Raw genomic sequence first — 72,089 nt, 5'->3', positions numbered from 1 at the left:
CTGAACTCATGAAGACAAAGATAATCACAAAAGATAAAGTTCTGCTTCTGTGGTGAGATGAACCCGGGTGTGATCACCACAGCACAGCAGTAGGGAAGCCTCTCCCCAAAGCATCCCATGGGCTGGAGGAGAATCTCACAGCTCTGGGAAGCTACAAGCTGCTCCAAAGGGATGAAAAAAGATCGTACTTAACCAGCTCAGACTTAATGCCCATCCAATGAGAACTAGAGCTTACTTGAGTTCACAGTTAAGGTTATAAAACTTCTTGCTTCTAACAAAAATATTCCCCAGAATGATGCCTGGGACCCTGCCACTTGACAGTCCTCAGGTTCATACTCCAGTGAAAACTAATTAAGATTATAAGATAGTCCATCAAAAATAACACTGTGATTAGACCTCCCTAATGTTTGCTTTTCTGTTTGTCTTGCTGGAGGCCTGTTCAGCACCATTACTTTGTCTCATTATCATCTGGTAGGCTGTGGGAAGAAATAGGAAGAAATAGCCTTGGAGAGGGATCTTCCTCCTCTCTAATGGAGGCAAGGCTCTGGTGTGAAAGTTTTCAAATCTTGGGTATAGGAGAGATAATTTCAAAGCAGTAACCAGTAGTTTGTTGCAACACTTTTTTTTGCACTGAGTTTTCTCTGAATGCTGCTTATGTATTGGAATATGTTCCCAAGAGTTGCTAACAGTAAGATGGTTCCTCAAAACAAGGAGTGTTGACCTGCAGAGTAACTGCAGCAATGCAAATCATTTTGTCTTGTCCTATATAAACTCTTCCACTACAAATAAATTTTTATATGTTTCCATGCTTGATTCCTTCACCTCGAACTTCTCCTCACAGCCAAAATCAAATACATTCCAAATTTTCCTTAGGGATCAAAACTTATTTTCTCTTTCAATTCACACCACAAATATAGCTGACCCAGTTACCACTGAGATGCTCAGTCAGAAATCAGCTGGGGAAAGCAGGATGGATGACATTCTGGATCAAATGCATAATTAAGGCACACTAAATACAGTGGGGCATAATTTTTCAAAGGAAGAGGATTTTATATAGCTTTTTGTAAATCAAATCAGTATATTGTATGTTATCAAAATTTTTGGGTTTTTTACTGTCTCATATTTTGAATATAGCTATTTCTACCAAAGCAGCTAGGAACTCTTTTAAGAAAAAATAATAAAGCAAGTTTTCAGCAAGCAATTTGTTTTCAAGTACATTTTTTTTTGTGGACTGTAACCTCTCTCCACTGGAATTACAACTTTATCAAAAATGGAAGCATCGAATTTTTCTCTGAAAACATTTACCTAAATTTATTTGTTTTTTTCTCTTTTTTGTTAAAAATCCCAAAAATGTCTTTAAAGTAACAATTATTTTGCATCAGCTTGCAAGGAGTTTATTTACAACTTTGAGGTGATTATCATAACTTTCATTTCCCAAAAACCCTACATTAAATTTTACTCTTCTAGTTAGAACACTCAGAAGTTTTCCTTGCTGTCCTTTATGTGTGGGTAATATTTGGTCATGTTTTGCCATTTGATTTAAACACGAACAGAATAGATTATTATTAATAGATTATTAATAGATTATTAATAGATTATTCTTCATTCAAGAAACAGAAGTTCACATTGACTGAAATGCTGATTACAATTAAGCTGTTTTAGTCAGAACAAATTCCAAATAGAATTTCCTTTAATCAGTTCAGACTGGTCTTAGAGTTTTATTGGAAATAAATTTAATCATGAAGACATGAAGTGACATAGAAATGTTTTCTGTTGTTTTAACTAAAGTATCTCCTTTTCATGTTTGATTTCTTTGACACCAAACTATTCTTTTTCATAGCTTGTTTGCACTTTGAGAAGGAAACAAATTATTTGCAGAGATCTACCCTTCATAGCGTGTGTGTCTGCATGTCTGTGTGTTAATCTATAGATTTTTACCTACTCTGGGAAATTGATTTTGGACCAAATCACAGGAATGCACATGGCAATTATGTTCTTGCTAAGATTCAAATTAATTTAGATCAGAAAGATTCTTCCATCATTATACATATTGTGTCATGGGAAAAGAGTTGACTTGTCCCACCCAAGACAGGATGGCATTTAGATATAAACCTCATTAATAAATTTAGTCCAGTTGGATGGAAGATATTAAATATTGAATATTTATGTATTTCATGGTTTTCCACCATGAGTTTTGAAAAATTGTTTTAACTTTACTTACTAACTTACTTTACTATTATTGAATATTATAAACTACAAATTTTACTGTAGAGAATTCAGGTTCTTACACTATCAGTCTTGCTGCAGTCTTACTGTTGAGAATTAGTAACATCAGAAAGAAGCAAAAATGGGACTTACAGTCTCAGAAAAATTCAGACAAAATTGCATGAGACTGATATTCAAACTAAACTTTTTCAGAAGACATGGAAAATCCTACTCATTTGTGTTTTCCCCTCTCCTAGGTGCAGAATAAACAAACTTCAGCAGCTAATACAAGAGAGAGTCTGCTCAGATGCTCCTTTGGTGAGTAGAGATCAGCAGAGTCCTATGGAAATTAAAGCACTTCTCTAGTTCTACAAGATGTATCAAGGAATTTGGGAAACAGAGCACTTGGAAGTAGAACAAGGGTACAGGCAGGCTAAAGAAATGAACTTATCAAAACATGACAGTACAGTAACAAGAGGGACATACACCAAGCTGATGAAAAACAACACAGAAATAGGAAAGAAAGCTGCTTGTCAAATTTAACTACTTGGTAGGCAAGCATTTGGGTGGAGACTCTCCAAACAGTAGGCACCTGCTGAGAGAGCATTTGAACTTCATTGTGTGGCTGAAATCTCTCAGCACTAGCTGAGCTACTCTGGCTGCTCAGGGAGTGCAGATTGCCAGTATGGGCTCTGAATTCTTTGCGTTTTGTGAGTTCTTTTATTTTATCATTGTAGGTGTTTTGTCAGATTTCTTTCCCACATATACACAGAGATTATGGTTGCGCCCACAGAGCTGCAACAAGTGAAAACTGTCTGCCTTGGCAGTATTCCCTGATACACTTTGTGCAGCTTCTGATCGGATTCCCATCTCTCCCACAGCAGCCCCCTGTGCACAAAGAGGGAAAAATACAGGCAGCAGAAAAACCACTGTAAGAGCACCAAGCTTTGACCAGCCCCTTGATTGCCTGTGACACAGTAGAAGTGAGGAGAGGTGGCGGGTGATCTAATGGTGACTGCTGTTGGACAGTAAATACAAATTTCATGTTGGGTGTCCTTAGTGCTGTGGAATTTTATTTCTTTTTCCTGGTGGAGCTGACTTTTGAAGATGGTTTTCTTAAGCAGCCCATTGCCTGGTTGGAGGAATTTAGCAGGAATTAGTGCAGGTGCTTCTCTTGGCTCCCATCCATGGGAGCACCTCAGAGATCCTCACCCTCCACGCCAGCTTGGGAAGATTCCTCTGGCAGGGATGCACTGTGCTGCTTAGTTCCTCCACACAACATAACTGAGACTTATGCAAAGTCAGATTTCTGCCTGGGTAGTGGTTAATTTCAAAGCTGACTTTTTGCTGTTAGTTACTGTCTCTGCATAATGGACAATAGCACTTTAGCTCCCTACCTTCTTGCTGCTGATTCATTGATCTGAAATGTTGGTGTAGTCATTCTACATTTAGCATCTTTAGGAACCAGAGCTGGAAAAGTAACAGCTTGTACATATTTCAGTTCCAGTTATTGTAAATTAGTCATGGGATATACAGATTTAACATGCCAGTAATTCCAAGGTGAACTGGTAAAATGAACAAAATTATTTTAGAGTTTAGCAGCATCACTATGTGTTCAGCATCAACAGCCCATGCTTAGACTAGCATTACCTGATTTTGGATGGGCTTAAGAGACAAGTGCATACAGATGGAGCAGCTGAAGCGAAGTGAGTTTCAGAGATTTTCAAATCAGTTCAATGGATGTCATGAGGAAGCTAGGGAAGAAAGTAAAGTCTCCACGATATAACACACCTTCCCTTCATGGCCCCTTCATTTTCATCTCCTGATTACTGAGAACCCACAGTTCTCAGCTGAAGAGTTGAATGTTATGAGATGGTCAAGGGTTTGAGGAGAAGGATTAAGTCAATTTACCTATGTAAATGTGGTGCCTCACAACTGTGACTGACATCCCTAGGGCTGACACTTACAAATGCTAGGCATGCCACAGTGAATATGTCAATTAGAATATCTGATTCTTCACTATGTTACTGCAAGTAAACAGAGTGCCATACATAAACACAGTTATTCCTTGGAATACTAACCTTAATTTATAGTTGAAGTACAACTTGTATTTTATTTCCCACACTTGGTTCCTAAAGATAGATATCAATTTGTACTCTAAGAAAGAGTATATTCACAGAAGGGGAGGGCTTCCTGAAGAATTACAGGAAAGATACTCTTAAATGACAGGCAATACAGAGTTGACCATACAGATCCCTTGCTTCTTGACAAGTCCAAAAAGGTAAATTAGGGTAAAAATAGGCTCTTGATGCACTGAATTTATACATTATATACATTATACTCCAGCCAAAGCCACACACCAAAACCTCAGAGACATAGCAGCTGGGTCTCCCCATTTCACTATCTTTTTTGGGATTAATGGAATTTTACCTTAATTTTTCACAATTCTGCCACAGATAGGCAGGAAGGCTTTGAGGAAGCCCCATCATTGGGAAATACTTCCATTCTCCTAATTTACTGAATGCAAATAATGATACTCATTTCATGTGTTGAAAAGCACAACAACAAAAGCCCAACCAGTTGTTACAATTAGAAGGAATTTTCTATGCACAGCTGTTGGCTAAAAGAAACATCAGAAAATCTTATTTGCTGTATCTCACTGATCCCAGTTAAGACTCTCCAATATCCATGCATGTAGAGTTATGCTGGCTCTGAAAAATGAAAAAGCAGCAAGGCAATGACTTTGTTTTCTACCTCAAGATCAAACCACCTCTGCCATATAACTCAAAATGCTGCCCTAGTGTAAGTTCACTCTCCAATTTTACATATATTCAGGAAGCACTGGCAACAGAGTGCAGTCCAGGCAGGCTTTTATTCTACAGCAAGTGTTCTCTGTCCTACTGCAGCTGGGCAAGGCTGGAATAAGGTGCTCTGGCTTATTTTGTGGGAAAGAAGTGATATTTTTTTAGGAGCTTGCATATGCTCTGGGCCTCAGTGGTGCTGTTGGTGACTATGTCAGGCACAGACCCAGTTTTAGCTCCTGTAGCATCATGGCCAAACACCCTGTGTAGCATAACCTGTGCAAGGTCACACCTGGTTTGATATCTGCACCTTACAGGGGCCCATGATAAGGTCCACTGCCCACAACACTCAGGATAAGACTCCAGTCTTGGCACTCGCAATGTCACTGAACGCAACCAGGATCTCCAATAAGGCAGTTCTCCAACTCCTCTGAACAGGACTTTTTGGCTTGAGATGCTCAGCTGTATCACATAGTCAGAGAATGAACTTGTAAAGAAAATCCCAGATAGGTTTTCCTTGGATACCAGCAGCTGCATGTTTCTGCTCCCTGCAAAACTGCTTTCCCTGTAGCCATCTAGTGGAATGCAACCAGAATGTTCCCAACCAGAGTAAAATTAAGAGAGGGCTATTGGGCACTCAGAAGATTTCAGTACAAGTAGAAATCAAACAGGCAGCAACCTTGCTGAAAGTTCTCCTAAAGCATCATTTTCAGCTACACAGTACCAATTTTAAGAAAATATAACATCACAAATGTAATAGGCTGCTTCCTCCTATAAGTTTGGCTCTCCCTTGGCATAACTCTGTTCTGCATGAATGAGGTTGTTTCTGACTACATAAAGGTAAATGAGGTGGGAATGGGGCACATTATGTGTATATGGAACTGCTTTCCTAAGCAATCTTTTTTTTCAGATGCAGAGATTGTCTATTTGAGATAGGTGTAAACAACTAATAGAAAAACTAGCTCAGAGCTTGACAAATCCTGGGTTTGTTTGTACCATTAGCACAGCCACAGGTGGCCCCAAAGGACTGAATTTTCCCTGCAGCTGTGAATAGGTGTGTACTGATACAACCAGGAAAATCCCCACTCTCTTAGAAGGGCAAGGAAAATGCACAAAGTACTATACCAAATTAATAAGAAAACCACGAGGAACAACTAGGATATTTCTTTAGCTAACTGCAAAAACTGAGGGGACAAAACAGAGTCAGGTCACACTGTAAACAAGGCAAATATCTCTTTTTCCCCCACATATTAATAAAACAAGAATTCAGAGCTGCACTACTTTCCTTTTCCCCAGTTCCTTCTTCACTCCAGTACTTCCATTTTAATTGCCAGCTGAGTTCACAAGAAACAAGTTGCTCTGAAGGACTGAGATGCTTTATTGAAGGGCAGCAGTGGCAAATTAATGCTAATTCTGTTCCTACTTCCACCCACTTTTCATACTAGAGAAATTTACAGCCATGTTCCTCCCACAGTTTTTCCAACTCTGAAAAAAAAGAAACAGCAGGATAGAGAAACACTAGAGGTTGGAATTCTTTCACTGTAACGTTGGTCTCATCATGCAAACTTTGACATTAACAGTACTATCCTGCTGAAATACTTCTCTGTAAGATAAATGCTAACAAGTAATCACCTCTTTGCCCAATCTAAAAGTGCTGTGAACTCTGATGGTTTCACACTTAGGTCTGGGATATGCCAAAGCATTAAATTACAAGAAAATACTTGAATACTTGAAAATACTTGGTTGAATACTTGAAAAGCCTTTTGAGGATAAAAGGCACCCATAATCTGCAAAATGAGTGTAACTGAATCTATGCAGAGCTGAACTGGAAAGGTGAAAATACCAGTCTTACCAGGACGTTCAGATAATTGAAATTAAACATTTAATTAAAATTCATCATTTTAAGTGATTCCTCATGTTGAAAACTATTTTTCTGAATGACACCAACAGAGCAAGAGGGTATAGGGTATAGGGTATAGGGTATAGGGTATAGGAAACGTATATGAAGGTTTCAGACTAGGAAGCAAGAGGTGCATACTACTTTATTCTCAGTTCCCTTTTACTCCACGAAAAGGTAGGATAACTGGACAGATTTTGATTGTCTGAAGAGCAAGTTACTATCTAGGTGAAGCTAGAACTGTAGAATTTGTCCTTAAGTAGGTGACTTTTATTTATACTTGGAGCTCTTTCTCCCATCCAAGATTGTTCCATATTAGAACCCATTAGAGATTCTCAGTTATTCAAGGCTTTAGGTTGCTAGAAACACAAGGTCCCAGGTTTTATTTTTCTGAATTCCCAGGGCTTACTTGCAAAATTCCCATTAATATTGATGTGAGTAAAATATGTTAAAAATCCCAACACACACACAAAAAAAAAAAAAAAAATAGACTCTTAAGTGAATGTCTATTATCAAATAACAAAGAGCTGTAGTCTTTGCAAAAGCCAGCAAGGAGTATTCTTTCTAAAGCCTAATAAGTGCCCTATTATCCATTTACTCAATTACATTGAATGAGTCTGTTTTTTCCAAAGTCTTTCACTTTGTCTCATTGAGTACAGGAGGCTGACAAGAAAGATGAGCCACTGTGAGCTCTTGGGTAGTTACTCTAATCTCTCCTGTACCTCAGTGAGAGCTGAATCCACTCATTAGAAGAAAGGAAACAGGAATGACAATGGCCCCCGGTAGAGCCCTCGAGGTACTGATCTGACAATGATCCCATTGTAAACCTCTCACCATCAAAATGTTTTTATTCTCACCCATTTGTCAATCTTCAGGGACTCAGAAAACAAGGAGGAAATGGCTCCCTTCTGAAGCGCTCTGTGGAATATAAGGCACTACTGAAAATTTAAACCAAGAGATACATGCTTTTAACATGCTGCTTCATTCTCAGAAATTGGTCTTGCTGTTTTCCCTCAACAGTGCCTTTTTCTTTTATGAGACATCGCTTATCTTTTTAGGACCTCTGCAGTGCCACAGAATGGGACACAAATACACAGTGCTTTCCACCAGACAATACAAATACACAGTGCTTTCCATCCAGAGGTTTCTCAAGCATCAGTGACTCCATCACGAGTTAGTTAATCTTGTCCTACCAAGAGGGTCAGTATTTGAAAAGAGGGAATACAAAACAATTACTGATTTCAAAAATATTTCATAGTATTTTAGTATAAGCTAAAAGGTGGAGTGTAGGGGCAGAGTTCTGTTTTGTCACACCTCATTTTTCATGTGTGAGCAATTCATCCAGCATGCAGAAGACCAGAACAGTAGAACCATTATTAAAGATATTCTGCAAGAGATTCACAAGGATCATAAAGTCCAACTCTAACCAGTAAAAAAATCTTACATATATATTTTTCCATTCAGTAAATCATCCAGTTTCTTTAACTATTGAAACCACATGTATGCAGTAGAGTGTCTTTGGTCTCTAGAAGCCCCTTTAATATATTGGGTAATATATGCTAAAAATTTGATGCCCTTTTTTTTTATTATTTTAAATTATGTATACCATAACAGTAACTTCTGAGACATTACAACATGTCTGATAAACCACAAGAAACTAAAAAATTACACTGGTAAACACACACATACATAAAGGTATGACCTACATATATGTATATAAACAGCTACATATCTAATATGGGTATTTGGATTTATTGCAGGGATTGGATTAAAAGGTGGTTTCCCTACCTTATATACAGTTACTCTGACACCATCATATCCTCCCCCAGGTACTACTGTCCTACCCCAAGGAATAAACCTTATTTGAGAAGTCACAATTTATTTTAATACAAACAAATACTCAATAAATCAGCCCCGAAACAACTTCTGTGGAGGTACTGCAAGTGTGAGGTTTCTTTTGCTCATTAGAGCCAAGTGCTGTCCATGTATTCTCATGCATAGAATGTATATTCGTCTCCCTGCCCCCCGCACAAAACCCACCCAGCAGCCTACACACAGAGTCCTTCTTGATTTCCCTCATGAGAAGTGTTCAGCATTCTCCTCTGCCCTCTCCATTGCCTTTAAAATCCTTTTCAGTATTCAGTGATTCAGATCAACTCTTGTCTTTATGCATATGAGAAAAATCTGAAAGTTAGAGACTCAAAAAATGTTTGACCTTTTGAAATAAATGAGGGCTAAAACAATACACAGAAGTATAACAAGATCAAAACAAACAAAATCCCCTACCCCAAAAGCAAAATTCAAAAACCATCAGCAGAATTTCAAGCACAATTCCAAGTCAGGATAGCTATAACACCTCAAAGACAGCAGGAAACCTGAACATAAACAACATGTCAGGCCAGTTTTATGAGTTCAAAAGGTATTGCTGCTTAGGAGACTGAAATCACCGAATATTAAAATAAATGCAAAGATTACCACTGTCATCAATGGGAATTGTATCAATCTGAAAATTAATGGCTGTCTCACTGCTGTGTATGTATCCTTCCCAATATGTATTTGCCATATCAAAATACTGATTTTCAGAATAAATATTCTTGCCCAGATTAATATTCCTTTTATTTTTTAATCACTGCCTGGTAAAAAGAAATTACACTATTCTGCAACACATTCTTCACAATACTTTTAGCTGATTAAAGGAAAGAAATTAGGCTTAAATAACTGTATCAATAAAATTAAACGGTCATATCAGCCTGGACAAAAATTATCAAGCAATAACTGACATTGGCTAGATAGAATTTATATTTATATGAGTTTGGATTAAAACTTAGAATTTCCTTTTCTATCTTTCATCGGCCAGGAGTGATTGTACTAGTAGTGTTTATTATCATGATGTTGTGAACAAACAACGGAAGTATTTCAGGAATATATGCTGAAATCAGTATTCATTTTGTTCCTTTGAAATGCCATTTTCTTCCACTCTTCCATGGAAGTTTCAACAGTCCACTGGGAGAGGAAAAGTAATGCAACAGACTGGGTTTCTTCATACACATCAAAGAAGGCAATCAAGGCTGCCAGCTCTGCAGTGACCCTTGATTTGACATGAATTTGGAAAAAGGACTCAGACAATTTTGGGTAACAAACAGGCAGAAGTACCACAACATATTTTTTGAACAAAATTCTAACATACTGAAGGTAAATGACCTTCCAGAAGTGGTTTTTAAAACTCTAGTTCATCTGGGGTTAGAGGCAGAGAAAATTGCTTTGCTCAAACTGCAGCGCATTTCCCAGCATGGCTTCAATACATTATTTGCTGAAGGAAACAGAGATCCAGAAATTAAATTCCAAATCTCAAATTGGACTGCAATTAAAAACAAGCAAACAAACAGTAACCAAGGAAAGCTTACAGAAACAGGTGCAAACTATTTAGAAACAAATATAATGATTTAACACCCCTGGTACTCTACTAGTTTTCCAGGAGGCTTTAGAGAACAAGCAGAAATAATGACTTACTCATACATAGTCTTTAAACAAATGCAATGCTTGACCCAATTTGTTGTTCCCTAAAAGACCATCTAAATAGCCGAAAAAGGCAAATTCAACTATGTTTATAGCCCATTGTTTTCTCTTATGGAGGCTACACACTGAGTAATTATTAAAACATTCCTTATTGTCAGCATTTTAGTTTTCCTTTAGAAAGTAATAAATGACCAGGTAGAAGTGTTTACCTGAGCACTATTTATTGATCAGTTGGCTTCCAAGTCATCTTTGGCAGAAGGGCCACTTTCAGTGGAAAGTTTAAGCAGTTGAACTTAAGTTATTTTAGCAAATAACTAGATTCAAGCCTCTCCTGGCTATGCCTAGGGAACCTGCAGGTTTCAGAGCACTCTGAATTTCTTTTGGATGGGATTTGGAAGCTTGCACTGTTATGGTCAGAATTGTATGAAAGATTTGATAGAATTTAGAGCTTTAACACTGCAATCGACAGTGGCTATGATCCACACAAAGTCTGCAGTCTGAGTCTTGTGAAAATTTTATGTGTGTCATAAATGCACAGGTTGAGATGCTATATAAACTTTATGAAAAATTCTGGCTGAAGACCATAATGAGAATTTCACCCAGAAGAGAATTTCTGGCTGAATAGAATTACAATACTTTCAGCCATATGAGAACTTCTGGCTGAATAGAGGAACATGAAGGTCCTCTGGAAGGTGCATCACAGCTGTCTAGCAGACTCCAACTTGCAATTCACTCTTGGTGCTTCCCCTTATTCTAGAACTGCAAATGCTAAATAAATGGGCTTGTAACTTTCCCTTCCACCATTCCACTGCAAGTATGAAAAAGGTCTCTTTCATGCATTGTTGTCTGGCTTCTTTAAGGACAACATTTGTATTTCAGAAATGAGCCCACCTACTTCACGCTTTGGTACAGGAGCTGCCATGGGATGTGCTTGTTGCAGCAAATCCTTCCACCCAAGTGCCAACAGCACAAAATTGATTTACTCTAAATATCTTACCAGCTTTTTGAAGGAAATAAACCGAACCACTTTCAAAGTAATGTGAATATCACAGTATCACAGAAGAGTAGTAAGAAATAGAAAAACATTGAATTCGAGTCCTGGGATATTTGAATCATTCTTTGCATCTGTTTCCAGAGCAGTTGTGTGAAAAGCTGTAGAAAATGGCTGTTCTTCAACCAGTGAATTGGCTTTTCTTTGGTGAATTAATGAAATTATAAGTTTACTTGGGAAATTCCTTTTGCATTATTTCATGAGGGCAGTTACAGCATGGTTGTACTGAGGATATGAAGAGAGAGACTAGGCTTTCTAAAATAAATGCACTTGGTTTTCAGACAAGGGAAAATAACTTTGCTCTGCTAAGAGGCAACATAATGTAATCCATAAATCTCTTCTCTTTATGGGAAAAATACTCACTCTGTGAGCTATGCTGCAAACTCTTTCTATCAAAGGAGTACCCAGAAAATTGGTAATCATGCACTGAAAATCTTGTCTTTAAACTTTTCAGGATAGGAAAAATACAAAGAAAACAGCATTTCATACATTTCATATCATGATTATATCATCACTTAATCTCTGTATAGGTACATAGATGGTCATCTCATCCTTTATTTCCTAGCAGAAAAAATTAACACAACAATTTCAGATGATGAAATGGCCAGGACCCAGTTCAATACCTTGTGTACTGAAACATGCTCCTTAAACTAGCCAAAAGCAAGCAGAAACGGCCACTTTATATGTGTAGCAAGTGAAGACATGAGCCTGTCCACTTACAGTTTTGGCCCCTAAGATGAGGGCTGAAAAGTTGTGATAGATATTTTTTTGTTCTCTGCTTCAGATCCAAGACCTGGGTCCATTTTCTTTAATACACTAGGTATGTTTCTCCATAAGGAAAAAAATTCTTCCAATCATGTAGCTCAGTGATGCTACATTTTAACTCATAAAACCCTAGCAATTCTTATTGCAATTTGACCAGTGAAATTTGCATTAGTAGGAAACATACTCCATACACAAAACTCCCTGCTGCTTTTAAACCTGTTTGTGGATTGATGAGGCAACACTGCCAGTGACACTGAAAGTTCCACAATTGCCACAAAAATGTAACATTTCCCAGCAGTGGGATATTTCCTTAACGGGGAAAAAAAAGTCATAACATTCTCTAAGAACACTCTTGCCTTGAGACAGGATGTTTGCCAAAACACAGCGGAACCTCTGAGTAGTCGTTTCTCACTGGCACTTAGCTCCATGTAGGAGAGAAAGGACCAGGTTAGTGAGTAACTTTGCATAGGCTGCAAAGGACATAAAGTTAATTTTTAATTATCAGTTATTGTGATATTGTATTTTATAGGTGTCCTGGTTTAGGAATGCACTCCCCAGTTTAGCATTCCCTCTTCCTGAGACTCTCCTGAACTAGATACTGCTTGCTCACTCTCCCATCCTTCTCCTCCTTCTTCCCACCTTGGGGATAGCATTGAGAATTGCAGGCACAATAAGGTAAAAATTGCATTTCAAGATAAGAACAATTTACTGGAAGCAGAAATGAGATAAGAAAATGAACTGCAACCACAACAATATTAACAACAAAATGTATAAGGCAAAAAACTAATTCACACAGAAAAAACATGGCAAAATACCAACTGGCTCTTTCCCCCCCCCCCCCCACCACCACTCTAGATGGGTCACTGACAGACCTTTGCACTTCCCTTAGATAATGCTGCTTTCAAGGTGTGACTAAATACCTTTATTTCCTGGAAACAGTAGATTTGATGTCTAAGAGATTAGTATTCACTCCTGTTATAATTCTTCTGTACTCCTCCCAACATTGTCTTCATCAGTTTGAGAGGTTATTGCCACTTCAACAGTTCTGAGACTTTAGTCTTAGCCAGTTCTGGAGAAGGATCTAGCTGAAAATAGGGGAGAAAGCTGTAACTACTGAAATAAGATCAAACTCTAACAGTCAGGTAATACAGGTAATAATCTCTAGCCTATGACAGACTACAAGCAATGTTAACACATCTGATTTTTCCAATCTGTGAGCAAACTGATTCAAAAGCATGGCAACAGTTACAATCTGAAGTTGAAATAAAATAATCTCCCTAAAGAAATTCCACAGAGAATAAAGCACATTGATTTTGCTGTGGGATCTGAAGAAGTAAAATTTCTGTTACTCTGCACCACAGGGCAGAGGTCTTAGGGTAAAAAAGACAGGCATGTAGCTCTTTTACTGCATTAAAACATTTTTCTCTTGTGTTCTTATCTCTTCTGGCTCCAAAGATTAAATAAATTGGTTTAAGGAAGCTACTGAGCACTCCAGCACAAACTCTGGCAGGTTTCTGATCCAAAGGCTGCTGCACTCAGAGAGGATGGGAATCAGCTGGCTCTACACTTTAACATGCAAGGCTTTCTCCAAGGATATGTGGAGACAGCAGTGTTAAACAAAATGAAACGTTTAGCATTAAAAATATTCAGTGCATATTTCAGTTATGGTTAATACAGACCCAGCACTAATGATCCCTTCATTTAGTATTAAACTTGCCCCTTATCTTCACAAATACACCAAAAATCCGAAGCATTTGCAATCCCAGGTGCACTGCACACAGTATTTTTAGCAAGATTATTTAAGTTGCCATGCACTTTGCACAGGGGTGACTGACCCAAGCACATCAGCTGTCAGAGGCTGGGTGGAGAAAAGGCAGCTTTCCATGGACAAGTACAACTGGCACATCAGTCAGGACCAGCTACTAACACTCTCTTGAGGAAAAAAGCACCATCAAGTGCCCTTCAAAATAAGAATATTACAAGACTGATGTAGTCATGTTAATAATGGACAACACAGCTAAGAAGAGGCTTTTTATTAAAGCCTATTATTTGGCTTAGTGAAAATAACAGCTTAACTGCTGCCTAGTCTTTTTCCTACCTGTAAAGCATATTATTTCAAGTATTTCTAGATGTGAAATGAGGGCTTTATTATCTTCGATTATGAAAAATAAAGTAAAAGATGAGAGCAAATGACAATGTTTCCTGACATTTTTTTTGTACTTGAATCACAAGGATTTAGAAAATACCTTCTACAATAGCTATGAATACCATTTTCCTGGAATATTTGATTGTGACAAAAGCAAATAGCAGTTTCAAATAATTCAGACATCAAATGTAGCACCCTTAAATGTTGATCTCCTTAGAGTATTCATTATAACATTTATTTCAAAGTTCTTTTTCTAAAAATGCATGTTCTCCTTTTCTAAAGAATTCTGAAGTTTATAATTTGTCTAATTTCTGACACTTATTAGTTATATGCACTGTGTTGAAATCCCCAGCCAGTTTGGCTGCCAGAAGAACATCTCTCCTCTCCTGGGAAAAGGCAGTCACAGAAGTGGTCTCATCTATGTGGATGATGGATGGAGAAACAGGTGACAGATTTTGCAGCAGACATTATCTTAAGTATCCCTAATTCAAATGAAGTCTGTTCACAGTGTAGCTTATGATTATCGAGATGAAAAGACAAATGCAATGGCTCCAAACTGAGCAAACAAAGACAACACCAGACTTTCTTCTTAGCTGGTGTTAGATGAACAGTGAAAAGATCCAGTTTTCTAGTTTTGTTTTTAAGAAAGACCATAGAGCACATTTCATGAATTTACATTATATAAAGTCCCTCAAATTTTGCATTTAAAAATCTCTCATGGTAAGGATAAAGTTACTCTTTGGAGTAGGGTGAGTGCCAGAATAAGGAGTAAGTTGGTATTCTTTTCCCTAATGACAGCACATAAACTTTCTGTTGTGTCTATAAGAGAGATGTGCAAGGGCACCTCCTTGCTAAAAGAGACAAACAAGAAGAGAAGTCAGCAAAGAAGTGTTCCACAAGTTTTGCTAGACAAAACAACAATCAAAATACATCTCTTACTAAATTTATCATCAATGTTTTCCCCTTTCTTAAATATTTTAGTGATGTTAACTCCCATTATTTGGGAGACCAAGAAGGATTACTTTTGTTGGGGGTTAGGATTTTTCCTTTGTTTCCTTCTCTCATGGAATTTTGTCTCATCTGTTGCTAAGAAACAATAACTAATGATACTTAAGAGAACAAAATATGTGGCTGGGAGGAGGAGGAGAGGAAAGGGTGCAGCTGGCTACTCTTACCTGGAGGCTTTTCCCTTAGCTAGAGCAGAGTTACCATGAGGGGAGTAAGGGACTGGGATAAAATTATCTAAAATTTTTACCAATCAAATCAGAGTAGGATAGTAAGAAAAAACCCTGAATCTTTTAGCCCCTTCCCCCACCCCTTTCTTCCTCTTGGGTTCAAATTCAGCCTCAATTTCTACCCGTCCTCCCCCTGAGCAGCACAGTGGGATAGGGAATGAAGGCTGCAGTCAGTTATCACTCACCTCTGCCACTCCTTCCCTATCACACTCTTAGACTTGCACGGGTTTCCTCCTACAGGAAACTGTTCTCCATAAACTTCTCCAGTGTGGGTCTTTCCCACGGGCTGCAGTTCTTTATAAACTGTTGATGGTGGATCCCTTCCACAGACAGGGTCAGTCCTTCAGGAACAGGCTGTTCCAGTGTGGGTCCCCCTCAGGTCACAAGTCCTGCCAGCAATCCTGCTCCAGCCTAAGCTACTCTCTCCACAGATAAACAAGTCCTTCCAAGAACCTGCTCCATTGTAGGTTCACCATAGGGTCACAGCTATAACGTCTCTGTCATCCCCTTGCTCTGGCATGGGTCTCCTTCACAGCCTGCAGGTGGATCTCTGCATCCCCATGCATCTCCATGAGCTTCAGGTGGATCTCTGCATCCCCCACAGATCTCCATGAGCTGGTCTGTGCCACAGGCTGCAGAGGAATGTTATTTCTGGTGCTTGGAGCTTCTCCTCTCCCTCTTTCTTCACTAAACTTAGTGTCTTCAGAGCTGTTCTTCTCACATATTCTCACTCCTCTTTTCTCTCCAATTGCTTTTGAGCAGCAGTTTTCCCATCCTTCTTAAATATCTTATTCCTGAGGTGCTGCCATTGTCACTGACAGGCTCAGCCTTGACAGGTGACTGAAATATTATAATTTGTGGTTTAAACATCTTCATGAAGGACTTTTGCCTACTTTAGCAAAACTGTATAAAAGCTGCAGAGACTACCATGCCCTGATTAAGACCCTGGACTGATCATTGAAGGAGGTAAGATAAAATAACTCAAGTCTGGGTTGAGGGAAGAATATGTTCACAGTGGGATCAAGCTTAGCACCTTTGGGGTGGAGACCACAGTCTCAGGGCTATCAGCTGCCAGGCTCGAACAGACCCTCACACCAAAGGGTGGGGGGGATAAGAGGCTTGGGGTGTGTAGTGAAAAAGCCTCCGGCCAGAGGCAGTGAACACCCATTCTCAGCTGTGCATACCAGCATCATCCATCCTTCCTTCCTTCCTTCCTTCCTTCCTTCCTTCCTTCCTTCCTTCCTTCCTTCCTTCCTTCCTTCCTTCCTTCCTTCCTTCCTTCCTTCCTTCCTTCCTTCCTTCCTTCCTTCCTTCCTTCCTTCCTTCCTTCCTTCCTTCCTTCCTTCCTTCCTTCCTTCCTTCCTTCCCTTCCTCCTTCCTCCCTTCCTCCCTTCCTCCCTTCCTCCCTTCCTCCCTTCCTCCCTTCCTCCCTTCCTCCCTTCCCCCCTCTCTCCCTTCCTCCCTTCCTCCCTTCCTCCCTTCCTCCCTTCCTCCCTTCCTCCCTTCCTCCCTTCCTCCCTTCCTCCCTTCCTCCCTTCCTTTCTTTCCTTTCTTTCTTTCTTTCCTTCTTTCCTTCTTTCTCTATTAAATAAAATATATCATTTTTTTTGGCATCAACACCTAATCTCATTTGGTTTTAATCATGTTTCTTGGCAATATTTCAAGTGTTTCTGGGTTTGATCTGTTTTAATCACAGAGGCTGTTTCCTTTGGTCTTCTATGTTAATTCAGATCATAACAGCGATTCTGTCCTGGAGACGCCTGGCCTTGGCTTTGTCAGACATGAGGAAAGCTTCTAGAAGCTGCTCACAGAAGCCATCCCTGTAGCTCATCTACTACTAAAACCTGGTCATGCAAACCCAATGTAAATACGAAATGTATGAGGTACCAGGGATCCTTCCAGGCAGATGCCTTCAAGGTGCATGCCTGCTCTGGGCAGTGGTAACTTGCTGCCCGTGTGGAAAGAAGAGTAGGGAAGAGGAAAGGAAGGGCAGTCTGCCTTCAGCTGCTCCTCCCATTTCTGGTATAGGAGAGGGAGGCAATAGATGCCATGTGCTAATCCATCTTTGTCCTCCCTCCTTAGTCTCTGACCAGATTAGGGCTTACAGCACAAGCAAAATGGAAGTGGGACAGAGAGAGTAGAACCAAATGTTCATGAACATTCAAATCCCTCATCACGATGTGAAGAAATAAAAGTGCTACCAAAAGTACAGTAAAATAAATAACACCAATATAGCATTAAGAAGAACACATTCTTTATTCAGCTGGATGCACAGGGGGACAGCTCCTCCTAAAGTCCTGCATCCTGAGTACAGGAACGTTTCTCTTTATATACTATATTGTGTATACCTATTCACTGATTGTCCCAGAATAAACATATCATATTAATTTCCTGGAAATCATTAACATATTTCCCTTCTCCTTCATGCATGTGTTCTTCTGTCCTGGGGGTCTCTCTGATGGTTGTGGACCCCAGTGTTCCAGTTGCCGTGATCCAGTTAATAAAGTTCTTAGAAATACCTTTGCCTGAATTAAGGTGCAAATGAGACCACATGACAATGTCAATAGTATGGGTAGTAAATAGTAAATAGTAAATATGAGAGAGAGAGAGAGAGAGAGAGAAAAAGAGAGAATTCAGGAATGACTCTGGAGGGCACTTTGCGGGGTCTTTGATAGATTATGACACTCCCTCAGCTGCCTCTCACATGAGTGTCCTGAGGATGTGGCCTTTGGGGTTGGGGCTTCTGGAGCTGGGGGCCAGTTTGTGAAAGGAAGGATGGGTGTTCCCTGCCTCTGACCAGAGGCAGACCCAAAGTCTCTTCTTTTGCCTCATTTCAGGAGGAATAAACCTGGCTTCTGTGGGCTGTGGTCTCCCCCACCCGAAATTCAGCCAGGGAAGAATCTCTGTTGTGTTTGGCTTTCTTGTGGATGCTATTCCTCTTCCTCAGCCTTGTTTGTTTTTCCCCTAGGCTGGGATGATTGTATAGTAGCATTATCCAGGCAGCATAATTTACAGTCCAAAGTTCCAGTCAAGTATCTTCAGGAAGGCTTCTTTGGTTGTAGCTTCTTTATACAGTTTTTGTTATAATGGGCAAAACTCTTTTATATCAATGTTTGAGGCATGAATTATTTCAGTCCCTGACACCAGTTGACCTGGCTGAGTTGGCAGGACACTGGCTGGTGAACTTCCAGTTCTCCTTCTTACAAAAAGGGCATTCATTGTGCAATTTCCACAGGCCAGTAGTTTTGGAGAACAAGCATTGTGTTAGTTCACCAGGTGTAGACAATTTATCATCTGGTAACATCCCCCACTTTGAGGCTTGTGAAGCTTGTGCTTTTCAAGCCTTTGTAAGCCTGTTTTTGGGTTGTTTTTTTTTCCTAACATCATATAAAATTTTAAGGCATGTATCATAATCACAATTATTACCATGATTACAATTATACTTCGCAAAAGTGAGGTTAATCAACCAGTCAGAGAAAATCCAAATTCTTTAAATATTTAATTTAACTAGTTACTTTCTAATCCTGTTCTATTTGATCATTCAGTTTAGCAGTCACATTTGGAATGTGCACACTAGTGTTTTGGTATAAATTCAAGTAATCACATGCTCCATGGTCATGTAACAGTAATAGGTCTAAAGCTAATCTGTTTTCTAAAGTCTCACATATGTTCCAAATTTTTTGTCAAATTTACTAAAGTTCCACATGGAACTGGATTTTTCTGCAGAGGTTGGTGTTGGCAAACAAGCTCCTTATAGAAGTTACATTCTGTAATCTTTTGAAATCTTGCACTAACTTCAAGAATAAATACCCTTTCCTAGAAATTAAGAACAGAGTTTATATTATTATGCTATTAAATATAATTTTTATCTAGATACAATAAACAATATTCCTCTAGAAAATTATATCCTTAACTTAAAACAATAGGATTTATATATGTACTTAACAATTCCATGCTTCTAGTTAGACTTGTTTCTGCTGTGCTTATCTGTTGCTCATTTTACCCACTTGTGATGAACTCAGGTTTCAATTCCTCCCATGCTGAGTGGGATGTAGGTTACCAGGGACTTGATACCCTTTCCCTTCTCCTGGATTGGTCCAAAATTCCAGATTTTGAGGCACATTGTATCTTTTGGTTGTAAAGGATGTACATGCAAGTCTAATCTCAATGATTTGTTGATAACAATGTCTCTTTTAAAACTTAAAAGAGTTAATTTTAGTACTACTACAGGAACTTCAGCAAAAGTTTGAGGCTTCCTTTGCCTTGGTGCACACAGGAAAGTTTCTGGCCATCCAGAAAAGTACCAAAATGCACCAGCTCCCCATTCTGCCTGGGCAGTTCTCTAAAATCAATTTGATAATAATTACCTGGTGAATTCTTCTGTTTTACTAGTCCTGGAGGTGGCCTTCTTCCTCCCTTGAGATTATTCTGCAAAACAAATTATTTATTTTTGAATAACTGATCTATACATTTATTTTATTTTTATGTCTACTATATTCCTTTGTAAGCTAGTTACCATATTCTCTATTTCTTAATGTGTTTCCTGATGCTTTAGTTTTGTTCTTCTACATTAATCTGAAAGTTTGATTATCTGCCCACAGGAATTACCAGTCACCAGCTGGGATTTTCTGTAGTTTCTGATGATGGGGCTAACTGCCTGTCCTGATCTGGGCATTCAACTTTTTATTAGCAATTAGTGAAAAGGGTATTTTTTTCAGCAGCCTCTCTAGCTGTTTCATCAGCTAATTGATTCTTTGTATTAACTGGGGAATCTCCAAACTGATTAACTTCACAAGGGCATCACAGCCATCTTTTTCCGTTTTTTGCACACTTTGTAGCATATTTCTGATTTTTTTTTTTTTTTGGTACTTCATAGGAGACCTCTGCACTGATAACAGCCCTCTTTTCTTCCATATGGTTTCACTGGTGTGCACCTTTGTACTTTTTTTCCTTCAGTGATGTCTAGCACTCTGTGTATGGTCATTCATGCTGCTTTTTGTGCTGATGTGTTGAAAGGAAAAGCCTGGGCTTATGTTACGAAAGTCAAGGTTACCTCTGCATACCCAGCTGCCCACAACATGCTGCTCCTACTGGTGTGCAGAGCCAGTTCCTGGTCCTGGATGGGACTGTTGTTGAGATCCAGTCTGCCAGAACACACTTGTTCCATGGTTACCACATAGTCATGGTACAAAGGTCTCCGGGTTTCTTCTGAACCCTCAAAAAACATGGCTGTGGTTTAAATTAGTTGTTACCTTCATTGTTGAAGGTAACATTGTCCTGCTCCACTAGAGCAACCTGATATTTTAGCACCCTGCTGGCAATATCCAATATATTTTTTGTTCCAAATAATTTATTATCATATATTGTATATATCGGCTTTTGTTTTTCTCTGCAGCTGCCACTGCTCTCAGGTATTTGGGTCATTCTTCACTTGTAATGTCCAATTGTTTGGATAGGCTGCTTCCATGATCCCAAACACTGTTCAGTACTCCTAGTGCCAGGTGCATCTTTTCACACAAAAGTAACTCAAATGGTTTGGTTCAAATGTGAGAGATCTAATGCAGGGGTTGCCATTAAGTTTCTTTTAGGGCTTCAAAGGCCCTCTGACTCTCAGGAGTCTATACCAGGTATTTTCCATAGAGGACCACACAAGGGTTTTCACCAGTACCCCATAACTGGCAATTCCAACACCATCCAGCCATACCTTTGGCAGCTTGTGGTCCTGGGCTCCAAAGTCTGCGAGTGACTTCTTTTCAGCTGCTTCCCAAGCTTTGGTTTTTTTATGTGGATCTCAAAACTAGAATAAATTTCTGTTTCTTTGCCCATTTGTGCCATTTTCTGACCTCCTGTATTTAGATTGTTCTAAGAAATGTAACAGACTTATAGTAGGACTGAGGCAATTATTTTCAGTCTTGAGTGCTGGCAGAATACTTTCCAATTTGTTTGTTTGTTTGTTTGTTTGTTTGTTTGTTTTCACAGTTCGTGTTAGCTGCATCTTTTACCCAGTGCTCGAATTCCCCCACTGAAAAGCAAACAGTTCTTTTAAAATTATCTGAGTCAAGAGGTATTACAGAAAAAGGCATCCTTAAGATTGAGCACCGTGAACAATTTGTATTTCCTTTTATGTGCTATCAAGAGTGTGTATAGATTAGCTACTACTGGATGAATATCAGGTACTTTTTATCAATAGCCCTTAAATCATGTACTAATCTATAACTGGTAATACTGGTGTGTCACAGTTAATAGAATACTCTCACACTTAATAGAATACTGTTTTTACTGTACCAGTCTGGCTTCAGACTAATTCTCCCTGGTGTGCTCAGCAGTATCTCAGTTGCCCATACCAACAGGGTTACAGCATTCTTTGCCTCCTCTGGGATTTCTTCCAACTCTTCTGATTTCTGTAACATAGTGTCTTTGCCTCAATTTGGCTTTTGATTCTGGTGTTTGAATTTGTATTCCCCATCTTAGAAATTGGTTATTTGAACCATTTTACCAATAAATCTCTCCCCAACAAGGGGATTGAGCATTTAGGGATATACAAATTTGCGTTCCTGCCACTGTTTCATTAGTTTAAATAGTAATAGTCATTAAAAAAGGCTTGTTCTCTTTCCTCTTCATTGCACCCACAAAGCTTACAGCTAAGATTCCCTCTGCACATATTCATTACTAAATAAGTTGTTCCTGTACCAATTAAAAAAATTACCTTTCATTCCCAGCAATAATGTAACCAGGGCTCAGCTGAGGATGATTCCTTTATTTCCTTCAGGGTGTTTTTCATTTTCACTTAAGGTCTTGAGCTTGATGGCTTGAATAGCCTGTTTCAGGTTCTTTGATTTCCCCTGGCCGGGGGAAACTCCCTTTCCCAACATCCCCTTCCTTTACAAATTGTGAAATACACTTCAGCTACTGACTACCACAACACAAACTGCCAAATATACTTTAGCCACTAAATATCACAAAGAAATTTCCAGATATACTTCAACCACTAATTAATACAAGTTACTAAAGTATACTTTAGTCACCAATTATTATAATAATCAACAAATTTTTCTGAGTCCTGAGTCCTAATTATGGTCTCAAATTTTTTAGCAACTCTGGATTTTCCCATCATAAACTCCATCATTCATTCCCTCCAATTCTTTGCCACAGAGCAACCATCAGTCCTAAATCCTCCTCTTCTCACCTGCACTTTAAGCATCTCTGTCCTATGCTGCACACAAAACACCTCTTTCAACCCTTTGCCTTTCTTTCCTTTTCAAGTGTATAAGGAACTTCATTCCACTTATCTTCCCTTCTACAAAACAGCATTAATAGCAAAATGGTGCTATACTGTAAGGTTTCATCTTTAGGTCACTTCTCTTGATCTTCCAGTGTGTAATGTGGTCACCATTGATTACAAAATTGTCTAAGTTTTTCGTGCATGAGGGGATAGCCCCCAATTTGTTTCCAGTGTTTCAAGATACATCCCACAGGTGACACCTGTGATGCTCCTTTAGAGGTTTAGTCTCCCATTATAACAAATTACTGTTTAGGAGTCCTTAGAACAGACTCTAACCCACCTTCTCTCAAGGGAGTCTAACCCTCCCCTTTTCCCACCTTAAGTACCTTTAAACCAAACCCTGAGTAGCTTTTGCTGCACCTTACAAGTAGGTTAAACAGTTAACACCTTTAGAGTGAAGTAAAGAATGCCTTTATCTTACCAGGGGTCTTGCTTCGATTTCCTTGAACCAAGGATTCTCCCCAAGAATCCCTTAGTGCTGGCTGGAGGTCCTGTGATCCCATGGATTCACTGAAATTCAGGAGTCTGTCCCATCTTGGTCACCAAAATTGTACAAAAAGGTGTCTCTAAATCCTGGAGATAGTGGAGAAAAATGGACTGGTAGAGAAACAGCTACATCTGCAAACTGCTTTCCAGAGTATGGCCATATACATGATACCAAAATGAGGTGGATAGAAATTTTCTAACACAATTTTAAGTATTAGAAAGCAGGCCTTCTTTATTGCAGCATGGTGGCCAACTGGAGGATTTTTCCTTCAATCGAGTGCCCTGAGTGTTGCGTGAACAAAGCTTTTATTCCCCCTTTTCTTCAGACTAAGTTCCTTGTGGGAACCAGTCTCTTGGTATCTCTTGGTATTTCATTTTATAGTGTAAGACATTACAACAGCTATAACACTGAATCATGATGCAAGCTTGTTGGGGGTTGAGTGTTTTTCTATTACTGTGTCAATTGAAAGAATTTTCCCCATTATCATGCCAATGGAGCTGGCCGGGTTACACCCAGGATCTCTGATGACTCTAGACAAAAGGTGTCAATTGCCGTGGCTCCTGGAGGGGCCTCTGAGGCTTCCAGGAGGGGACTCATGTTTCCGGGGAGTTCGGAGGAGGACGCCCAGATCTTCAGCCCACGCGGCCGGAGCACAGGAGAGCCAGACCCTCTGTGATCACCTGCCCTGCATCTGCCCCGTTCCAGCCTCCTGCCTCTGCGGACACAGCTGATCACCCGGACACACACGGTGAGCGAGGAGCCGCCGCTCCAGCCCGTTCCCGCCCGAGACCGGCGTGGCTGCTGCCCACCCCGCCCCCGACTCCTGCCTCTGTTCCCGCCTGCCCCTCGGCAGCTCCGGGCTGTGGACTAAGCACAGAAACAGCGTGCTTGCATCTAAAGGAACTGACACCGAGTTATCTATTCTGTTCTGTTAGCAATTTTAACAACTGCTGTTGTTTTCTGCTTGTACAGTTAGATATATTAGTAAAAGAGCTGTTATTCCCACCCCCTTATCTCTGCCTCAGGGTCCTTGATTCAAACAATTATAATACTTGGGGGGGAGTGGAACCAAAGTCTCTGTTTCAAAGGGAAACTTCTGCCCTTACTGGCAGACACCTGTCCTTTCAAACCAGGACAATGCTAAAGCATGCATACTAATTATTATGATGATGATTGTAAACGAATGTTTAACCAAGTCCATGTGGGCAACCATGAATTAAGTTTGCCCCAGATTTCTTCAGATACCCAGAAGGTGTCCTCTTGAGCTGCATGTTGTAAAATTTGTGTTTGTTTTCAGATTTCCTTGTAATCTATAGACACTCTACCACTTCAATCAATGTGTATGTAGCAACTGGTGTTATTGACAGTGCATACTCCTCCTTGTGATGCTAAAAGAAGTTCTAGAGCCATTCAGTTTTGTAAAACAACCCGTGACAAGCTCTTGACTTCTTCCTGCAACACAGTAATGGCATCTATTGTACAATTTTCTATATATTCTATGGTAGCAGAAATGTTCACTAATCTGTCTTCTCTAATTCACTTACTCTTAGCCAGAATAAAAATTCATCTTATGAAAAGATGAAATTTAGTTGGTCACTCAGCATTCAAAGTTCATTTTGTATGATCAAAATAGTTTCTCATCCAAAGTCCTCAGGTATATCAATTATTTTTGTGTTATGGACTATGGCTCCTAAAGTACAAATGCCTTTTCAGCCTAGGAGAACCCTTTATAAGCTTTACTTCTACATATCCAGTATCACCCTGTTCCATTTGGTACTCGTCAATGATGATTTACTTGTCCAATATTAAGTGTTTGAGCACGTTGTGTGTGATTTCTCACAAAAGTTCCAATTTCATTAGCTCAATCTAGTCATCCTGTTCTTTTAGGGGAATTACATCTTTGCACACATGTATGATCATAAGAGAAGTTGGTGGGTACTTGCACATGAACTGGTATGTCTACTTCTTGGCAAAAGGAAGTGTTCACCCAGTAGCTAGTATTAATTTCTCACAAATATGGGATTGCACAAATGGTTAATGGCTTCATTGTGTTTTCAGGTAAATGGGTGCACTGCCAACAATCACGTTTTGGCTCACATATTGTAATAAAAGTAGATGAAAGTTTTGCTCCCAAGTCAAGACTGAACTAACTATTGTCAGGACAGCAAAACAAGACTTAAGCATCTTGTGTTTTTTCTCAGACAACTGTTCAATTACCCTTTTATTTCAGGAATAATGCATCCATGATTCTACTCTATCCAGCTTCAAAGCTGTCAATGGTTCTTAGGAAGGTCCCTTCCACTTTGGCTGGAGAAGAGTGGCTCCCCAGTCTCTCAAGCAGACCCAGTCTCCTAGTTGGAAATCCTGTGCTGGCATGTTCAATCCCATCAGTCTGGAAATCACCACTGCTAGCTACAACTCCTGTAAGGTTTTACTAAGAAAAATTAGGTAGTTATTTAAATCAATCCCTCCTTTTACATGTGTGTTTCCTGGAATATTCAGTACTTGGTAGGGTTGACCATATAGCAACTCATAGAGGCTTATTTTGCTGGTGCCCCACAGATGAATTCTAATTTTAAGTAACAGGTAAGACTTGGAGCCATATCAAGGAACTGTCCTTGACATTTTACCCAGTTGCAATTTGATTGTATAATTCATTCACTCTACTTTGCCACTAGCTTGGAGCCTATAAAGAATGTGAACATTCCAAGCTATTCCAAGGCCTTCCTAACCTGTTGTAACACTTCTGCAACAAAGTGGGAATATGTGTCTGATGACATTTCCAAAGGTACCTTCAATCTAGGTATTATTTAATCCAATAGTATTTTAGTCACTTCCCTAGACTGACTAGTGTGACAAGGGAAGGCTTCTGGACACTCAGAAAAGGTAACCATCGGAACTAGGAGGTATTTATTTCAGTAAAATCAATCTGCCAATATTCACCTGGAACATTTCCACATTTTATGGTGCATAGCCTTACTTTTGTTAGGGTTGTTTCTTTAACAAACTACACATTGTTAGATTTCTTATAATATGCACATTGATTCATATCAAATTTCCCAGGGGAGCTTAAGGTACTCATCCCCTTTCTTTCCCCAGGGGCAGTATTCCTTTGAAAGTTCCTTCCATAACTGCAACTATTTTGTGTCTAGTTGTTTCTTGCTGTTTTTCTTTGTTCTAACACTCCAAGCAATACCTGCTTCCCAAAATCACAGTAGTCTTGTCCCTCAGCCTTTTGTAATTTTCTTCTAATATCATCTGAGGATTGCCCCACAAATATAGGGATTAATTGAGTTTTTCTTTCTGGTGTTTCAGGATTGATATTAGTATGTTTTTGAGCTATTTCTTTAAGGTGATTTAAAAATTCGAAAGGTAATTCCTTATGATCTTGCTTAATTTTGAATAATTTTGACATATTGATAGCCTTTGATATGACATGTCTAATTCCATAGAGTATCCATTGTTGATACCTATTTAATCTCTCTATAAACATGGGCCATTCAGGGTCCCACTCAGTATCCACACTGGGAAAATTAATATGTAATGTACCTGTCAAGTTACTAGTCAAAATTTACTCTTCCACAAACCTCATACTGGTTTTAACTACCATCTCTTTCTGTACTATCAAAGAACATTTCTAATATAGTATCTACATCCTTTCAGTCCAGATCCTGAGTTTTAATCTTTGTTTCAAATGCTTTTGTCTGGGTCATCTTGGTAGGTATCAGCCACTGACTTCCAACTACTAAGGTCTGTCATTTAAAACAGAATTTTTACTGTTATTGGACCATCCATACCTACCTCCTGATGGAGGAGAGCTGTTATCACATCTCTGTGTTTAGCTCTAGGTTCCCTGAAATTGGACTAAACCCCTTTGTTCCTTGATACATCCTCTTTATCCTACCTTCTCTTTTAGATGTGCTAAATCTGCCTCTTCCTGTGCCAGTTCCTTCAAAATACCAGCTGATTATCAGCTCCCCCAACCAACCTTCAGTTATGATCGACTCTTAAGATCTAAATCACCTTATCAATGAGATGCTTAGAACAAATTTGCCCTATACTGAATATAGAACAATATTTTAACTGTTTTCCTTGATTCTCTTTTTCAAGACCCAGCAAAAAAGGGTCTGAAGGCATTGGATTTATCTCACAATCTTTCTGCCATTCTGGATGATTCAACAAAGTGAAAAATGTATTAGCATATATCACTTCATGCCATTTCTGTTCCAACCTTAAAAACAGCATTAACTGTGTATTGTAATTCAAGGTTCCATTTTGTGGCCACATTTCTACAGAGTCCAGTTTGTACAATGGCCACCATTGATTAGAGTATTTTATCAAATTCTCCTTAGTGACTGTTTCCCCAGGGGCCCCACCAATCTTTTGCAATGTCACTAAATGCAACCAAGTGTGGATTTTTAAAAAATGCCCTCTTTAGATTGTCCACTGCCCATTTCTGAATAGCAGACCCAAAATATTACAGTACCGATACAAATTCAAATACAAAACAATTATTGATTGATAAAACCAAATCTAAATTCTGAAATACCAAAAAACCCACCCAGTGCCTTATTTGGGCAGCCTTAATATCAAATACAGTCTTACCTGTGTCCCAGACTGGACTGAGGGTCTGTGCTCTTCTCCAGAAAAGTCTGCATGAAGATCCAGAGATCCCCTCGGATCCGTGGGAGATGAGGCAGAGAGTCCCATCCTTAGTTGCCAAAAATTACATAAAAATAAGTTAGAGAAAAGTTTTCTAACAGTTTGAATATTAGAAAGCAGGCATTCTTTATTACAGCACACTGTACACTTGGAGGATCCTTCTTCCATCTGAGTGCCCTGAGTGTCAGGTGAACAAAATTTTTATCACACACACATTGATTACATATTCATGAGCTATTTCCACTTTCTTGGCTTTATTTGACACAGTTGCACCCCTTATTTAAAGTCTTACATGGTTTTCTGTGGTCTGTCTTCAACATCCAGTGTCCTTTTTATGCGGCTGTTCCTTGACTCCCACTTTTGAATAAGTGCAATATCATTGTTTTGCAAAACTTTCACTTTGTCAGTTTTGCACAGCTGACTGGCATCCTGCTTGTGTTTTGTATGACTTCTCTTTACCTAAGTTATATCCTTTATTTATTTTTCCAAGGCTGTGCGGTTCTGTTCAACTGTCCTTGATAAGAGTAAAATGTTGTTCTGTCCTGCTGTCTTTATCAAGTGATGTCTTGGGGTGATTTTGTGATGATACTTTATTCCTTAATAATCTGCTTTATGCCCAGAAACATCTGTGGTATCTTTAAGATGAACCAGGGAGCGAGGCTGGACCCTAGAAACTTGGGAATGGGCTCTGTTCAATCTCTCTCTCTCTAGCATGTAGGCAACTGTGCAGATTGTTACTTCATTAACATTTTCCTGGATTAATTTTTGCCAATTTAGGCAAGTCAAATCTGGGTATTTTGGGGTTTTTTTGCCTTCCTCTGGCCTGGAGGCTTTTCACCATCAAGTCCTTTCGGCAGGTTGGTTGGTTGGTTGGTTGGTTGGTTGGTTGGTTGGTTGGTTGGTTGGTTGGTATTTCTCTCTGGCCTGGAGAGCCTGCAGAGCAGTGATAGCCGGTTTGGATCCTGGAAAGACCAAGCCAGCAAAAGAAGGGACATTAAACCCCACCAACTTTGCTGGCTGCAAGGAGAAGGCCCATGCCAGAAGTCCAACAGGGTCCCAGATGTGTCATGAACTGTTCTCCTCCCCTCACAGAGAAAAAGAAGGGTAGTTACCATCTTTGCCTCTTGGCCACGCAGCAAGGTGGGGGTGAGATGTAAGGTTAAATTTTCTTTTTTTCCTGTGCTTTGTGGGTATCTTGCTTTTGTTAATCAACAGTTTTACTTTTTTTTTTCACTTGCATTCCCTGGTTCCCATTTTTCTCATTGGCAGAAGAAAAGGGTGTTATTGAAGCTCTCTCTCTCAAAAGAAAAATATTTATTTTAGAGCATTTTTCTCCTAGAATTTGTCTCCAAACTGATACAAGAGTGTAAAATACTGTCCTTATACAATCAATGGACCAAAGAAGTATAGAGATGGCCACCGTAAGCCCCTCTAGGAACTGGTTGCAGCCCTCACACTATAATGGAAGAAATAAACTTCTACAGATTTTCATAGCCCTGATATGATAATATTTCCCACTCTGTCTTATCCATAGCCCAAGCAATCTACTTCAGACCTTCCTATTGTTGCCTTTTTACCAACCTGGAAGTGTAATTCGAGATAATTTTAGTAAGGAGGTAATATAAAAGAGGATCTTTATTCAAACGCCCTCAGGAGAAGCTATGGAAAAATGTCCAGCAGAGTCCACCCCCACAGGGGTGAGAACATTTTTATAGGTTTTAGGAGATTAACCTAATTGATAAAAAGCATCAATTAGAAGGACAAGTGGTGATGCAATTCCACCCCAGGGCAAGCCCTTTCTCTGGAGTCCTCTCCTTGGCATTGGCTGTACTTTGTATCTTGCAGAGTGGTTCTTAACCTTGGTAGCCAGGAAGGATTAAGATAAGATAGGGACCTTGTATCTCCCAGGGCTTGGAACACTGGAATTTGTTTTGTCTTTCTGCCTAAGGAAAAGCCATGGAAAAGTATTGGGGAAACTAGCTATTTATATAATAGGCTATAGAGCTACAAATATATGTGTAAAGAATACAGAGAACGTAAAAAAGAAAAAAATGCAAGATCCAAATGGCATCACTATTATTCCCACCAAGCTGTGACCACAGAATCACCTTTGCTGCTGCAAGCAATAAGATTACACAGACAACTTTGCCCCTTACCCTAACGGAGATAGAATTTCATTTTACGTACACTGCTGAGAAACACTGAACTTGCTGCTTACATGTGTAGCAATGTTTTTTTCTCAAATACCTGTTATTGAGAAGAAAGACTTTTCAAACAGGAGCTGTAAAAGTGACAGTCTTGAAGAAATTTCAGTGATGGGAGAAGTATCATGTTTACATGTATGTATGAATACATATATGAACACTGCAGATATATATAGTATATATATTAATATTGTATTTATGTATATAAAAGGTAGCACTGAAAATCAAAACCAGCCAGCAGCTCAGCATACTTAATAACCATCAAATTATCATTTGAAGAAAACAGAAGAACACAGAATGGAGAGAAGATTCACTAACCCCACACAACCAGAAAGTCTGTACTCAAAAGGACAGATGTACTCCTTCAAGGAGGAGGTTGTACAAGATTCCTGATTGTCTACAAAATCAGTAACCACATAACTTACTGCAGAAAATACCACCAAGTGCTAGCAGTAAGGAAAGTGGAGCAGTGCAGGGTTGTGTTGCTTCTGGACTGTACTGTTAGTGACAAAAGTAGGGACTGTATAAGTCTGGTGCAGCTATAGACAGTATATGAAAAAGGGAAATGCTTAGATGCATTCGAAACTAAAATACATTCAGGACTGCACCAGGACTGAGTATTGTTATCATTTACGCTTTCTACTTCCAATACGTCTGCATATTTCTTGTAGACAAGGCCTGGGGGAAGAGAGAATTCAAATGAGATACACTGCAGTTCCGCTGGCTGAGTCAGTCTGATTAGACTTTCATATATTCTGCAAGATTTACAAATGGATTGTGTGCCTTTATTTTGAAAACATCCTTGTCTGCATGACAGCCAGCTAATCCAAAGCTACTGCCCTTTCAAGGACACTTGTCCTGAGCATAGAAAGGTGTAAAAAGTACTGACAACGCAGCTCAAAATCTTCCAGTTTCTCTAAAGCAGGAAACATAAGCCTGGAGGTTTTTTAAGAACCTCAGCTAAATAAATATTAAGCATGTATCTTGTTTGCTTTGAAAATGTATTCAATTATGAAAGCTTAACCAGAGCCAAACATTACATTCTTACAATGTAATTCAAAGTCTTTCTGTAGTGTTCACGTCACATAACTCTACATCCCTTAAATATCAGCAGCCACTGACTGTTAGATACAGGTAGAGATATTATAAAAGAAAGGCCTTATAAAATATGGTTTAGATCCTGCTACTCTAGCTAAGCTAGCAGCAACTTGTAACTTTCCACGTGAGAACATCATAATAAAAGCTGTTAGCACAACAAACTATTGTAGAGAAAAATGGTATAAACCTACAAAAACAATAAATCTGTCCCATAAGAATCAGTGAACAAAATTTGCAAACTAACCAGAATAAGAGAGGTTTGATGGATGTGTAAAATACTACTTACCAACCAATGAACAGTGTCCATGTGTTGCCAGCCAATTAGATCAAACACGGTACCTTCTGATAATCCTATAAAATATGATCTATGAAATAAAGATTTGGCTTCTTCTGCATGAAGAAACTGAGTACTGTCTGCTTATTATTGCAGCAACTGACATGTTCTGGGACCTTTTTATCCATCCCCATGTGCCACAAGTAAGGCAACAACCACATTCCCTGCTGTCCTCTCACATGTTGGGAACCCAGTATCAGTGAGAGACACGAGCTGCTTTCCAGTTCCTTTTCCTGTCAAGGCCACAGTCACAGCCATGTCACCTCACTGCTGCGGCCACAAAGGTTTGCCTTATGCTGAACTTTCCTGTGGAAGCATTTATTCCTTGTTCCATTATAATCTTTCCAAATCCTGCCAGGAAACGCTGCCTTGCTCCCACTTTTCTTAAAGATTTAATGGTTTTTGCCCTTTGTTCACCTGTGTCGGCTCTGGAGACATGTCCTGGGTGCTGAGAGGTGCCCAATGGGACACACTGCACCTGTCAGTGGACTGGGGGGTCTGGGGGCAGCAAGAATTCCCTGGGGGGCAGGGTGGGCTGGAGGTTGCCAAGGACAGCCCATCTGGACATGGGGACAAGACAGGTAGCATAAGCTAGTCCTGCTTGCAACCATGTCATACTGAAATCTATACTATCTCCTGACTTTGTTTGGACTCTTTCACTAAATCCACTGTGTGGATTACTCTACATGATACACTCCACTAGCTTCTTCCTTCTGTAGCACAAAGAAAGCTGGAATAAAAGGATTTTAGTAAGGCTGAAGGAATTCTACGTCTCCATTCCTAAATTAATCAATTAATGAATTTCCTTAATCCAATTCTCTCCACAAATCAGAATCAAAGACATCTTCTGAAATAATGCACACAAACATTCCATGTATTGTGAACAGCATTCAGTTCTATAATTAATTTACATATACCCTCTCTTATTTGTCCAGCTGAAATCTGAATTCTTAATTCATATTCTTATATTACTAACCAGGGTGATCTAAACAAAAATAGCTTCCATTTAGAGCTCTGTCCTGGACTTTGTGACGCCATCTCCCTGAACCGGCAGAATTGTTTCTGCAGCCAGGCAGTTGAACCTGATCAGGAAACTCATCTGAATGGAACCATCCTGGCAAAGAAATAAACAAGTTAGTATTAATCCAAACCAGTTCTCCAATGTCATCTGCAAAAAACATCTCGCAATGCAGAGGAAACAACAGCTTGAACTGGGAAACTTTCCTCTTCTGTCAACGGTACCAGTTGAAGTATTGATAAAATTCAGCTTTTTTTATTCAACAAAGCTTGCAATGTTAGCTGCACACAGACAAGTGGTTGAATGCTTTCTTGAAGAAGCCTACAGAAGACAACCCTATCAGAGGAAAATCAGATTAATGATCTTGTCTCAATAATTTATGACCAATATTTTGTACTTTCTTGTGTTGATTGTTTGGGGATTTTTTAAATAGAAGTTTTCAGTCTGCTTCCAAATGATCTATGTGATGCAACACGGAAGTAAACTATGACTTGGTTGAAGAGACTGAAGGGAAAACTGGTGTTACAGAAGGCACAATGAACAACAGTAACTTGCTAGAAACTTCCTTTCTGAACTCCTTGCCTCCTCAACCTGAAAGAAGCATGGAAAAAAACTACCCTAGCTGTGGGGACATAAATAGTGAAACCCCACTGTTGAGTCATTGAATGAACCTCACAAAGAAACACCCACACTTGTTTTAAATTTAAAATATTCTAAGTTTCCCACCAATTTAGAAACATCTCCTTAATGCTCCTTTCAATTTTTCCCCATCCCATCCTAACTATATCTCCTTAAAATCACACCTGTCAGCTACATTTGAAGACAATACATAACGCTTAAAGAAAACTGTTACAGATATTTTGCAGACTTTTTGGAGACTCAGTTCAACTCAGAGTGACACCAGGAAGATCTATCAGTTTTATCAGTGATTTATTTTAAAGGAGAATTGTGTGAGACTGCAAGATCCTTAAGTGTAAATGAGGAGCACTTAAAGAAATGAATATTGCAGGGGTGTGGAACAATCTCTCCTCAATATAAAGTAAGATTTACCCCTAATTGTGTGTAAAGTTACTCTCCAGGAAGTGAAACAATTTAAAGACAAAATGATTGATTTATTTTATGACTAAAGAGATACATTTTTCCTTACTTTCTTAGGGGAAAAAAACCCAAGCAAACAAGTACTTTTCAAAAAATGGTACTTCCAGTTCCACTGGTAAAAGTTTTTTCCATTATTTATCATGTAGAGGGAAATACTACAGATATCATATGGGTATCCCAAACACACACAGGGATTTAACAAACACCCAGCACATATCTTCAGTATCATGACACCTGTAGAGTGTTGTAAAAGTTTAATATCTTCCTAAGAAGACTCTGCTCTTCTACCTACTCACTGATATCATAATATATAAAACAGGACCGTATCTTAATAATGATGCCCTGAGGAGCAAGCTTCCCAAGCATGGATAAAAATGTTTTAAAACATTTTGGTACTTCTGAAAATTATTTCCATTACAAGCTTATAAATAAAATTAATTTACTTAAAATAATTTAAAAAAACCCAAAAAACCCCAAAAATACCCCACCAAAACAAAACAACAAACACACAAGTTTCCTCCTCTTTGGTAAATGAGTCTTATTACTCTCAGTTTCCTTCCTAAAAATGACAAAGCCAAAAGGCATTATCCATTGAAACCAAATCCAGTGAAGCTGTATATAGTGATGCATTTACATGTACTGAAATTCCTGCCTTTATGTGGGTGCATCATAGTACAAGTTAACAGCACAAACATATTGTTTTCAAATGCATAGAGATAATTTCCAATCAGGTGAAAGGCAGATAAAAAAAACTTCACTAAAGAGCACAGCACTGGTCTAAATCCCTTCCCTATTACCTGGGTGAACAACAAAATTATCTATCACCTTATTTTAAAAGCCAAGTACTAAAAAATAAGAAAATCAGTATTTAAAGTTCCTATAAATCTTAGGCTGCCTACACTGTAGATGCATCATTATTTCTAGGTGTAAAAAACGTCTAATTCATCATAACAGCCTTCACTACAAAAATCTGAATCAACATTATTCTGTATGTAAACAGAGCATTAAAAGCCCTGCAAAAAAAAAAAAATAGGTATGAAAGCATGTAACACTGGCTGAAAAAACTGAGTGAAATGTAAATAATTTCTCTATAAAACAGAATTGAAAACTGCTCTTCTTGGATGGCAGATGCAGTATTATTGTCAGAAAAACAGGACATATAAATATTTTATAACATGTTACTCAACAGAGAGTTTTTCTGAGCTGAAAGGACATGTCCATACCACTGTGTCTATACCACAGCAGACACCAGCCACAAAAACCTGTGGTGTCCTCCCAGTGTCTTCCAAACCACCTCCAAGTTTCTGCCTCATGGAAAGTGGCTGCCACAAGATGGGTGCTGCATCCCAAGAAAACCACACACTGCCTTAAAAAAATGCTTTGTAGTTTCCCTTACACTTGGCAGAATTTTTCAATTGATTTCCAACAAAAACCCATGCCATTGAGCACACAGGAGTACTTGCTTACTTAAGGAGAGACTCCAGTCTTTCTTATTGCATACTATTCAAATCCTGCTCCAAAAATTAACATTTCCTCCTTGTCTTTTATATTTTCCACTGTCCTAATGTTTCTTATCAAATATGTGCCACTCTTGAGTAGCTAATTTGTTCTTACTTAGCATAGTAAGAGTGGTGCTGATGGCAGCTGAATACCTCGGATCAAAGATTTTAAGCATTAAGCTGAGCAGAAATGAGCTAAACTGAGAGAGGGCAAGCTCAGCACTGAGTACCATTTGTGCACCAGGTTTCCACTGTGTAGTGTGCATTAGTTTGAAAGCAAACCAGTGAGAGATTCAAAGTCAGAGCTACAAATTAATTGGAAAATTAAAATAAATGCAATAGTACAGGAACAATGACAGAGTCAGAGTACAACCTGACAGCCTGTTGGTCAGGGTGGTGGTAGCAGTCCAATGAAATGGTGGCTGCAATCCTATGAAGTGATGGATGTTGTTCTGTCGAAGCAGTGATCCTGTAGAAGGGTCTGGTCTTCCTCTGTAGGTCCAGTGGTTATGTAGCTCTTGTCCTCTGGGAGTCCAGTAGGTAAGGGTGCCAGTAGTGTTCCAAATCACAGATTATATCCAGGTAGGAATGCTTGGTTCCTTCCCCTGGCAGAGCATCTCACAAAGGAATGATGTAATTTTATCAGTCATGCAATGAGTCTTGATGGCCCATTAACAGAAGATATCCCTCCAGAGGGAGTTATCAGGGATGTGTCATGGAAGAGATAAAGATCACTGCCCCACCTGGCTTTAACAGATGGTGATAGAGTACATAGTTTTGGTTACATCTTACATTGCAACCCAAGACTGTAGTGCTAAACTGCATAGCCTGCCTTCCACAGCTTTCTGTTAGATTGGTAATTCTAGGGAACAACTACAATTTCTGTCCATCTGAACTATCACTAAAGTACTTAGCAGAAAAGTTTATGTATGAAGAATGTTGTGGCTTTAAATCTACTTAAACACTGGAAAAATCTTACTCGAAGTGCAGATTTTTTACAAGTGATCACTAATAGTGATCATGGATTACAATTTGCAGATATCTCAAACACTCCAGGCCGCAAACTAAATCAATTATTGTTGCCCCTAAATATATGAAGTAACTGAATAATACTAATTTATGAAAATAAAACCAAGAAACAACAACAAAAAATAACAGCAAAAACATGCTGAGATGTCTCTTTCACCAAACCACTCCTCTTTCTCTCCCTTCAAGATCTATGCTCCTTAACTCACCAATAAACTGGTGATTAGTTAGCACACCCTGGCCCAGGGGAGAGCAAAATACAGATTACCTGACAGCCATGTACAGTAGGTGACAGGCAGAAAAGCTGCAACAAAAAAATTGAAATCTATTGCTTTTAAATGCAATGTGGCTCATAAGCATAAGTGTTGCACATTTCCAGCACAAATTATCCAGAAACTTGGATAATTCCAGTAGATTATCCACCCATGGATAAATCCACCAACACAAAGCCAACAGATGATACTCATGGTTACTCATAACCTTCAAGTACTCCAAGAACAATTAGCTCTAGACTTCTCAAAATCTCAAATATTTCAATAACACTTTCAGTGGTAATTTCTTCCAGAAAAATGTTTCATTTGCTCCCTGTACCCCAGTAATAAGTAAGACTTAAAGGTATTTGGTTTGATGACACTGCAGCTGATTCTGTGGATGTGTAAGTAGGTTGCTGTGGGGATACATTATTCTCAGACAACAGAGAAAATATTGATTACCATGTAGAACTCAAGTTTTGAGGCTTAGAGATATTCAGTAAATATATATCACAATTTCTGCAGAGCAAAGTTAAATGAGGACAAAATAAATATTCATTTGTAAAAGGCTTAATAGTTTGATTCTTTTAAAAGCTTATTATCTTGTAAAAATCTATTTATTCTTGCTGTCACAGCTTTGGAAGACATTTTCCTTAATACTGACTGAAAATCCCCAATTCATTTATTAGATATCCCTTAAGATCAGTAATTCACTTTATATATATAAGTATTTCACAGACTATTTCACCTATTTCACAGACGTTTTCCAACTGAGCTAGCAGAAACCAAACTGAACAACCCTGACTTGTATTTTTAACTTGTAACAGTATTACCACACAGAGCTGAATATTGAAATCATCAAGTTCATTTGTTTTGTGTGGATCAGGAGTCCTTATACAACAGAACAGCCACATTTCCAGTTAAAATACTTGGTAGGAATTCCTCAGAAACCTTCAAAGGACCTGCACAAATACAAAAAATATCAATGGGAAAATGCCTGGAATCCTATTATGTGACCCTGGAAAACTGCTTATTGAAAGAACATTTTATAAATGGACTTTCTCTTCAGCACTGTGAGTGCCTGACTTACAATAAATAAGAGTTGACAGAAGAAGCAATTACAAAAGCTACACTTCTGGAATAGCAAAATGTGCAAACAATGGAGAAAATGTTTAATTCAATTAAAAAAAAAAAAAAAAGACCTTTTTGTTTTCCCACTTCTTACATTTCAGCATGATATCTGTATTCGGCTTTCTTTGGCTGTTTACACTTGAAATGCCTCACCCTTGATAAAAGCAGCCAGCCTGTCACAGCCTCATGCCTTCAGCGGCCGTGGTGATGCAATCATGTGGGCAGTGACCTTTTCAGCTCAAATCGAGCGTTCCGGCAGGGCAGCGCTGAAGCTGCTCTTTGCTGTTCTCTGCCCCCCGCTGGGACAAAATCACCGTCTTTATTTTCAGCATTCAGGCCGAAGAGAGTTGGGTATCACCCCCGCCTCCGGGTCGCGAAACTATTCTCGATGATCATCGGAACAAGCCTTCACTTAGGTTTCTGTACTGTGCTTTCCTACAGGTCTAATGCACACACTAGCACACTGCTTACAATGAATACCCCGATTATGGTTAATTGAAACAATCAATTTTTAATTTTTAATTAAGGAGAAAGGTGAACAGGCGGCAGGGAAGAGGCCGCAGGCGGAACCAGCAAGACAGCCCGTGACCACCCAGGGCACGGCCGCTCCTCAGCCGCCCTGAGGCGCCTGCCGTGTTGGAAAGGATTGATAATATAATTTAGAACCAGCGAACATTATTTTGATAGAAACGTATAAATTGGTGAGAAAGTTTTTTATCAGCATCTGTATGACGCTGAAATGCTCTCGGGCACGCAGAAGAGGCTCCTGGCCTTAGTCGCTAAAAGAGGACGGGAAAAGTTTCTTTATCCCGACGGTTCCGGGGCAGTTCGCGAAGACTGCGGTTCGCGTCGGAAGTCACGTGACCCAAGTGGCGACTGTGGCCCGCTTCCCTCGCAGCAGCCTTCGGGGCGCCGCCTGCGGCCGCCGGTGATACTGCAGCGCCCGGGCCCGCCCCGCCCCCTGCCCCCGCCGGGCGCACGCGCGGTGCGGGCGGGAGCGGGACGGCGGCGGACGCAGCGTTCCCGGTTTGGGTTCCACCGAGCCCAGTCTCCCGGCGGACACAGAGGGAGCGGCCGTGCCGGGTGGCCGCGGGGCACGGCGGGGGAACAACGGGGGAACAACGGGGGAACAACGGGGGATGCTGAGCGCCCCCCGGAGCCGTGCAGCCTGCGAGGAGACCCCGCCTCCCGCCCGCCGCAGCGTCGGCCCCGCAGCGCGGCGGGAGAGAACCGCCTGCCCGAGCCACTCAGTGAGTCCCGCGGGTCCCACACGCCGGAGGCCGGGCACAAGCGGGAGCCGCGCACGGGGATGCGGCTTGGTGATGGAGGGAGCGGGGTGGCAGCGGGGTTTTGGGGGGAGGGTCGTACCAGCGCAGGTTTATGGGGTTCAGAACGCGCGGGTGGTTCTATGAGGTGGGCGGGCAACACGCGGTGTCCCCGGGACGGAGGGAGCGGAGCCGGGAGCCAAAGCGGAACGGCAGCTCGACGGGGGCGCGGGGTGGCCCCGGCAGCATCCGGCTTCCGCTTCCTCCCGCCGGGACCTGCGGCGACACCGCAGCGACACCGCAGGGCCCAGCACCCTCCGGCACCGTGGGGACTCGGCCCCTCGGCATGCAGGTGATGCCCTCGGCAAACCTCCAGCTAAGCCTCGCTTGCGAACGGCTGTGTTAAATAGGGCAGTGAAGCTCCTGGGCGGATCTCTGTAGGTCAGCAAAGCATCTGTGTTGTGTTATTTTTAAGCAAGAAGAGCTTATTAGTCGAACAAAAGTTATGCTGGATATCAGGGTAAGGCTCTTCCCTCAGAGGGTGCTGGGCAGTGAACAGGCTCCCCAGGGAATGGTCACAGCCTCAAGGCTGCCAGAGCTCCAGGAGTGTTTGGACAACGCTCTCAGGGATGCACAGGGTGAGATTGTTGGGATGTGTGTGCAGTGCCAGAGTTGGACTCGATGATCCTTGTGGGTCCCTTCCAACTCAGCATATTCTGTGTTTCTTTAATACTTTTCTGAAAATACTTCTATCTCAGCCTGTTCAGAATCTGTGCTCCTGAAAATTCGTGGAGTTGGTGAGAAGCAACCAGTTGTAGGTTTGTGTTGGTTCTTGTTTCAGGGGATAGAATACACTTCAGGTTCTCTGTGAGATTCATGTTAGATTAATATATATTAGATCCTCTGCAGTGCTTTCGAAGAGAAACTTTGTAAACACGGCTGGGTGCAGAGAAGCTGGAACCCAGGTCGACAAGGTTTTACCTCTTTTGGTGGGGGACAGGCTTTGTAGTTAATGTGTGCTTCATAACTCAAATATTTAATATAATAATCAAACTAATAGATTTAAATAATATTGCAGTATATTATGTGCATATTGTGAATATCCACAGAATACTTTTATTTATTATAAATTAAAAATTAAAATTAAAGTGTATTACATAATATAAAGTATTCTGTATGACAGTAAAGTAATGAAACAATAATTTAAATAAAGGTGACCTTAAAATAGCTTCTTTTTTAGCTTTGCAATGGGTTAAATTGAAATAGTCTCTCAGGGATCAAGCAAGGATATCTACTTTCAGGACAGTGTGGATTAGGCATTTAAATATGTATACACAGGCTAATCTTTGTCCCTCTTCTTCCAGAAGCTGTAGTAACTTGACCTTATTTGTGATGTGTGTCAAATAAAATTCAAACTTGGATGTATGATCTCCAAGACTGCTGTACTGCTGGATTTACTGTTCTAAAACATTTCAACATATAAACAAGATGGCCTGTAACAATATATTGTTACAACTTCTGGCTCTGAAATTCAGCTATTTGTGGATTTATTTTTTTTTAATTATTATTTTTTCTGGTCAGGTCTTAAATCATAAGCCCAAGGGGGTTTTGGAAGAGTTTTAATTTTTGTGCTTGCTTGAGATTTAAATTGCAACAGAACTACATATTTGCTTTGGAAAGTTTTCATATTTAGTTTCAGAAAATATAGCCATAGTTAGTAAAAACCTCATTTTTCATATAAAATACCGATAGTGTAATTTCTTGCCAGGTTTTTTAGATTGGATCCAACTACCATGTTTTCTTTCTTTGGTTTTGTACACAGCTCGTAAGTTGTTTTTTATTAAAAAGGGACTCAGAACAGTTAGAGACATTCCTTCTGCAAAGCTGATCTTGATTTACATCACAGAGATAACCAGAAAAGCGTTGATTTCTCTGCTTGCTGTAATTGCTCTAAAATCCATGGCATGACTTATGTGTCCTTTGTAGGAAAGCCAATCTCATTTATTTGTAATTTTTTCAAATTAGTAATGGCCTACCAATCCAGGTTTTTAAAGGAGAGCATTGTCTTCAGTCTTAACTAAACTCTCTGCTCAGTTGGTTCAGCAGGTCCTCATTAGTATTTATTTTAGATATTATAAAGTGACTTACTTTTTTGTTGCTGCTTACATGGGTATCCTTAGGCAGCAGTGTGGAGTGGCATATGGAATGTTTTAACCACAGCTTTGGGGTTTTTGTAGTCCTTCAGAATGAGAGTATATGAGTTATGGTTCTGAAAGGAATTTTTCTAGCTGGTGAAGAAAATATATCCCATAACTGAACTGTACATTTCTATTGTTGCTTTAATTTAGGATTGAATATGGCTGATCACCACAACTTTAATCTCAAATGCTGCTGATTGTTTTTGCCACAACATTTGGTTTTCAATTGTCATTCCAGTCTTGACCTGCTTCTACATGAACTGCAGTTCCTGGTTTTTTGTTCTAAGAATACAAATTGAAGATCACTACTTAGAATTTAGTTTCTGTGCTATTCTTTCTAGGATTTTTTTGTTTCTTTTATGCAGGTGTGGAAAAATGGCAAAGAGAATTGCAGAGAAGGAACTGACTGACCGAAACTGGGACCAGGAGGATGAAGCTGAAGAGGTAAAAATGCACATTAGGTCCCCCCTACACACCCCTGCAGGTAGTAGGGTAGCTGTTTACATTTGCTATGTATCTTGTGTATAAAACCTACAGTAGAACTGGTTAAAAGTGTAGCAATTAAAGATAATTTTGTAGAAGTGGATTTTAAAAAAATTTTACCAAATTTCCAGTCATGCAGATTGTATAGCAAAGCAACTTTTAAGAGTTAAAATTTCATCAGTGGTTCTGGGAAAGAAACTTCATAAACCCCAGGTTTGTTAAAATGCTTTTGGACTCTTCACATGTGTGGTAGGTATTTATTGAACTTACAGGAAAAGCAGATTTCATTTCTGGAGATAAATGTTCTGTATGCCTACAGTATTTTTTTTTGAGGGTCAGTAATAGTTAATTTCAGAACTATGTGAATTTTGGCTGAATGGCCCCATACAGACAAAGGAATTAGGCAAATAGTTCAAATGGTATGTTTCACTTGATTGTAAAAAGAGATTTTCACCTTTAATGTCTCACCCTTCCTTATGGCTCATATTTAAACAAACTATTTTAATTTTTGTCTGATTAAAAGTATTAAATGCTTAGGCCTGTAAGTGTAAGAAGGAAAACTGACTTTCAGGAATTTGAAGATATGAAAATCTATTGCAGGATGGTACTGAGCCATTCACTGTCTTTGCTAGTGTTTGAACTGCAGCAGGCTGCTGGAAGTTGCCTTAGAGCCCACATCTCCATATATCTGCTCCAAACGAGATTAGTGACAGATTCCCTTCAGCAGAGAGAGCTTAGATCTGTGTTTTAAAAGAGCAAAGCAAAACTTAGTAATAGAATGGAGATAGCACAAAGAGAAATGTAGTGCAGAACCAGAAAGAATATTCCAAGTATCAGCTCACATTCAGGTAGCTGGCAAGCTAATGACAGTGCAGTATTTTTGGAGTGGGTTGGTTTTCAACTTCTTCCCTTGTTTGTTTGGTAGCAGTGTTAGAGCTGCGTTCAGAACCTGATCTCAGCTATCCCTTCATGTTTTGTGTTTTAAGTATTCTACTAATGATTCCATAACTTTCTCTTCAAGGTGGGAACATTCTCTGTGGCAAGTGAAGAGGTCCTGAAGAACAGAGCTATCAAAAAAGCAAAGCGACGAAATGTTGGGTCCGAGGTAATGTAGTCACTGAACATGAGTGCTGGAGTTTTACTTAGTTACGAAGCACAAGGTCATGCTCAGGTTTTTACTTCCTTGGGTTTGTAGTGATGCTGAATAAAGTTAGTATTTCAGCTCACCAGCTCATATGTGAACTTTGGCTTTACTGTTCCATGCTAAGAATAAGGCTGAGTCAAAAAAAATATTATTTGACTGGGTGAGGAGGGTGTTCTTGCATATTTTTGAAGTAAAAACAAAAAGTGTTTCAGACACAGTGTAGTTTGCAAATGGGTAAAACAGCATTTTTACTGCTTTACTTCCATTTTTTGCAGAGATGGAAGTATGGAAATGCAGGGTTATTAGTTATCCTTACTAGAAGGCTGAGGGATGTCTCAGAAGCTGTATTAGTAAATACCCAAATACTAAGCTGCTCTTAGAATGAAAAACATGTTAAGAAATCTTGCTAATTTTTTTTTCTCCCTCCCTGTCAAGAGCTTTGGTGCCATCTACTCTTTGCAGTAATAAATTGAAAATTGAAAGGAGGTTGGCCTTTGTTACAGGTTTAGTTGCTGTGAAAGCATTAACCCAGTCTAGTCAAATTGTTGTCTTTTCAGAAATCCTTGACAAGTGCTTTGTTGTGTAAGTATTTTTCTTAGAAATAGGCCTGGAGCTTTACCTGTTACACAGACTGCTCTAGGATTGGATGGGACTAGACACAACTAGACAGCCTTCTCCTATGCTTTTGATTTTCCTTCTGCAGTCCAAGCAGTGTAAATGAGGAAGCTCATTGGCCCACTAATGCCTTGAGTAGTTTTAGCCACAGATGTGGTAGAGAATGCAGTTAAATAAAGGATTGTACTGGAAAGAGGTGATGCAAAAAAACCTGTAAACTACATCTTGAGCAGGAGAGATTCAGGGGCAAATGGAATAGGAAAAACAGAACGGAATGAGGAATGGGACCAGATGGGTTGTAGAAGTAGTCAGGAGACTGGGCTGACAACTAGGGACCATATAGCCCCTCAGTCTTCCTCCTAGTGGGATGAGAAGGAGAACTGTAAAAAAGAATAAAACTCCCGGGTTGAGATAAGAACAGTTTAATGATTGAAATATAATGATGATGAAGGAACCAACAAAAAGAGAACTAAATAAACCCCAAGAAAAAGCAGTGATGCAGAGGACAGTTGCTCACTACCCACTGACCTCATCCTATCCCAAAGCTGCTCCCAACCAGCCCCCCTCCCATCTTCTGTGCTGGCCATGACATTCTGTGTTCAGGGCACTTGTCTGGCCGTGCTCCCTGTCAGCCCTTTTGTGTCCTACTCACTGGCAGAGCATGAGACACTGAGAAATCCTTGATTGCAGTGAGCACTGCTCAACACCAACTAAAATATCCTTGTGTTATCAACATTCTTCTCACCCTGAATCCAAACCACACCACTGTACCAGCTACTAGGGAGAAAATTAAACCTTTGCCAGCCAGCACCAGGACAACAGGCTGCACAAAGTCTGAAATGCAGAAGAGATGATATGACCACTGAAGTTATGTGAGAAACCTGTGAAATATTTACAAAAAGGTAAAGAAAATTACTATCATTCCTACATGGAGCACGCAGAATGTTGCAGTGAAAAAGACAGCAGTTTAACTGGTCCAGAGAGAAAGGTGGGACTGATCAGAGAGAAACACGATAAAAACCTCTACCTAGGAATGAGAAGCAGAGGACTGCACTGGAAAAGATAGCGCACAAGGAAGCAAAGAGACCTATAACCTCAAGGTCAGATACTGAAATATAGCCTAAAATTTACAAGCTTTGCCATTTCTTCAATGGCAAAAGCAGATGAAACTCAGAAGCAGTTCTCCTCTGATGGTTTCCCAGAGACACTGAAAGTTCACTTCCAGTAGTAAAAGTTCGTTACCTCCAAAGGCCTAAAAGTTGCAGGGCTTATTTGCATGTTGATCATACTTTGTCTTTTAGAAACATGTAAGAAACTATACCATAAAATAATATGGGTGCAAAGATAGTGATCACAACTGGGTAATGAAAAGATTACAGAAATAGATATTTTGTGGTCATGTACAGTCTGTCTTTGCATCTTCCCTCAGTCACAGAATATTTTGGGTAAATCACAAGAGGTTTCATAGGTGAGTCCAGAGTGATAAGTGGATTAAAGTATTGCGCCCTTGCTTGCCATTGTAAATGCTAAAAGTTATTGAAAGTTGCATAATCCTGTGTTTATTTAAAGAAAACGAGATGCTGTGAGTGTCTAATAGGTAGTCAAACACATCTACAGCTCTTCCATGTATGCACATCCTAGGCCAGTTTATTTTCATACCAAACATTTGAGTCTTTTAAAAACAGTAGCAATGTGTGTCATAAGGAAGCTGTTTATTTTGTTTGCATAGCTGACACAATAATGCATGGAATGACACGCTGAATGAGGGAAAAATAAACCAAGGATATCAGGAATATTAAATGGGGATAAAATTTGTGTAGAGAGGTATGTAACTGGTTGTCTCTCTTTTTTTCTCTCCCCAGTCTGAAAGTGGAGGAGCTTTTAAAGGATTTAAAGGCTTTATATTGCCTTCTGGAAAAGGAGGAGGTGCCTTCAGTGGATTTGGTAATGGTGCAGGAATAAAGCCTTTAGAAGGGCTATCTAATGGAAGCAGTAGTGTCTCTAGTACTCCTTCTTTCAGCAGTTTGAAGAGCACCTCTGAAACACAATCAGCATTTGGTAAGTTTTAAATAAGCATACATATTTATCAACACCTTCAGTCATAAAATTTGTAGGGTTATTTTAGTACTGAAAAAACAAAATTTAGACCATCTTATAGCTGTGTTTTAAGGTTTTGGTACTTTAGACCTCTTTGTAAGATTCCTTATTTTAGAGTGCTGGAGGGACAAGTTTTCACATGCATGCAATTTAAAGAGGTGGCAACTAAATTCAGGTTTCTAATACTGGAGGTAAAAGTTTTCTATGCACATGGAAATGGAAGGCACTGGCTGTAAAAAGTATAAAGCATCTTGTAACATGTCCCAATTCTTGGAATTTAAACAAAAAAATAAGTGCTGCGTAGCTGAAATCTTCATCTTTTTTTTCCCTTCTACATCTGATGTTGCAGACAGTCTTACTAGAATTTTATCTGTTACAGTTATACCTACAGTTTAAGACATCTGAAGTACTTTGTCATGTTGAGCTCTCGTGCTTTGGAATTCTCTGAGGAATATCAGTTCTGCCCCTTTGTGCTGGTGATGCAGAAGTGCTAATCCTGCCACCACAAAATTTTGGAGTCACCATGCAATAGAATAGAAATGGTGGAGTTTGAACTTCACAGTAACTTAGACTGCAGTAAGCTTGAATAAATTAAGGGAAACTGAAATATTCAATTAGAATTTTTCTAGTTTGCTTCTTCAGGTTTTTATACAGAAGTGCTCAAAAGTAAAATTTGTAAAATTATGGGCTAGTGGTTTAAAGCACAAATGGCAAGAGATGAGTATTTTGATTTAATAAGTATTAACAGCTTGCTAAAGTTGTTAAATTTTTGGCAATATATAAAACACATGTTTTTTAAGTGTTCTGTACAAGATGTCTTTGGATTTTTTTTCATAAACTAGTGTGCTCCATCTACTTTGTCTATCCCTAACTTCTCTAAATTAGAACTTGAGTCTGTTCACTGGTATGGGCAGTACCTGGGGCACAGTATGGTGACCCAAAAGAAGGAGCTCAGCTGAGTAAAGGATAAGTGATTTGATTGAGAATTACTGAGCATGTTAGTTAGGCTTTTTAGAGAGCTGTGCTTTCTGGGTTAAAATAAAGTTCTAAGCCATGTTTCTCATTGGGTCAGCAAAGCATCTGTGTGATTTTGTTGTGCTGTTTTTTTAAACCAGAGCTTATTAACCAAACAAGTTAAGTGGGATATCAGGGGAATGCTCTTCCCCCAGAGGGTGTCAGGCACTGAACAGGCTTCCCAGGGAATGGTCACAGCCCCAAGGCTGCCAGAGCTCCAGGAGCATTTGGACAATGCTCTCAGGGATGCACAGGGTGGGATTGTTGGGGTGTGTGTGCAGGGCCACAAGCTGGACTTGATGATCCTGGTGGGTCACTCCCAGCTCAAGATATCCTATAATTCTGTGATTTTTCTTGTAACAGGATCTCCAGTGTCAAATGGTCCCAGTGCTGCTGTGTTTGCTGAGAAGAACGCCATGAGCCCAAGAGCCAATGGCGGCAGCCAGCCCTGCTCATCTGGCAGTGCACTGAGCACGGCCCATGGCTCCAGCACCTACCACAAACAGCTGGCTGCCCTCAACTGCTCCGTGCGTGACTGGATCGTGAAGCATGTTAACACCAACCCCCTGTGCGACCTGACCCCCATCTTCAGGGACTACGAGCAGTATTTGGCCAGCATTGAGCAGCAGCATGGAGGCAGTAGTGACAGCGGCTCAGAGAATGAAAGCAGCAAGACCCCTGGCCCGCGGGCTGTTCCTGCATTTGGGAGTTCAAAGCTCCAGCAAAGCTCCACTTTTTTGTTTAGCAACAAAACTGAGGATACCTCAGACAAAAAACCTGAAGCTGCATCAGAAAAAAGAGACCCATTGTTAGGAGCTACATCAACTGTCTCATTGAATTTTGGCAAGAGTGTTGACAGTTCTGTTTTGGGTTCCCTTGGTTCAGGAACACTCAGTAGTTTCTCATTTTCTCCTGGGAATTCAGGTTTGTTTGGAAAAGATGCAAGCCAGGCTAAGTCTGTCACTGAAGCATCCACCAGTTTACTGGAAGCCCAGACAGACAGTGGCAATAGTGATGACAAAGGTAAATTCTATGTATTTCTATTTATAGTTATTTTAATGGTCAGCTGTGAGTGTATGTGACTTAAGAATACTAAAAAAAATGCAGTATTAAGTTCATTGAGATGATGGCATGTTATAATGTTAGGGGAGGTTTAGGTTGTATATCAGGGAAAGGTTCTTCCCCCAGAGAGTGTCAGGCACTGAACAGGGTCCCCAGGCAATGGTCACAGCCCCAAGGCTGTCAGAGCTCCAGGAGCATTTGGACAGCACTCTCACACGGGGGGAGGGATTGTTGGGGTATTCTAGGCAGGGCCAGGATTTGGACTCGATTATCCTGGTAGATCCTTTCCAACTCAGGAAATTCTATATTCTGCAATCATCATCGTTCTTGAATTTGTGCAGAATTATACCCCTAATCAGGAGAACCCAACCTTATTTAAGCAACACCAAAAGTATGTGCTTATCAAGACTTACATACTTGTCAGATTTATATTATCTGAGGACAGGACTTGAATTGGTGAAATTTAAAGCAGCTGATATAAAGCACCTTTGAGCATGCTGGACTTCTCAATTCCACTACTTTTCCTGGTAGGTTTATCAAGAGATTCCTGTAGTAAAAAGCATGAGATACAAAACAAATTAGTCCCATTTTACTTAATAGATTGTAAGGAGGCCAACAAAGTTACATAGTACCGGACAGGTTTACTCTGCTCTTTGCCTGTGCTAGATACTATAGGCTGATAGAAATCCCAGTAGTTGAGAGGCTGGAAAGGCATAATCTGCCACTCTCTTACCTGTCATCCTGCAACTAATTCCCTTCCCCCAAATTAAACCTGGCTCTTGGAAGTATTTTTGTTGTGCCTTACTTGAGCCCATTTGTGGAGCATAGCCTTTGAAATGTGAAATGTGAATTCCCTTCAAACAGAAGTTAAAGCTTTGCTTAACTTACTAAGCTTTTTATTATTGTCATTTAATTGTTTGGTATGGATTGGGTATTTTCATCCCATTTAAATGGAAGGTAAGGATGAAGTTGCTTTAAGAGCTGAATGAAAAACAAATTTTTTTTTGTAGCTGAAGCTGCTGCAGGGTATATATGGACTGAAAGATGTTTGTCTGTCACTGACCGGCCACGTGTCTATGTCAACCATGGTGGGCATAAGGGACTTCCAATACTGTGCCAAATCTGTGCTCACAACATTAACATATTAAAACTTTCATTTTAAAGGAGGGGAAGAAGAGGAAGAGGAGCCACCAAAAGTCATTGTTAATGAAATAAAAGAAGATGATGCTTTCTACTCAAAGAAGTAAGTGACTTTAATATGGAAAATAAAATTAATACCTGCATATTGCTATTCTTCACCACTTCAGTGCCTAATTAATGACATTCTCCTGACTTCCTAATTAATAAAGCTTGTTAGGAATCCACATAGAATATGAACTTGTAAAAAAAAATGTAATTACAGGCAGGAGTGTGTAAGATCTTACTAAAATACTTCTATATCTTGGACTCAACTCAAATAGTTTGTATTGTACATATGATCAACTTTTTTACAAATGAAGATGCTTCTGCCTTCATCAGGTTTTGTACAGTTAAATTGCAGGACCTTAGGCCTTTACCACAGAAATTTTATACAGTACTGCTGGAAAATTCACCTGGGTGGATTTGCATAGCTTAAAATAAGACTCTTCAGTTGGAAAATGCTGATTATTATTATTAATATTATATAAAAGAGTGAACAAGTTGTGCTTTTAAGCTCAAAATGAAAGTGGCTCTACTAGAAGCAGTTTTTCAAAGTAGATTCAGTAGTCCAAGTAATTGTGTGTCTGCTTGACACTCAGCACAGAATTTTTCTGCTACAAAAAGCCATTAGCTGTATCTGAAAGAAAGTGTGTGCTACTTTATTAGAATGGCTTTAGGTTTATTAGAGCTTCACTTAAAAATGTTTATAAATTGTATGTTGAAGTCTTATTATAACTTCAAAATGATACAGCAAGTTCTTACAGCTTTCTAATTAGTGTTTTTTAAAAGTAGCCTACATTTATTGTTCCTCACAGACTCTGAGTACAGATTGCTGTGCCTTTTACTTTTCCCTGAAAGTCATACATTTATCATTTCAAAACTGAAAGAAAGAATGAAATTTCTCTTTGATCTGCAAGTGCTGTCCATTAGCACATGAAACAAGGTCAAGAATAATAAAGATTTAGGTTACTCACAGCATGTTAAATCCTGATTACTGTTACTGTGAGTGAGATAGCTACATATATCTGGGACATATCTTAGTATTTCATCTCTACAAGGCTGCAGGAACAAGGATTTGGGATTTATTTTTTTCTCCACAGATGCAAACTGTTCTACAAAAAGGATAATGAATTTAAAGAAAAAGGTGTAGGAACATTACATTTAAAACCAGCAGGAAATGAAAAAACTCAACTCTTAGTACGAGCAGATACCAATTTAGGTAAGTACATTTATACCAGTAACAAGTCTTGATCTTAAAATTCCTTGCTAAGCATTATATTTTTGTTGTCTTTTTTACACAGCATTAACAGATACAATTAGTAAAATCCTTTCTACTTTTTTTTTCCTAAATCATTTAGAATATTGACAAACACTTGGATGCCTCTAGTGAGCATTATAAAAGAGAGCACATGAAGCAGTGCAAGAAGTAAAAGGTTAATGGTGTATGTTTGGCAATGCAAAGTGCCTGTTTTACACTGGTTTGTCCAGATTAACATGTCTGTCTGTATCAGAACATTTTGCTTCTGCAAATGAACTGTGTCTGGTGGTCAGAATGAGTAACTTAGCATATAGTAAGCACTGTGACTGGATTCCTCATTTGCTGCTTCTCCCTTGTCCCCTTCCCTTTCTCCTGTGTCCCTGCTATCATTTGAAATTCAGATTCCTCCATTTAAAAAAGGAGGATGCAGTATTTGCAGATATTTTCTCATTTCTAGTGAGGAAAGATTTGAGAACAATGGCCTTGAACAGGTGCTTAGGGAAGAAGAAGACATACATGATGTTTGTGAATTGCCTTCCTTCCGAACACCACCTAAATCTTTAATTAGTAGCTATACTAACACTGTATTGTAGTAAAAGCTAAAAATGGCTAATCATCATTTTTTCCCCCTCCTCAAATACAGGAAATATACTGTTGAATGTTCTAATTCCATCTAAGATGCCATGTACAAGAACCGGAAAAAACAATGTTCTTATAGTTTGTGTTCCTAATCCACCAATCGATGAGAAGAATCCAGCTGTTCCTGTCACTATGCTAATAAGAGTGAAAACAAGTGAGGATGCAGATGAGTTGCACAAAATCTTACTGGAGAAAAAGGAGGCTTAAATAAGTTGCAGTCCATAATTTGAGGATTTATTGCCAAACTGCTGCTGCTCTTTTTTTCTTCCCTAACTTCACTTGAACATTTAATTCTTTACTCTGATATTAAGAACTGTTACAGGAATTTTGGAAAAATGATGTGAGGAAAAGCTAAACTAGCTAATAAAAACTTTAATAGAACACAAGTGTTGGACTGTGCTCCCTCATTTTCAGTATCTAAATGCAGGACCTCTTCTGGATAAAGCACATGGATACAAATCCAAGCATGTTTTTAGCACTGGTCAACCAAATGGACAGAAATCTGAGTACAAAAACATGGTACCAGAGCTTCTCACAGACTGTAATGCAATGCCGCCACCTCCTATTTTCAGAAGGGAGTCTGTTGAAGTTTAACTGTTGCAACTGTTTCTAGATTGCAGATTTTTAATTGGTCTGTTGTATTCTGGTGAGACTTGACTTTTTAAACTCAGTGACAGTACTGCACCCCACCAGTGATGATCTCCATTGTGCTGAGTATGTACACTTGCAGACCCACGTGCTTTCAGGGCTCAGAGACTGCAGATATTTATAAGAGAATTTGCTTGCCTATTCTTGTTGAGAGTAGTGGTTCCTTCAGAGGACCTGTCAGTTCTGTTCTTACTGTAGCAACAAGCAAATGATGTGCAATATAGTACAAGCAGACAACTGGAAGACAGTTTTATTGTGGGCATGCTGGCATACCCTGGCTTCTGACAGGTCAGAGCAAAGGGTCACACTTCCACATGATCCTTCTGAGATGTTTGTCCCTAGTACCGAAACCCAGCCAAGGCAGAGCTGGATGTGCTGCACTGGTCCTGCTGCTGGTACTTTGCTGAAGAGAGCTCTTCCCACCAACCAGCTTCAGGACTTTTAAAGACCTTTCTGTTGCCTGTGGCCCTTGCCAGGAGGCACATGCAAATTTTTCCATATGATAAACATGCTATGCTGCACTGCATTAAGTAAAGCAGCAGAGTGCAGCTTTGGCAGAAGCTTTCTGTTGCATGTGGGGAGCATGGGGTAATTTGTAAACATAGTTTTCAGCGTAATAATATTAACCTGGTGGCAATAATTTGGAGATCAGAACATTCATTCTGGTCTTGGTTTTGCTCTCAACTTTGTCAGACTGTGTTTGGTGGTTTAATCCTTTTCTTTTTTTTCAAATGTTTGCTGGAAGCTCCTTCCCTAGTAACTTTTTCTACTTTGCTTCCAACTCCGGGACTTCTCAAGAGTTTGATGTTAATATGAAACTTGAACTGCTCTCAGATGTGTCACACTGATCAGCTCTGGCATGATGGAGCAAACATGCTGTTTTGTCTCGGGCTAATTGACACAGAGGAAAATAAAAACCCCTTTCCTTAAGTCAATGTGACACAATTCATATAGGTGACCTGGAAATCCAGCACAGTGCCATCTTGTGGGCAGGGAACAAAGAATAACACCATTTGATGAGGTGCAGCACATCTTAACCCTGCTCTGGGTCTGGAGCAAATGGCCTCTAGGCCTAATTCACTGCACAATTCAGGTTATGGCCTTTTGTTCCCCTTTTCATTAAAAGGAGGAAAATCTTGATTTTATCTATAGCCCTATTGACCAAAGTTCCAAAAAAAAGAAGGCCTTTATTCACATTTCAGTCATGCTTAGTGTACAAGAATTGCATTTTTAACACTGGAGTGAAGGGAGCTTAGATGCCATTTGAGATATTTAAAAAATAAACTGGTGCCTTTTGGGGTTTCTTTTTGCACCTGGCTAAGTACTTAAAACATTAAAAGTCAGTGACATTGCTTTCCTTAACATAAAATGCTTTTTTAAAAAATAAGTATTGCTGCTACCTTAATTGGAGGCCCAAAGCTGCCATGTGTTTCTAAATGTGTATGAATGAGAAGCAGAATGCTGCCTAACAGTTTAGCCAGACTGTGGTCCAAGGGCTCAGTTAATTTTGCATTTGTCTTTTTGACTGTAGTGTCTTAACCCTGTCTCTGTACAGAAAGGTTTATTGACCAAGCTCTGGTTGTACATCTCATAAAGAACAGGTCTGTCTATAAAAGCTTGGCCTTGTCTTAACGTACTTACAAAAGCTCATGGATTTGGAACTGTTCTTTCATCCTTAGAAATGTGGACCAACAAGCTGAACTTAACACTTTTTTCCTTATGCTTTGCCTCTGAGGAGGGGCAGTTGTGGGATTTTGCACACATGGATGTGGCCCAATTCTGACAGTACATCTCTGGCCTATTTCTAAGCAGAGGGCACAGAGTGAATGGAAAAATTAGTAGAATAATAAATTGTGTTGGAAAGAATTAAACCTTACCCTAGCCATCGTAGCAAGTAACACCTGAATTCTTCTCCACATGTATTTAATCAGTAAAGCCAGGAGATGATAAAAAATTGGTATGTCACCTTCATTAGAATGTCAAATGTATGCATAAGCATGCAATTTTGAACTTTTTACATGGGGGAAATTGCTTCTAAAAGAACAGGGAAGAATTTCCCTGCACAGCAGATTTTAATCAACATCAATTCATGGTGACCACACCATTATGTGGACTATGGCGCAGGAAAAGTTAGTCACACACTGACAAACTTGGTGCTCAGGTATAAAGCACAGCCCTTTTCCAGCGCTGTTAGAAATTTTTGATGATGCTTTAGTTTCTATTTAAAAACTACTGAAATACAGAAATTCTGTAAAAGGCCAGAGATTGTTAAATAGAAATAAAGGCCTTAAATGAAAAAGCAAATTTCATGGAGAACATAGACATCAGTGTACTGCTGCCTTCATAACAAACTGGCACATGCTATCCAAGGAAAGAATTTTTGATCAGAATTTCAACTTAAGGAGAATTTTTGATCAGAATTCCAGCTCAACTATTCCTGTTTCTTGGTTGGTAATGTATTTAACAGCTGGATATCAGCCACCTGATCTGAAAGATGAAAGTTTCTGCCCTAATTTGCATTAATGCCTTCATTGTTCCAGCTGTATGTAGATATTAGAGTGTCTTATCCATTCCTCCTCCTCTGATTTTGAAGTTTCGGCTGGAAAATTGCTTCTTTTAATTCTCAGAATAATTTCTAAGGGAGATTATTTCAGTTGGCTTGAATTTTATTTTAAAATATTAAATTGCAGTATGCAAGGTTTAGTTTTTTTGGGGGGCTCTTTTGGTAATGTATTCAAAATTACCTACTTGGGAGGGCAGCACTGTGTTCCTCTAAGGCCTTTTAGTTGATGGATATGAAAGTTTTTATTAAATTTACAATTTACAAATTTTCAAATGAACATACTGTAGAACATAAACCAATCAGGAGGTTTGCTTTGCTATTAAATTGAAGTTCAGCTCCATTTGCAGCACTGTAATGTTTAAACTGTTGTTAAAGACTTCCTTTCTGATGCCTTAACTTATTTGCATTTGATAAAATTTTGTAGCTGGTGCCTGTGTGCAGAAATTAACTGACGTTAAACAATTTAAAGTGGCATGAGCTAGTCTAAATCCAATGAAGAAGCTGAATGTGATGATTTGTTAGTAGATTTCAAAATGCTCTGAATTTTTCAATGGGTACTTAAGTTTTACATAATATGTATGTTAATGTTTTCATTACTTCTGATACACTGAGGACATGTACAAAAATCCATGGAAAATGTGAATAAATGAATGGAAGATTTGTTTGTCTTGTGTGAATCACTTTCATTTTGAATGTATAGCATCATATTAATAAAATGAATTGTACAACCAGTTGCTTGCAGGTGAACTCCTGCCTGGAAAATTGTGCTACTAAAACAAGGAGTGACCTGCCCTGCCTATTCCTGACTTGGAAACCTGGAGCTAGTTCAGCAAAATGCTTCCTCCTTGTAAGGTCAATGAGCTGAGGCAGCTTGGAGCAAGGAGCTGGAGCTGCTTTGGAGGACAGAGGGAACACCTGTGCTCAGATACTGGTAGAGAGACTGACTTCTAAACCCTCCGCATGAATATTAAAGCATTTAGAAGCCACATAATCTAGGCATAATCTAGGTTTACCTGATGATGCTTGCTGAACTTTGGGCCTTGCCTAGAGGCACTAACCTAAAGCCAGGCCAAAGTTACTCTTTTCTTCATTGGTTTGTGACAGTTTGCAAACATAAGGAAAAAAAAAAAAAAACAACCCAAAACCCCACTGAATAAAATTGCCACAGACTTGCCAAGTATAATTCAACTTCATGCACTTGGGATGCATGTTTACATTATTTCAGGTTTTGGACACTTTATTCCTTCTACTTAAAAAGAGTGTCATGACTGTTTAGAGTTTCCCAAGCTTTTGATAGCCATAAAGAAAAAGCAAAGTAACAGTTCTCAAGGGCAGAATTATGTTTCTTTTTAGCTGGGGTAATCTAGAATATCTGATGCCTAGTGCTTTGCTAATCACTAAAAATTTTATCACTTGCATAAGAGGAAGGGGCGAAAGCAACCATGCAGAAGACATCAGGTCTAAGTCTAAGAAAATGAAACACTCCAAGAATGGAGTGAATCAAAATCAGGCTCTTTCCTGATCCAGCAGGCAAATGCTCTTGCAGGTCAGAGCAACCACACCATGCAGCGGTTGGAATCATTCATGTGAAAACCACAGCAAGAGCTGAAGGTGTGCCGGTTTGGGCTGGGATAACTTAATTATTCAGGAGATGATGGCTGCAAGGCAAGCCTCTGCACAAGCTACAGAACAGTAGCTACAAGCTACTGTGAGCATATGAAGTTGAGCGAGTTGCACGAAATACAGCAGTTGCACCAAGGAACCAAAGGCTGTACAAGGCGAACAAAAAAGCAGCAGCAGAATTTACAGTTTGAAGTAGTCAATATCCCAGTTTCTGTTAGGTTTGTATATTGCTCATTTTTTCAGGTAGCATACTTGTTTAGAAATTCTTACTTGAATATGTGCATCCTGCATATGGATATTTATTTTGATTACAATTAAAGTGGGTTATAATCAGAATAAATACCCATAATAATCAGTTTAGTGGGTATTACTGTTAGGGACATAACTTTCATTGAGAGATAAAGAAATTCATAATCCCTGGAAGTCTGCAGAGGTTTCAAAGACATTAACAGAATTTTCTTTTTCAGGTAGTACCTCTGAGGAAGAAGTGTGACTTTAGTTTACTACCTTATAGCATGGATGGCATAATACACTACAAACTTTTTTGTCTAAACTATGGTTGAGCCCTGCCTGGACTAGTAGGCACTTAGGGGCATTCTTCTCACCTGCAAATAGCAATTCTGTTGATGGCAATTCCAGTGAAAGCTTGCGGATGGTTCTTTTTAAAAAGAAATTTCTAACACTGAAAAGAAAATGGTAGTTTACATACCAAACTTACTTACTTTGGCCATTTATGAAATCTGTGTTTCCTTACCTTTACACAGAAGTCAGAAATGACACCTGTGCTGATCTGTGCTGGGCAGGGTAACCACAGACACCCATAGCAAGAAGCATGGCATTCCCACCTCTTGCTGACAACCAAGTTTGAATAATAATAACAACTCTTCTTGCTCCTTGATAATCCATCTATCACTCTATTTCTCAAAGGAAAACTTAGTCTGACACTTGCAGTGATGAAAGAGTAGGTTCTGGCAACTCTCTTGTCCTTCAGGAGCAAAGGGAAAGCACCTAGACTCAGTGAAGGCTTAAGGCATTCACTATTTCCAGTAGGGTTTAGATGAACACAGTGATTGCATCAGAATTAAAGGCGGAGTGTGGGACTTCAAAAAGTCTGTAGACTTGTAAAATGCTTTTGCTGAATCTCCACAGCAATATTGCTCCAGCAGGAAAAGCAGAACTGCAATCATAACCACATCTAGGGGAGATGGGAGGTAGAAGAGCATGGGATGAGTTAGCGCACATTGTGAAATATTCATGAATCACCAGAATCACCTGAATGCTGGCATAAACAATGCTCATTCAGGAATCAACAGAATCACCTGAATGCTGGCATAAACAGGTAACAGGGAAAACATTAGTGCAGCTGTAACTAATGTTTTGAGACAAAGCTTTTTTTGCTGTGCAGGTGCTCTCCACTGAGCTCTGCAGGAAGACGTGGTATTTCAGAAAATTATCAGACAGCTCCATTCACTTCAACAAGGGTTAAAAACAGTTTATTCCCATTTTCCTTTGAACAGTTTCTTTGAAGTGAATTCAGGAACATGCAGTTTAACCATCTGCACACCTATTATTCAAACATTTATGTCATTACCTCAAGTTCATCCATGCAGCAGCTCCAGCAGAATGCTTACACTGCCCAGGAGCAGCAGCAACCCTATCTGCTTTGCTGAACAGGCACATCCTTGCTCTCTCCCACCCCTCACTCTCATATGTTCCAACCAGGGGGTTTTGCCTAAAGATCCTTCCTTCTGTGCAGGTGCCATGAGGTACACGTTGTGTGAAGGTCCAAGGACAGCTGTGTGGCGGGTCAGCTTTATCTTCTGTAGTGGAAGGGCATGTGCCTCACATAAGTGAATCCTGTTTGTGTACACAAACCCTTCTGTCTTGTCTGAACAAAAGAATGGATCACCTACCTTGGTTTTCATGCCATCACCTCAAACAACAATAACCCTGCTAGAAAAAGCCAACTAGCTTGTCTTGGGGAAGAGTTTCCTGCCATAACCAAGCATAAATTACTTGTTTCCAAGAATGAAATCACTAGATCTCATACTTTGCTCTGTGAGGAACCAAGCTTGGGACAGTTTGAATTAACTCGTGTTTTCCCTAATGTATTTTAATGTTTTCGTAACTGAGGAGCATCAGCTCCTCCCAGATTCTCATCAACACTGTTAATGGAAAATCAGACCGATAGTCTTCCTTCATTTTATTCCTTTCCTTTCTGCAAAGTTCCATTACAAGTTTCAGGAACAACACACTTCTGAGAAAAATACACAAGTATAACTGTTTACTAACATAGATGCCTAGTTTTCTTTTAATCTCCAAAGTGTGACTTTACTATGAATAATCAGACCTTGATAATGAACTTGTGTGCCAAGTAATATTAGGGTAATTCTTGGGAGGATCTCTCTAGGTGTGGCAGGCAGGACACAACACTCCAGGACAAAACAACATGAGTTCACTTGGCTGCCCAAAGCCCTTTTCCTGTGCAAACTCTTGAATGACTAGCCAAGCAGGGGAGGTTTATTACCACTCCAGAGGTTCTACTGCTCTTTCCCTTTTGTACTGATTTAAATAATGCTTCTCTATTATGGCTGCTTCTGAAACCTTTCAACTTACAGCATTCAAGGGAAAAAAAAAATCAGTGTGTTTCAAAGCCATATTTTAGTATTTCCCAGCCAGCTAAGATTCCTGCTCAGTTGCATGAGCAGTCAGAAAACAACACTGCCAACAATCTGCTCAAATATCTATGTAAAGAACTGAGACTGAGACATGCTGTTCTTCTTCAGCTCTGTGTTTTAATTCTCCCTAATATCCCACATGTCTCCAAGCTATCACACATGGCTTAGGATAAATGTTACCTACCACATGGATTCATAAAACATCCTGGTCTGGGATTCTTCCAAATGAAATCATCAGCACATCAACTTGTGGACATAGCTGGTAACATTTGTTCAAGGAGTGTTTAACTAATCTAGAAAGAAAAATCCCCTGCAGGTTTCTTTTACTGTGAAATGCTAGTCACAAAAATCACATGGAGAGGGAGGATTCAGAGCCTTGCATGTCTTTAAATCAAAGCAGATCCCTGCCAGTACAAACAATTCAAGGCAGTCTAAGCAGTGCAGATCTAAACACAATCTCATTTTTGTGACAATGGGCAAATCTGTATTGAAGTTCTTCCTGAATTAATCAGGAATAAACCATTGCAGCCATCAGTCCTCACTATTATACACTGCACAAACATAAATATTCATGACTACATAATCAATTTATAGCAAGCCACAGATCAGTTTAGAAGGGCTGTTCTAAAGGCAAGATGAAAAACCTTTTGTAAACAAATTCAGGACTACACTGACTTTTCCCTTCTTCCCCCTTATCCAATGTTAAGTTGTGAGTGACTGATCACTCAGAGATTCTCTAGCAGAATCAGAAGCTGGGCTTTGCTCCAAGTGCAATCAGAATAGGAGCAATAAGGCCACTCTGCCACGAGTATCCATCGGACAATGCCTCATGAGTGCCACGGAGCACTATTCCACCACTGGTGCCTGCCACCAGGAAGGAATACATTCAAACTCCACCACCACCAGGCACAGCAGACAGAAAACACCACTAACAGAGTTCATGGTCATTAAAAGAGATCTGTTTATTTGCTGCAGGGTCCAACACTTTCTTCACTGCTGCCATAAGCACAGTCAACTTTATTTTTGGTGCACAATGTTCTCCTTGGTCTTTGTTCAAATGGCTCAGTACAGTGCCAGCACAATTTTCAATCCATCACCTTTTAAGCAACACCAATGTTCGATGAGACAAATAAAACCCAAACCATGCAACATGTGTTAGGCTGATAAAATTAGGCTGAGAATATTTATGTATTTACACAGAAAACGTTCAACATTGCAACCTGCTTGCAGACTTGTATTATCTTGACCAAGTATCCAAACAGCTACATTCTGGTGTAAAATAGTCTTTTGTTTTTAAGGTTTCATGTAAAAGCTACTTACATCACAATGCCTTTAACTGTATTCTACCGTACCTATTTTTGACACAGAATTTCTACACACCAGGACCACACACTTGCAGTCATACCTTGCAGAATGTGTAAGGCATTTGCAGACATCTGATTGCTGTGACCACAGGAAATCCACTTGCCAGAGCTTTCAGCCATGACCTTTGGAAACCATGAGAGTTTTTCAAATACAAAGGGTGAATTCATATGAGAGACACTGTTCATCAAAGAACTATAAACTTGTCATTTCTTGACACTGCTACATACAACACAGATAGAATTTAGAACTAATAAATTATTTTTCTAAATAAAAATTTGTTCTTAAACCCTGCTGGGAAACAACAGGGCTTAGGCACTTCTGAAGATTTTATCTTACATCTGTCTTTAATATGGAAGCTTCAGACTACAAAATCCAGGACAAGCAATCATCTCAAAGAGGAAAAATTAATGATTGGCAAGAAGTAGGTCAATAGTCTAAGAGTCTAGTCTATTTCCCTGATTTCCACATCCATACAGAACTTCAGTGACAAGATGCAATTCTGTACATGAGGGTCTGCTGGAAGAAATCTGTCTGCGGAGCCAAGGACTTTAGTGTCTAAATAATACTTTGGGAAAAATATATTACCGTAAAAAGCCACCTGTGCAAACAATTCTCTTCTCTGGAAAGCACAGCATGCCCAGAAATAGAAAATTATAAAAATATTAACAGCAATCCAGAGCCCAACATGCCCAAGCCTTGTAAACAATGAAGACCAGGAGAATAAAAGAGAAGGAACAGGGACCAACGCAAACAGGATTAGCCAATACAGCTGAAAGACTCAAAGAGTTTCTAAAAGTATCTTCTTTTAAAAGGACATTTGGAATTTGCCTTGTCCTGGCAATAAGAGAACATAATTTCATATATGTGGTGGTTCCTAAGGCAAAGCAATAATCAGCTAGCACAAAACAACTGATTTAAGAGCTTTCTTTAAAAAAAGCAACAACAACAAAAAACACAACAGAACTTTTTATACTTGTTAAATCAATAGCAGTGCAAAACTTGTTATGGGTAAAAAGATTCACATCCTTGTATTTTGACATCTATCAATATACAACATCTATGAAGAGTTTGAGTGTTAAGTCCTGATCTCCAGAAGGAGTGAATAGGCAGAAGGATGGAAAGAACTGAGCAATGCGGTATGGCAGAATTCCAAAAAGAAATAAAGCTGTTCTGCAAAGTTTCCCAAATTTGTTAACTGAGCTGCATCTTCAAACATCAGCATAACTAATGAAACCCACTGTGCTCCAACCATTAAGACAATGGCAGCCAAAAAGCCTTCATGGCACTGCAGGACATGCCAGCTCCATCTGCAGCAATTACTTCCATGGCCAATGGGGGCTGAATCCAGTTTAATGCTTAGGAGCTAAATAGTTAACCCCTCTCCAAATTAATAGGATGAGAGGTTCTTACTAACATTCACTTTTTTTTTTTGTTTTTTGATGTAGTGCAATAGCATGTTAAGGGTCCAGCTGTGCCATCCTGACCCAAACAAAACTTTTTTATTAAAAGTAGAACAAAATGTGGAATTTGATAACAAAAAGTGGGAACCACTGACCAAGAGAGTTGTTTAAACAAGGAATAACTGAGAATATGACACATCTTTGCTTCCAAAAAAGCACTATTGACATTCAGTAGACTTTTTGACCTCTATTTTCCATGGATGTCCATGAGGGCATACTTGTAGTCCTTTTCTAGTAGAAAAGGTGAGTCTTTAACGTACCTACAGCATATCCCACTAGCAAGATACAAGAAATAAATTTACTTTTTTTCAGGACCTTACAGCCCTTCAAACACTAGACATCAAAATCCAACCACATACATGTAACAAAGCAGATGATACCTCCTGAAACACAGATGTAGGATCTAAACTGTACCTTCCATAGCACGGCTTTTAAATTAATGCACTCGCTTAGAATCATTCCTCGTTTGCTTTGAAATCTTACACAACGAGATTTTCTCAGTCTTTCAAATCACACAGTTAAGCCACCTAAACATAATACACAACACCAAGGGAGTATTACAAATTCCTGTCCACTGAGAAATGTTCAGGCACCTACCACTGAGGGTCTTATCTGGATACACTTCATTTTTACATTGTTCCTCTGGCTGCCTGACTGAAAGGTATCAATTGTCATGATTAGTACAAATGTGAACCCTCTCTCCCTTCCCTCTGCATTGAACATTTGAAGTAAATCCAAGCACTGATTTGCCCAGTCCAGCAGTATGAAAGCACAGAGTAAGGAGCACATTGAGAGGCTTGTTTTCTAGCTGAGGAGTGGTTTAATTCTCAGCAAAGAGAGAATATTTGTACTGACTAATGCCAGGCACACTACCTGTGGGATCTCAGGTACCCACCCAGGCCTCCTGGCAAGTTCCTTGAGAGGGCACTTCAGCTGCTGAGTGAGGACTCCACCTCTCCCCAGGCTCAGGAAGAAAGCCTGGGACAACCAGATTAGATGATGGAAACATCTTCACATCCACACAGACCACAGGCAACATTCCAAGGCTGCAGCATGAAAAGTGGCTGTGCTGGTAATGACAGAGGGAACATTTTTCTAACACCTTGCAAAACATTTGAAGCCAAGTGAAAACTGGTCAGCTGTCCCTGTCATACACCCATGCTGTCAGTGTAAGAAAGGCTGCCATGCTGTGCTAAGATGACAGCTTCCAGGCCTGGCCTCAAATACAGACAGACCTCCTTACCATGCTGGAGTCATCAGGTTGGCCTGAGGGGCAAATTTGGTCTGCCTTTATGCTGAAGTGCAGCTATTTCCATGCAATCTAGCCTGAGGGAAAAAAAAGCAAAAAGTCCTACTTGAGAGGGTAAGTCATTGGATGCTACTGTGAAAGTATCAACAAAGCACTGGGGAAAGACCAGGTATGAGGGAGACAAAGGCTCAGGCTCAGAGCACATGCCACAGCATCAGGTTTAGGTGCTTAGAGTCTGAAAAGTGACAAAAATGGCATCTTCACTCTCCCTTTGTGCATGCACTGAAGTCTTGCACTTCAGTGAGAGACACACCACCCCCTCCACTAAAGAGACTCAAGTATGTACTAGCTCTCATCAGTAACCTCACCATTCAACTGTTCTGTTTCCAAATGTCAAGGACAGCAGTTTTGCTGTTTAGAGAGAGCTTGAACTTCATGTGTAAACATAAGGCTGTCTTCCTGAGAGCCCCTGATACACCATTTTCAGACCTCCCACTATGCAATTTTTAGTCACTTTTCAGAACAGAATTACATTTCCATCTTTTGTATTTGAAGAAAGTTCTATGTGCTTCAGCATGTAACCACCCAAGATGGTTTGGCTGCAAGCTGCCTGACCATAAAGCAGCTCCCACGCCCTCCTTGGCTACAAAGGGTACCACAAGGATGACTACAAGCTCTCAAGTCCAGTGCATGCAGGAGGGTGGGTTACTGGTAAGGTTTTAGGCCTTTGGGGACTAATTACAATCTCCTGTTTTTTCACTTTAGACTCAAACTGGTATTGACTCAGCTGAGAGAATGATAAGCAGCATTAGTACTGGAGATGAACCTCAACTTCACTATAGCAGCACATTTTAGCCTTCTTTTCACTGGCTCATTTTCTTAGCCAGTTCTTGAGGATGAAAATGTTGCTGGTCTTTGGTAGATACAGAAATCTGTTAGCAGAGTTCACCTGTCCTAACACTGACACATGAAAAATGGGAACATTTTCAGCCTCTTTTAAGCTCTGACCTGACCTGCTGCACATACCTAAACAGCAATGTGTATTTTTCCTTTTCTTCCCTTAGCAGGAAGCTGCTCTCTCTCTCTCTCCCTCTCTCTCTCTCACACACACTCACACACACACGTGCTCACACACGGCCAATCAGACAAGGAGAGGGAATGGCCAGAGTTTATGGAGTGATGTCCAATAGCACATCAGTATGAAATTCTTAGAATGTTTCTCCCAAAGAATATAAAGTTTAGCACATTCTGTACATATTGTTGGCTTCTTAGTTAGAAAGTAAACACAGTAGCAAACTGTCCATAAAGTGTTGACTCAGTTTAAACACAGCCCCTTCTCATTTTATCTTGATGAAAGTCCTCTTCCAGTCAAAACACTCCAGTGATGTGGGCATTCGGCGTGTGACAGCAGAGGAAGGAAGAAAGAGGCACTTTTGATTGGCTGGTATTCCTGGACTTCCCTTTTTTCTGCGGAGGTCTGTGTTCCTGACACTAGATGGTAGTGTTAGCACGGAAAACCGCTGTGGATAGGCACTTGGCAACAAGGCTCCAAGGCAGTGCCCGCTCTCTGCTATGTCATCAGTATTGGTTTCTGCCGCACTTCCAGGATATCTGGGCATGGGAGAGAAACAGAGACACAGCCAACTTAAGAGGCTCCCCAAAGCAGCCATAGCACCAGAAAGCAGGAAGAACTGGAGACATAAGTGTGGATTGTGGCACAGCTCACCAGGAGTCTAAAACACAATGAATACGTGGCTTCACCTGTTAAAATGTGTGTTAATCAGGATGCACCTGGGAGGAACTGAAGGATGACTAATTGCAAATATGCTCCATCATATGGGGAGGCCAGCGGATCTACTATCATTTATACTGGGATGAAGCAACATATTAGACAGGGGGGGCAATATTCTCCAGGGAAACAAGTACAGGTGCCATTAACAAGAGATGCCAAGGGGTTTCCCATTCTTGAAGGGACAAATGCAACACCCCCAAGTCCCTTAAGGAGATTTCTGTGGATACAAATAATTCAACTGTTTCATTCATTCTAGAGTACAAAGCCTACATTTCTGCTCTCAAAAAGCTGCCATAAAAGAACATTCATCTTTTTGGCTCCTTAATTCCATATTGTCCAAGACAGAATAGAAACCTTAAAACTTGTGTTGTAATCATGGACACCTTTCTAAATTTAGGCAGTAAAACCAACATGGAGGGCACTAGTCAGAAATATCTGGAAACTGGGCTGTGATATCCTTTTCAAGGCCACACAAAGAACAAGGAACATGGGAAAAGGAGCACACAATAAAAGGACTGCTCAAACAAAACTGCACAAAGAGGACGACATGAGCAAAAATTGATCCCCAGCTCCAGACGGCTCAAGCTACCCCTGTAAAGAATTAAACATAGTGGAGGGAGTCCAGTGAAGGGCCACAGAGATGACTAAGGACTGGATCATCTGACATATGTGGAGGTGACAGAAGTGTGATTATCCTACATTGTCAGAAGGGTCAGAGTGAAGTCTTATCAATAAACTCAAGGTATTTAAAAAAGCACTTTGTGTAGAAGATGTTACACTCCCTAAAGTATACCCCTAGGACACCATCCCATGAAACAAAGAAATTACTTCAAACAACCCCCCCCCCCCGCCTCCCTTATCGAAAACCCCGCTGTCTCTTAGGATTTCTATTGGCTCTTAAAGTCACAAGTTAATTGGTTCTTTTCTTACTTAAAGTTTTAAGATAATTGGTTAGTTTGGAAGTTGTAGTTTTTATTGGTTAGAAATGAAACTCAGTCCTCTGGAAACCTATATAAAGTCTTTTGTTATCTGATATAATTAGACCGTTGTTAGCATCTCCCTTCGAGGACAATAAAGTTATCCTTAGAACTTTTGTTGGGCGGTCTCAAGCCTTTGTTCTTCGCTAGTGAGTAGCTGGGGGCTCTGCATCCGGGGTTCAGAAGTATCTGGACTCAGGGCTGCAGACCCTGGGGTTGGAAAACACCCAACTCTACAACCAGCTACAACTTTGATCACTCTTACTGAGATTTTAATATCTTAGGTTTCCTGAACCACCCGAGAGAAATGAGTACCTTTTGCACTTCCCTCTGCCCCACATGTAACGTTCCTGCTACCTGAAAAGCTGCCACTGGCACAAATACATTGATTACAACAAGGCCTTGGAAACAAGGCCTATACAACCTGTCAAGCTAAAACAACTGTGGGCAGGGAAAATGGCAGATGAAAATTCTGTAACAGCCCAGAAATTTCATGCCCTATTTCTGTGTATCTCAATATATACTTCAATTCCTGCATACGTTCAACAAATTAAATTTCAGAAAGGATGTTCAAGCCCAAAGCCAATAATTAAGCATGGAGACATTTGTGCCATCTTCTTGAGAAGATATTATATGCCAAGAAAAACAATACATCTTCTGTGAACTCCAAGATGCCTGTGGTGAGAGAGAGTAAGCTTGGTAACTCCAGCTAACTTGTTGTAAGACTACCAACACAATGATCATAAGGAATAATTACATATTTTGCTGAAACATTGCTCAAAATACATCCTTAATTACAAATGACTAATTTTTTCACTGGAGTCTGTAATTTCTTCAAAATTCAAATACAGTCCTGTTTACAACAGCATTACACAGACATACTTGTTCCTTGTCTTAACAGCAGAATTGCTCAGCATGGTGGGCTGTGCACAACACATGTCAAAATTCACCTGTTAAAATTCGATGCAATGGCAAAGTGATGTAGGTTAAGTGTGCATAGAGTAGAAAGTTTTCATCTGTTCTGTTCAGCTTCAGCCACGAGCCCACCAGGGAGCGTCCTGTTCCAGACAGGGACCGTGACCGGAGATTTGTCGCATTGTGCAGATCTGTAAAGGCAGGGAGAGATAGCAAGCCTCAAGGGATTGTACCTTACTGGAACACTTCTGAAACTCAAATAAAGAGGAAAGACTCCTATTCGTTGTTTAGGGACAAATCACATGCAGGACACTATCATACATGATTTTTCAAAACCAGACAGATCTTGCCTAGCTCAGAGTTCACCCATGTATACTGAAGCTAATAAATGGTAGAAGCAGTTGAAAACAACAGACAGACGAGAGAGTGCTTGTGTTACCACACTGCACCAGCAGAACACAAACTCAGCTTTCCCTCATACATGAAATCATAGAATAGCCCTCAAATTAAGTACTTACTCATGGAGAAATTCAAAATATAAATTGTTTATTTTGAAGAAAACTGGTATCTAGCAGAACATGGGGAGAATCAACATTAATACCTTAGTTTCCCACACACCATGAGCCACACCTAGAATCTTCAGCTGAGCCAATGTTCTCAGAATTAGTTTAGAATTCTCAGAATTAAAACAAAAAGATACCAAGTCCCCTGTAGGCCAGAGGAGTTTTTCGTAGGTAAAGGTCTCTCCCACAGCCATGCATCGTATTTTTGGAGCATTTAAAAATCTTTGCTCTATTGCCCTGTAAAATTCAGCCCTGTCCCACAGTGCTAAAATCAGATGTTGAAGTCAACATATTGATTCTGAACCAGTGATGCAAGCTCTGGAACTGAAAGTAGATCCTGATCCAAAAAGGAAAATACATGGTGGCAGCTACTCTAGAAAGATGTGTAACAATGTGGGAGGAAAAAAAACTTGTGAAAATCTTTCCTCCTTCCCTACACGTGTATAGCCTAGCTGTCTATTACCTCTTCCCATGCATGATCACTATGCCAGGAACACTGTGCTGATCAGGGAAGAAGGAGCTGACTCTGGAAGCTGAAATAAGCACAAGTCTCCTGGTGCATCATGCTTGCACACAGCAAAGCCACTGAAGTAGGCCTTGATGGGCTGTTCCTATTCACCACAGGTCTGTCTGCACCGGGGCAACTCTGCAGCAGCACTGGCTGTACCAAGGACAATGCTGATCTTTACACAATCCAGATCTTTTCCTCCACCCAGAAAGCCAAGATGCACCCAAATCCCTGCTCCTATCTCTGCATCTTCTGCATCTGTGTCTGGCTTTTTCATGCCAAAATAAGAGAGTTTCACCACTACAGCTGCTGAGGAGTACTGGCAGGACACTCAGGTTTCTGAAATTTGTAAAAAATTACTATTTTTTAGATTTTTTAAATTTAATTACAATTACTATTCCTTGTACAAAACTCATATTTTAATAAATCAAGCTTCCTAGCATAAACTGTTAAAATATTCCTCTTTATTTTTCACATGAGGAACAATAAGGTCAAAACACTTAGAAATAATTTCTTGGTATTTTATGTGAATGCTACAAAATATCTGACAAACCTAGAATTTATTTACTTTCATAAATATATTAGAAGGAAAAGGATATGAAAATAAAAAGAATGCCCATCATTAACATAAAATACTCTAGGATCAGACCCCACAAGACAATCCTGAGCAGGCACTGCACAACCCATGAGGGCTGCCAGAGAAACACCTTGAACTCTGCTCTATCCTGGGCAAACTCTAGGTAGCCTCTCTAGGCATCAGTATCAAATCAGAATTCAAAGAACTTGTTGCTGAGTTGCCCTACCCACTATCCTTGGAGAAGTGCCCCCCAGAGACTGTGTCATCTGGGAATGGGGGACGATCTCAGCTGCTCCAGTTTCTCTCAAATGGGTCCATATAAATGAAATAAGTTTTAACATATCCAGGATTTGTGCACTCCAGCCTTCCAAGAGATGCTTAAGCCTGTGAAAAATCTCATGCCACTGGCTGTATGTGGAGCTCTTGTTTTTCCACCCTGCAAACCTTCTTGAAAACCCCGCACTGAAATCCCTTTCCACAACTCTGTGTCCTCTCCAGACAAGTCTGTTTAGCTGTCAATACTTCTCTCACCTCCACCATCATCATCCCTGAAGAACTCCTCACTGTCGTTGGCTGAATGGGACTTTTTCATCTCAGCAATTCGATTTCGGGGCACTTTTCTCTTGAGGGACGGGGAGAAGAAGGATGGGCGGTTGTTACGTTCTGGGGTTGGTGGTGTGCTGAAAGAAGTAACCTGAAAGGGAAATAAAAGAAATGCTGGAGAAATTCTTGGTTTTCCCATCCATGTGCCACAAGGCAATCATGTGTAAAAATCAGAATGATGACTGGTATCTAGCTCTGTTTTATCAAAGTGGATAGAGAATTTAAACTGAACAATCACCTCAAGATGATCAAGGGCAAAATATTTTGATATATCACAACCCTCAACTGTTACATGAATAATGAAAAACTTCTCTCCTCAGGTGATCACCTTTAACCAGGATTTACACTTATAACAGCATAAAATTAGTAATTTAGGCACCAAGAACATCAATCTTATTTTTGCATGTTGAAATGCAGGACAGTTAATATGCTAAGAATGCACTGCATTGAACACACTCAAAATGTGTATCTCCATTTCTTTGATACGTACAAGGCAGCAGCTTTCCTACTGCGAAGCAGCTTCCCTACTGTATCCCTGTGGAAGGCCAATGTCCCTGGGGAGAAGGACCACAAAATCCTGAGCCCAACACACTGAGGCAGAAGTGAAGTCAATGTTCTCTTTTATGTGTGTCATATTTCAATACTGGAAGGAAAAAATGAAGCTGTGATGCCTCAGAAGATTTGCTTAATCCAAGTGATGACAAATACAGGGATGGAACTGTCTGTGGCAAAACTCAGGTTAGGGACAAAACTATGGAGACACTCTTCCTTCAGAGCAACAGTTGCCATTGAGTACCCTACAATTAAAGCCAAGTACACTCGTTTCAGAAAGAACTGAAACATAGTGCTGATATACTGACTTTGATTGCAGTATTTTAAATTTCATTTCGAAGGGAAGAAAATACGAATAACTACTTTGCTCATGGATGTGAACAACTTTTATCTTGTCCTTGCTTCTTCACACAGTCAATTTAACAATCCCATAACTCTCCCTGAGCTGGCACATGACACTGCCCATATCTGTCCAAAGAAATGCAGAGGGAGGTGACATAGAGTGATGATGGCAGCCAAGCCAGACTGAATGCAGAAACACTCCATGTTGTCCCTCCATCACTAATGTTAAAAGAAAAGATTGTAACACCCAACTGATCCTCTTCCCAGCACACTTCATTTCTAATTTGTGCTTGTCTGTTTTGAATTTGGGAATCATTTCATACCACACCCTGGGGGGAACCAGAAACAGACATACCAGCATTAAAACCATTAGCAAAAAGCAGTGGTAACACATTAATTTGACATTTTCCAGCTGACACTGGAAGCCTTGGAGACAAAAGATCATGTTGTCCCTCCATGCCTGATTTCTCCAGGCTGTGTTTCTGTGGTAGAGCAAGAACATCCAGTTAATGAGTTCTTTGCTGGTAGCTCATGTTGCTTTTTACCAGGTCAGAAACAAAAACCACACTGCCTGCATGGAGATCTCTAGAAGCCATTCTGCAGATCTTTAAATGGTACAGGTTAGTCGCCCTACACAGAAAACCATGCTAGACTCCATCGGGTACTGACCCAGCCCAAGTCTGTGCAGGTTGTTTGAAGACATGTTGCCTAATCCCCATTAACCAGGCAAAATGCCTTAATGGAAAATAAGGATTGAATAAATAATAATCAGCATTTGTGGTCTGATTCTATTGGCATTTTACTGCACTTGCATTAAAATTAAGCATATGTATGAATACCATGCTGCACCTGGATCCATGATCTTTGCTTTAGCATTATACAGGCTTTGTGTTGGCAGTATTCCTCAGTGGTAAAACCTAAAAGCACCACTTACTTTGAGGTTTAGCAAGTAACCTATATAATACAGAAATTCCATGTTTCTAGGTAAATCCCATTTTGCACAGAAGTGGAACCTACTTTTTTTTTTTTTTTTACAGAAAACAGGCAGAATCATTGGTTTCCCTGGCATCAAGATTGCTGTTGTTTCAACAAAACACTCCTCCAGAAGTATGAATCATCCAGTCATCTCTGTATTCAGCATTTGCTCGGGGGAAACTGCGTTAAAGACTCCATGTCACATACTGAGTACAACCAAATTACACACAGGCAGAACTTAGATGGGAGTTAACCCCAGCTTCAGCCTGCCTCCTGGCTTTGGAACAAAGCACGTTCATGCTTCACCTTAAGAGAGTATTTCTGTCTGCTACTTACTCTCTCATGCACTGGGGAGTCTGGATTTGAATCTTCTTCTGTCCCATATGGTGAAGTGTCACCAGTGGAAACTCTGCTCACTGCCATCTCAGCATGTCCTTTTCCTTGTGGTCCTTTCATTCGGACAAACTCCATGTTGTTATATTTATAAAAGCCAAAGGACATTCTCTGAGCCATCTTAGCTGCAACACTCACCTACAATGTATCAAGACAGGAGAGAAAAACATGTAATAACAGCTCTACAACTTGAAAATAACATCCTCTGATAGCATTAAAGTCAGAAACATAGCGGATAATGATTCCAAAGAAACATTTTAAGCCGCAATCTGAAGTGATCTCCAAAAGGAAAGTAATTTTACAGAGACAAAAACAGGTTCTGAGAAGAACCAACTCCTTCAGCCATCCAAAAGACAGAATTAGCAGTGGCACACTGAGAAAAAAAACAAAGGTTTTTATCCAGGCCCACACACTGTTGCACAGGAGAGCACAGGCAGGCACGCACACAACTCAATGCAGCCTGTGCAGGGGCACTCATTTGAGTCCCAAAAGAGACAAACACACACAAGATGCCTCAAACCAGCAAAGCACACCCCACAACTGGGTCACTACTTTGTGCCAAGTCATTTCTGATGTCTTTATGTCCATACTGTCAAGGCCAAAATATAAGGAAACAGCTCCAAGCATAACTAACCTGCACTGCATGGCTCACCAAGACACCCTGACAGCTTTAAATCCCCTCAACAGACACAGGAGCTCAATTTCCAGTCAGCATGACTGAACTGAAAACTAAACTGAGAACTGAAAAAAGGAACAGACCAATATGAAAACAGTCAAGATTTTGCTAAGTGAAAATGATGCCTTAAGTTTTCAGCTTGCATCCCTAAGTTTAAGTGATTTTGTAATTTTCATCAGTTTATGAAAAGGCCAAGATGCTCATCAGCTTGCATTGTACTGAGAATTACAGAATCCTGGAATAATTTAGGTTAGAAACAACCTTTAAGATCATTAAGTCAAATCATTAGGCAAAGACTGCCAAGCCCACCACTAAATCATGTCCTTAAGTGTCACATCTATGCATCTGCTAAATATCTCAAGGTGTGAGGACTCCACCACTTTCCTGGGAAGCCTATTCCAGGGCTTGACAACTCTTACAGTAAATAAATTTTTCCTAGTATTCAATCTGAAGCTTTCCTGAAACAACTGAAATCAAGTAATCTTCAAAAGCATAGAGATTACTCCTGTTCTGTAAAAAGAATGGTAAAATTTTGAGTTTTGCCTTTGGCCATAATGAAATATTTTACTTCATCTAACAAAATAATGTCAAGTAGCTCAATCATGACATTCCTAGGCTCTGAGGTGACTTTATCACATGACATCTTATCTTTCCACTTTCTTTTTATGTTGTCTTCAGTGATTCTGCATTCCACTTGTTTTAATAATCCAGCTGCTGATGGTGTAGGGCCATAAGATGATAGTGGGAGAGAAACAACTTTTGTTTCATGTTCTCTCAGAAACCTGCTGGAAGGATGTAATGGCTCACATTTAAAACAGGAAGAAGAGAAATTATTCAGGACCTCTCCTGACAAGGGTAGAAACAAAGAGAAATTTAGAGATACAGTAGATATTGTGAGAATTTCTTCTGTTTGTTACTAAAAATCTCTCAGGATTGTCTTCATAATAAACCATTTGAGAAGTTTATTGAG

General features: G+C 39.8%; 2 protein-coding genes and 1 long non-coding RNA gene across 9 annotated transcripts in view; 1 reads left to right on the top strand and 2 right to left on the bottom strand.

Annotated features, from left to right (window-relative positions):
* Window positions 1-19,141: 19,141 nt before the first annotated feature.
* On the bottom strand, window positions 19,142-28,926 carry LOC306801623. The gene is made up of 4 exons (XR_013774149.1): window positions 27,991-28,926; window positions 23,320-23,471; window positions 19,984-20,044; window positions 19,142-19,432 (listed from the first exon to the last, which is right to left on the bottom strand). It is a non-coding gene; the product is annotated as an uncharacterized lncRNA (long non-coding RNA).
* Window positions 28,927-38,701: 9,775 nt separating this feature from the next.
* Window positions 38,702-51,046, top strand: NUP50 (nucleoporin 50). 5 transcript variants are annotated; one of them, XM_079304956.1, is made up of 8 exons: window positions 38,702-38,956; window positions 41,535-41,613; window positions 42,674-42,757; window positions 45,274-45,469; window positions 46,886-47,545; window positions 48,749-48,827; window positions 49,864-49,982; window positions 50,665-51,046. In XM_079304956.1, the coding sequence occupies exons 2-8, from the start codon at window positions 41,545-41,547 to the stop codon at window positions 50,865-50,867; spliced, it is 1,410 nt and encodes a 469-aa protein (XP_079161082.1). In that variant the 5' UTR covers window positions 38,702-38,956; window positions 41,535-41,544; the 3' UTR covers window positions 50,868-51,046. The 5 variants fall into 5 exon arrangements, with proteins under 5 accessions (XP_079161082.1, XP_079161080.1, XP_079161081.1 ...); XM_079304954.1 differs by having other exon boundaries at window positions 38,824-38,952; XM_079304955.1 differs by lacking the exons at window positions 38,702-38,956; window positions 50,665-51,046 and adding exons at window positions 39,137-39,323; window positions 50,122-50,644.
* An 8,076-nt stretch (window positions 51,047-59,122) lies between these two features.
* Window positions 59,123-72,089, bottom strand: part of KIAA0930 — a 53,191-nt gene continuing 40,224 nt past the window's right edge. For all 3 annotated transcript variants that reach the window (XM_079304809.1, XM_079304810.1, XM_079304811.1), the window contains exons 7-10: window positions 70,387-70,581; window positions 68,110-68,272; window positions 65,966-66,121; window positions 59,123-63,857 (exon numbers count right to left, since the gene is read on the bottom strand). In XM_079304809.1, coding sequence (XP_079160935.1) covers window positions 63,817-63,857; window positions 65,966-66,121; window positions 68,110-68,272; window positions 70,387-70,581 — 555 coding nt within the window. In that variant the 3' untranslated portion in view covers window positions 59,123-63,816. The remainder of the gene's footprint in view (window positions 63,858-65,965; window positions 66,122-68,109; window positions 68,273-70,386; window positions 70,582-72,089) is intronic.

The sequence above is a fragment of the Erithacus rubecula genome (assembly GCF_903797595.1).
Source record: "Erithacus rubecula genome assembly, chromosome: 4".
In the NCBI taxonomy this organism is placed as follows: Eukaryota; Metazoa; Chordata; class Aves; order Passeriformes; family Muscicapidae; genus Erithacus; species Erithacus rubecula.
Note: the sequence above shows the minus strand (reverse complement) of the source record. Positions and strands in the feature narration are given on the sequence as shown.

Coding starts and splice junctions, on each gene's coding strand:
- NUP50 (XM_079304954.1), top strand. CDS start 38,846: ATGCTGAGCGCCCCCCGGAGCCGTGCAGCCTGCGAGGAGACCCCGCCT. Junction 41,614..42,673: donor AGGAGGATGAAGCTGAAGAG/GTAAAAATGCAC, acceptor TTTCTCTTCAAG/GTGGGAACATTCTCTGTGGC. Junction 42,758..45,273: donor GACGAAATGTTGGGTCCGAG/GTAATGTAGTCA, acceptor TTCTCTCCCCAG/TCTGAAAGTGGAGGAGCTTT.